Here is a 72,089-nt window from a genome sequence, read left to right as displayed (position 1 = left end):
CAGATATTGTGCAACATTTCCTGCCTCTGAAGCCTGAGTGCGTGCCAGTGAAGCAGAAGCTCAGAAGAACTCATCCAGATATGGCAGTGAATATCAAAGAGGAAGTTCAGAAGCAAATTGATGCGGGGTTTCTGGTAACTTCTACGTATCCTCAATGGGTGGCCAATATTGTGCCTGTGCCTAAGAAAGACGGAAAAGTCCGTATGTGTGTTGATTATAGAGATTTGAATAAGGCTAGTCCAAAAGATGATTTCCCTCTACCACACATTGATATGTTGGTAGATAATACAGCCAAATTCAAAGTCTTTTCGTTTATGGACGGATTTTCCGGATATAATCAAATCAAGATGGCACCCGAGGATATGGAGAAGACAACATTCATCACACCTTGGGGAACATTCTGTTATCGAGTGATGCCCTTCGGTTTGATGAACGCCGGAGCCACGTATCAACGAGCTATGACTACCTTGTTTCATGACATGATGCACAAGGAGATAGAGGTCTATGTCGATGATATGATTGCTAAGTCACGAACGGAAGTTGAACATGTTGAGCATTTGTTGAAGCTTTTTCAGCGTCTGAGGAAGTACAAGCTTCGTCTGAATCTGAACAAGTGTACATTTGGAGTCCGTTCTGGCAAGTTATTGGGCTTTGTAGTCAGCGAGAGAGGTATTGAGGTTGATCTTGCAAAGGTCAAAGCAATACAAGAGATGCCTGCACCCAAAACTGAGAAGCAAGTCCGAGGTTTTCTTGGCCGCTTGAATTATATTTCCAGATTTATATCCCACATGACTGCCACATGTGCGCCGATATTCAAGCTCCTCCGGAAAGATCAGTCTCATGATTGGACCGAGGATTGCCAGAAAGCTTTCAACAGTATCAAAGATTATCTGTCTGAACCTCCGATCTTGTCTCCACCTGTAGAAGGAAGACCTCTGATCATGTATCTGACTGTTCTTGAAGACTCCATGGGTTGTGTCCTTGGTCAGCAAGACGAATCAGGGAAGAAAGAATCTGCTATCTACTACCTGAGTAAAAAGTTCACTGATTGTGAGTCTCGGTACTCAATGCTTGAGAAGACGTGCTGTGCTTTGGCTTGGGCTGCTAAGCGTTTACGCCAGTACATGATAAATCATACAACTTGGTTGATATCCAGAATGGATCCAATCAAGTATATCTTCGAGAACCCTACTTTAATCGGGAGGATTGCCCGTTGGCAGATGTTGTTATCTGAGTATGATATCGAGTATCGAGCTCAGAAATCTATCAAAGGTAATATCTTGGCTGACCATTTGGCGCATCAGCCGATTGAAGATCATCAGTCTGTTCAGTACGACTTCCCAGACGAGGAAATTCTGTATTTGAAAATGAAAGATTGTGATGAGCCTACACTTGACGAAGGTCCAGAACCTGGTTCCAGGTGGACGATGGTGTTTGATGGCGCTGTAAATCAGTACGGAAATGGAATTGGGGCAGTAATCATTACTCCTCAAGGCACACATATTCCATTTACAACAAGGCTAACTTTCAAATGCACGAATAATATGGCTGAGTACGAAGCCTGCATTATGGGATTAGAAGAGTGCATTGATCTAAGGATCAAGCATCTTGATGTGTATGGTGATTCGGCCCTCGTTGTCAATCAGATCAAGGGTGAGTGGGAAACGAATCAACCTGGTCTCATTCCATACAGAGATTTTGCGAGGAGGATTTCAACGTTCTTTACAGAAGTTGACTTTCATCATATCCCTCGAGATGATAATCGGATGGAAGATGCTCTTTCTACGCTCGCCTCCATGATTGTGGTCAAGTATTGGAATGAAGTTCCCAATATCACCGTGATGCGCTTGGATAGACCAGCTCACGTGTTTGCAGTTGAAGAAGTACAAGATGACAATCCTTGGTATTTTGATATCAAATGTTTCCTCCAGAACCAGGTCTACCCGCCTGGGGCATCTGTAAAAGATAGGAAAACTCTGAGAAGGTTGTCAGGCAGTTTCTACCTCAGTGGTGAAGTGCTTTACAAGAGAAATTTTAACATGGTTCTGCTCAGATGCGTGGATAGACACGAAGCAGACCTGTTAATGACTGAGGTCCATGAGGGTTCATTTGGTACTCATTCCAATGGACATGCCATGGCTAGAAAGATGCTGAGAGCAGGCTACTATTGGCTGACAATGGAGTCTGACTGCTGCAAATACGTGAAGAAATGCCACAAGTGTCAGATTTACGCGGATAAGATTCATATTCCTCCGACACTTCTGAATGTGATTTCATCACCATGGCCTTTCTCTATGTGGGGAATCAACATGATTGGCATGATTGAACCGAAAGCGTCCAACGGACACAGGTTTATTCTCGTAGCAATTGACTACTTCACCAAATGGGTTGAAGCGGCATCGTATGCGAATGTGACCAGGCAGGTGGTCGTGAAGTTTGTCAAGAATCAACTGATATGCCGTTATGGTGTGCCTGATAAGATCATTACTGATAATGGATCTAACTTGAACAACAAAATGATGGAAGAGTTGTGCGCTGAGTTCAAGATTGCACACCATAATTCCTCTCCTTACAGACCCAAGATGAATGGGGTTGTTGAAGCTGCTAATAAGAATATCAAGAATATTATCCAGAAGATGACAATCACGTACAAAGATTGGCATGAGATGCTGCCATTTGCTTTGCATGGATATCGTACATCTGTCCGCACTTCAACAGGGGCAACCCCTTTTTCTCTTGTTTACGGCATGGAGGTTGTTCTCCTAGTAGAGGTGGAGATCCCATCAATGAGAGTCTTGATGGAAGCCAAGTTGACTGATGCTGAATGGATTCAGATTCGTCATGACCAACTGAATTTGATTGAAGAGAAACGATTGACTGCCATGTGCCATGGTCAGTTATATCAGCAGAGAATGAAGAAAGCATTCGATAAGAAGGTCAAGCCTCATGTGTTCCAAGAAGGTGATCTTGTGCTCAAGAAAGTCTTGTCTTTCGCGCCCGATTCCAGGGGCAAGTGGACTCCAAACTATGAAGGTCCATATGTTGTCAAGAGAGCCTTTTCGGGCGGTGCTTTGATGCTTACAACAATGGATGGAGAGGATTTCACTCGTCCTATGAATTCAGATGCAGTCAAGAAATACTTTGCCTAAAAAAAACAAAAAAAAAACAGAATAGCTCGCTAAGTTGAAAACCCGAAAGGGCGGCTTAGGCAAAAATGAGCGTCTCGGTGGATAACCCGAAAGGGCGATCCAGGCAAAAATTAGAGACATGAAAAAAATGAATTTGCATCCCGCTAGATTGAGTACCTCACCCTGGGGCAATCTAGGCAAAAATTAGGGATTTTGGCAAGTAACTGCATCCTGACAAGACTTTCTGTTTCACAACTGTCTTTTCGTCAGAGATTCTCGCTCAGTCATCGTCAACTGAAGCTTCAAATACATCAGATTCAATTGGTAGATAAATGGTCATTATGTTCAATGTAGCCCTCTTCCAATATATATCACCGATTTCAAATTTGTACAGATCTATGGAGTCTTGCCATTTGCAGACTACCATTCCATCAAATGAATTTGAGCTTTTAGCCAATTATTTGCACTCTTATTTGTTTCAATTCAACAAATGTTTTGCATGTTTTAATTGATAAAATGTCATTGTTTTAAACAAACAAAAATTTTCATAAAATTGTTTTTAAACAAAGTGAACATTCACAATGATGAAAGGATACTTAAGAAACTCTCAGTGCTCTCCCAAGGGTGACATGATTTCCAACAGGGTAAGACATTTATTCATATTCCTGGCATGGCTGTATCCTCTTTCTCCGGATTGTTGTTGGGGTCTCTCCCCAAGCAGAGCTTCTGTTGAGATTTTTTTTCCCCCAAGCAGGGTGTTTGTTGGGATTTCTCCCGAACATGATTTTGTTGAGCAGAGCCTTTCTTATGACTCCTCCTCATTCAGAGTGCTTGTTGAAGACTTCAACTTTCCACTCCAGCATTATTCTCTCCCCAACATGGGTGATTTTCTTTGGAAGATTCGGTAGTTGGTGGGTTGACACCCCAGTACTTCGTCATTTCCTCAGATAGATCCCTAGCGGAGTTGTTGGTATGATGAACTTCATCTATGCTATCTATCCCCATCAGAGATCTGGTTGTTTCCTGGCATCTCTGATCCTTAGCGTGAGTTGCTGTTGTGGCGTTTCTGCCTGTGCATTGAACTCTTTTCTCCGGTTGTGACTGACGATCCCTCCGGAAACCTTTTGAGGCCTTCCTCCCTGCAGAGATTTGGTTATTTCCTCATATCTCCGATCCCCAGTAGAGTTGCTTGTGTGGCAGAATCTATTTGTGTGATCTTTTCTCCCTCAGTGGGTCTTCCCTAGTGAAGTTTGTTTGGAGTTGCTTTTGTGGCAGTTTTCGCCTGTGCAATGAGCTCCTCTTTCCCAATTGAGACTGATGATTCATCCCTTGCAGATGATCTTTGTTGTCTTTGATCCCGTCAGAATTGGTTTATTCTCCGGTGATCCTGGCTTTCTCTCCTGTGGTGTAGTGTCGGGCGTTTGATTCCTGGACTTGTTTGTGTTAGATATGTCTGTTTTGTCAGCATTCATCAAACATAAATCACGCATATTCATGCATATTTTCAACATTCAGATATTCATGTTGCATTTTTTTGCCATATATCTTTTGTTTGTTGTCTCCTGCTATTGGTGATGTGGATCTCCCCAGTAGATCTCTCCAAGCAGATGTCGGGTGTCTAATCTCTCAATATAGAGTCAGCCCCTTAAGCAGAAAGTGTCTGTCATTCCTTCTGCAGTTCCCCACTGAGATACATCCTCGTGGATGATGGTTGTTTCCGTTTCCTCCCAACACATATATTGGGATGGTTTTCCCTATTGAGTTATATCCTCATTAGGACGAGTCTTGATTCAGTTTGCCTTTTTGGTTTGATCCTGAGTTGGCCTTTTGTGACTGTCTCTTATGCTTCCCTGTGGAATAAATGAATAGTTGCTCAGTAACCGGCAATCATTCACTTTATCCTCAACGGACTTTGTACCTTCTACCCGGTATCCGGTAGTTGTAAGTCCTATCCTTTGTGGTTTTCTACCCAGTAACCGGTAGTTATAAATCCTATATACCTTTTTCCCTCTTTGCGGAATCTGTGGTTGTTTACCCAGAGATTGGTATTTGTGAACCTTTTGTTCCTCAGCAAGAGTCGGTGGTTTTCTACCCAGTAACTGGTAGTTGTAAATCCTATTTTCTTGCTCTTCAGCAGAGTTTGTGGTTTTCTACCCAGTATCTGGTAGTTATAAACCCTATTTGTTCCCCCGTGCGGAGTGGTGATCCTTTCGCTCCCCACGCAGAGGCTTTGGTCTTCTACCCAGTATTCGGTAGTTGTAAACCTTACATTTTTATCCTCATCAGAGTTGTGGCCCTCTACCCAGTAACCGGTAGTTGTAAGTCCTATCTTTATGGTTTTCTACCCCGTATTCGGTAGTTATAAATCCTACTTTCATCCCCTAGCAAAGGTAACCTTTGTGGTTCAGTCTGGTTGATGGCGGATTTTGTGGTTTTCTACCCAGTATTCGGTAGTTGTAAATCCTATGTTGTTGTTTTCCCCCTATTGGAGTCTGTGCTTTCCTGTGGGATAGACAGATAATTGCTCAGTAACCGGCAATCATTCGCCTTATCCTCAGCTGAGTCTTTGGTCTTCTACCCAATATTCGGTAGTTATAAATCCTATGTTCTCCCCTGTGCAGAGTTAACCTTATTGTTCATCCTAGTTGATGACGGTTACTCTTGGTGGTTATCAATATCCATTATTCGATGTTGATCTTTCCCCATCCCCTTTCTGGGTAATTGCTCTGAGTAAGCAATTGTATCCCCAACAGGTCTTTTCCCTCTTTCTTGTGGATAATTGTCGTACGCTAGCAATTTTATCCTCAGCGGGTCCTTTCACCGTTTGCCAGTGATTTTGTTCCCAGGATCATTGATTTTTATCAATGCATCCCCAGTGAGTCCTCTTTCATCTACCCATTTGTTGGTAATGATTGTTGCTCCCTTTGATTGGTCATCATTATATACCTAGTTTTGGTATCCCGGTGTCTTTCTTTTCGGATGATTTATCCTTTATTAACCCAGTAACCGGTTGTGGATAATCTTCCATGCGAGTATATTATCTACGTTCTGACGGTAATAGATAATATATCTCATGCACTCTTCAGTTGAATCCTGTTGTGTTTCCCTAGTTGAGTAAGATTTGTGTTCCCTTGCGGAATCGAATATTCATTGATATCCCTTTTTTGAGCGTATCTCCCAGTAACCGGTGATATGTCTCCTGGATAATTTCCCTATGCTTGTAATTTATCCCCAGCGAGTTATCTTTTGTCTACCCTGTTATTGTTGGTAACGATTGTTTCTCTTTTCGGTCGGTCACCTATTATATACCCAGTAACCGGTATCCCTGGTGTTCCTTCCATGCGAGTATATTATCTACGTTCTGACAGTAATAGATAATATATCTCATGCACTCCTTGGTCAAAATCTTTTGTTTTTTCTCCAGCGAAGTAAGATTCGTATTCTTTGTAGAATCGAATATCCATCCTTTAACAAGTTTGCGTTTTTCTCTCTTCAGGATGATGAGTGTTTTGGCAGTAAAAACCAATTCACGTTTTGGTCGGCCACCTATTATATACCCAGTAACCGGTATCCCTGGTGTTCCTTCCATGCGAGTATACTATCCACGTTCTGACGGTAATGGATAATATATCTCATGCGCTCTTTGGTTGAAGCCTTTTGTCCTTCCCCATTTGAGTAAGATTCGTTTTCCCGTTGCGGAGTCGAATGTCCATCCTGTAAGTCGATTTGCTTTTCCAAGCCCTCCTTTCGGATGATGAGTGTTTTGGAAGTAAACCCCAATTCACGCTTTGGTTGGTCACCTATTATATACCCAGTAACCGGTATCCCTGGTGTTCCTCCCTTTCTGCTCCCTATTATGACCTTGGTCCCCTGCGGAGTCAGATTTTCCTGAGTTGATATACCTTTTTCAGGTCCTCCTCGGATGTTTTTGGTTGATTGATATCTCTCACCCTTATACCGGTCTTAGATATTCATTCTTCCTGAGCTTGTTGTTCTTTCACCCAGTAACCGGTGTTCAGATCACATGTCTCTTTGAGCTTGTTACCCAGTAACCGGTAACACCTCACCCTTTTGCTTCCTCTGGAGAGTCTTTGTTAGACATTCCTCAATGGAGTTTCTGTTATGATTCACCCTTTTGCTGTATTGGCGTTTTCCCCAATATATGCAATTTTTCCCGGCAGGGAGGTTCTGTGTGAATCTTTCCCCAGCCTGAGTCCGGATTTTTATCCGAAGTATCCTTTGTGGATAGTCTTGTTGTGTTGGCGTTTTCCCCAATACACACATTTTTGAGTCAGCTTGAGTCTTTCCGTCGGTTGTGTTTCCCTTTGGAAATCTTTTCCTCAGTATCAGTCTTTATTCCCCAGTAAAGTTTCTAGTTTCAAGTCGTGTCCTGCTCACGCATTCTTTTCTTATCCCCATGAGAGTCCCGTCAGAGTCTTTGTTCCATTAGGAAGTGCATCATTCCTGTGGATTTGTCTTTTCTCGTGATTTCTCCTTTCTTCTTTGTGGACCCATATTCCCCACAGAGTTTGTTTGTTTTGCATTCATACATTTGTATCATGAGGTCTCTTAGGGACCAAAATTTGTCTCATTGTTGTTATTTAATCTCATTCTACCGCGTCGAGACGAAGATTTTAACCTTCATTTCTCCGGCTAGAATGACCTTAAATAGGGGCATCTGTAAGACCCCAATTTTGTCCCTGAGATCCCTCATGGCATCATATCATAGTATTACATTGCCTCAAGGATCATTGGACACCTTGCTTCCTTCCCTGTGGGTGGGATATCTCCTGAGAGTGGTTCTTGATTACCAGGCATTGCTTGCATTTGTGTATCATTGCTTTTCTTTTAATTACTAACCAAAAATGTACAAAAATATGTCATCTAACATTTGTCTTGCAGCTTAAGCAGTCAACAGGTCAAGGCACAGTCAAGTGAATCCTTTGTGCAAGAGATGAGGGTTTCCATTGAGATATGGATCATGTGATATTATTTTGAGCTTATATGAGCTAGAGGTCCATTCTGGAGCAAATTCCTCAAGTGGTTGAAGCTCAAGTTCATCAGGCAATTTTCAGGTCATCTAAGGACCAATGCCAGTCAACTGAAGGCTTTGAGTGTGGGAAATGATCTGAGTCATCCCATTCATATTCAAACAAGGCCTATTCATCATGTCATACATCCACATTGAAGATTTTGAGGTCAAATCAAAAGTTTCCCAAAATAGAAAGTGACCTGTAATTTCAAGTTTCCAAAAATGGAAAGTTTTTGGACCAACTTCAACTCAACTTTCCAACATCAAAGAAGCTTCAAATGAATCTTTGTCCAACATGAAAGTTGAATATCTCTCTCTCCCATTTTCAAAAAGTCCAAGATCATGAGCATTTGATGAAAGGTTGAGGAGATATGATCAAATCATTGCCAAGTGTGCATGGAACTTCAAAAGGCCATAACTTTTGACTCATAACTCCAATTTGAGTGCCTCTTTTTGCATTTTGCTTGTCATGACATATAGTTTTCAAATCATTCATCACATTGCATGAAATCTCATCATATGATCATTTGTTCTTTCATGCCCATTTTGGAGGGAAAATTGCAAATTCAAAATTGGTTAATCACATGAGCTAATTACCATTGCCATTGTGTTCATTGGAAGATTTTAAGTGAACTTGAGTATCCATATGCTACTGTTCACGTGTGCCTTGCCATGCATAAGGTGTTTTTGCTAATTTTGCCATGCACCTCATTCTCACTAATTTTGCATTAACCAAAGCCTAATTACATTTTCAGTAGGATTAGGACATGGTATAAATGCTTAATTCTAACAGAATTGTTGAGAACTTCACATTCTAGATCCAAAACATTTTTTCCCTCCATTTTTTCTCCAAATCAAAACTTGAAAATTCTCCACATAGCATTGCAATTTTCTTCCATATTCTGGTTTGTTGAGTGTTGTTGATGAAGATCTAAGCATTCATTTGAAGAATTCGAGTGGAAATTAAGCACATGAAGCTCAAGAACATGACAATGGAAATTGAAATCTGAGCTAGATCCAAGCATCTCCAAGCCTTAATTATTGCACAAAGCTTCAAGTTATCATCTCAGGAGTAGATCTGGATCAATTGGAGCCTTGAATCGCTCGTTTTCTCATACTGCTCTTCAAGAGGTAGGTTTTTCGAACCTCTTAATTCTCAATTCTTTTGCCATGTTTAGGTAGATCTTTGAACGCTGAGCATGCTGATATAAGTAGTTTTTGAAATGGTTGAGTATTGACTGTGTTATGATGAATTGAAGTTTTGAATCCAATAATGTTTTTGCTCGATTTGCTTTGGTTATGATGAATTAATGTGAAATAATGCTGGATTTGGAAAGTACGTGAGCTAAGCTTTCGTTTGATGTAACTTTTGCTGGATTCTGGAATTTTTTTCGCACGCGAGCACTGTAGCTCCGCCGTCTTCGCGAAGAAGACGGTGGAAACCACCCTAGGCGCCGCCGTCTGCAACTAGTATGAGCTGGCTAGGGTTTTGTACCTTTGTGCACGCCTGTTGGCCAAATGATAGGCTACCATTATTCTGACTCGCTCACGTGTACGCGTTGACCGCTGACTGGGCGTCAACTCAGTTTAATGAAACTGCATCGTTTTGAGACGCACATGCTTCGATCCCTGGCGATGTAACTTTTGGATTTTATTTGTTTTAGCGCTTCATTTTTGTGCGTACATGCTTCGATTCCAGCCTCATCCACATTTTCAAATTAAATCCACCATTTACCTTTCCCTCCAATTTATCATATGCTTTGATTCATTTTATTTCAATTTTTTATCCAACTTCAAAAAATCACTAAAAATAGAATATGCATCCAATTAATTCCCAATTTTTTTCTACATGATCATGTGTTTGTCTATTATTTTGTGGTGTTGATTTTTGGATTTTATCATTTCTGGAATTTTAAATGTGACTGATTATGTGAACATGTATGCAAAATGTACCATACCTCATTCCTTCTATTGTGAAATGCTCAATAATGATCCAATTGCCATGAAATTTTGTATGCTGATTCCCAACATGTTGCTTGATTTTTGAGGCTTGATTATGCATTTTTCTCATTTTTCATTTCTGTTTTAGACACATGATTGTATGGTGTGACAATGTGTGTCACACAATTTGATGTCATACTTGTGCATTTTCATTTCTAGGTCAAATGAGATCTTCTGATTATAATCTTTGGCATGATGATCGTATTTGACATGTTGTGTGCACATAAAAATTTCCATGGTTGTTTGATTCATTTCTGTTTTAATATGGAATTTTGATTCTTAATGTTCAATTGAGTGCTTTGAAATTGCCTTTGTCTTCTCTTGCTCACTACATGACTTTGCTTAATGCTTTTGACTTGGTCCTTTTTAGGATATGTTCTCACTTGATTAAATGAGCTTGATGTTGAATATTGGTTGTTGTTTTTGTAAGAACAAAAATTGTTCTACAACAGATTCCAGGATTTTGATGATAACAAAGGATGAAACCAAAAATGGCACTCTAACGAAAAGTTTCTAAGTGTGCAGGATTCTAAGAAGAAAGGAATCTGATTACGTCATCAGATACAAATTATCAGAAGATCAGAAGCATCTGAAGTAGAAACGCGCTCTAGAAGTTCTGAGTCCAAGCAACAGCGGATCAGAATATCAGAAGCATCTGAAGAAGAAGTGCGCTCTAGAAGATCTGACTCTGAACAACGGTATATCAAAAATTCCAGAAGCTCTCAACAGTATCTGAAGTCACCATCAGAAATCTAAGAGATCAAAATCATCAGAAGCTCTGAAGCCATATAGCAAGATCTCAGATTAACAGAGTTACGTAGACTCTGATAATGGATTTCCTAATTCAGAATAAGTAACGGCAACTTCAAATTCAAATGGAAAGAAAATATTATTGGAAAGAAGTTATTCAGGGAGACAAAGTTGTTTTGGCAAGAAACAACAGAAGTTATGGCATTGATTCCTAATCAAGACAAAATTATCTGCCATCAATTTCAACGGTCCTTTCACCTCTATATAAAGGACAACAAACAGGATTGAGAGACACACCTGAATACATTGAAACATTCTCTCTCTCTCTCTCAATTTTTCACGAGCTTTTGCTCAGAACGTGAAACATTCTATTTGCTCTTACTATTGTAATACTTGCTTTATCCTAGAAGCACTCTAGATTACAAACCTTGTTTTTATCTAAGCTGTTTTATATTTCCTCAAGTGACTCTGCGCAGTCTGTATACTTGAGAGGACTAAGAGATATCTCTCTTAGACGTTGGTTGTAATAATCTTTCAAGATTAGTTGATTAAGTCCTTATTGAAGGCGAAATCACCTTGGCCGGGTGGACTGGAGTAGCTTTGTGTTATAAGCGAACCAGTATAAATTCCTTGTGTGGTCTTTGTCTAAAAAAGCGCTTATTTTCCAAAACAATTCAAACCCCCCTTTCTTGTTTTTCTCACCTTCAGTTTTGACTTTTTGCTTTGCCTTTGACCCTAGGCTTTGCCCTAGGGGTTTGTACTCACAATTTGAGCTTTGCTTTTCAGGTTCAAGCAATTAGTCCTAATGGATGATGTGATCTCCTTTCTTGAGATACAATTTGCTTTGTTTAAATAATGTTGATTGTGTTGTAGGTCCTTGGGTGGCTAACTCACTTGAGTTGTTGACTTGCATTGTGTATATTGGTTGTCTGACTGTTGACTGTCTGTTTAGTTTGTCTGAATGTGAATATTGACTTGTTTGATTTTCTTACAGGTACTTTAGTAGCTTTAACTCATTATTTGAGTTGCTTTGCTTTGCTTGTGGTTGGCATACCACTTAGGTAATTTCTTTAACTCCATGTAGTCTGGAAGACCTGCTATCTTTGGCAGGCACCTGTCTGAAGCCCTCCTTAAGAGGCCATGTTCTTGATTGTTTAATTTTGTGCTAAAGACCTTAATGAGGCATGGTTACATTGTAAGACCTCCTAAGTGAAGAGGCATTGACAGATAAAAGGGATGTGCAATCCATCCCCTGCTATTCAGTTGAGTCTTTCATATTGCTCGCACTACGTGCTGATGCATTTGAATAAACACCCCAAAATCTTGTATATAGAGTCAGTCATTGTGGAATAGAGTTCCTCATTCTGGACTCCCACACCTTCTTTAGTTCAAGCTCACCCCGGCCAGGGTTAAGAGCTATGAGGTCTAATCCTCATCTCCCATTTCATCTGCTCACCCTGACGGTCAATGTCAGAGGTTAAGAGCCTGATCACCCATAACAGTATTGGCTTGTTTGTCAAGGTCGATATGACCTCTTGACTAAAGCCCAGCCTTGTATGAGCCTCTTGATTGTGTATAGAGTGTGCTAATTGATTGATTGTTTGCTTATTTGTGCATCCTTCATGTTGCTTTTGCATATTGTTTGCATATTGCTATTGCATTTGTTATTTGTTTTGTTTGAGGAGTCAGATGTAAGACCATTGATTGGCTATCTGTTTCCTGTTCCTTTTGGGGAGCTGGATATAAGACCATTGATTGGCACTCCATTTCCTGTTTTATTTCTTTTGTGGAGTCAGGTGTAAGACCATTGATTGGCTATCTGTTTCCTATCTTGTTTTCTTTTTGTGGAGTTAGATGTAAGACCATTGATTGGCTATCTATTTCCTATCTTGTTTTCTTTTTGTGGAGTTAGATGTAAGACCATTGATTGGCTATCTGTTTCCCATGTTGCTTTGTGGAGTTGGACGTAAGACCATTTATTGGCACTCCGTTTCCCATTTGTTTTCGGAGTTGGATGTAAGACCATTTATTGGCATTCCATTTCCAGCTTTGTTCTCTTTGAACCTGCTCATTTGCTTATCGCTTTGTTGCTTATTCCAAAGGATGGTACTTACTTGGATCATCTACATATGATCTCAAGAGAGGAACTCCTATGAAGTTTTACTCCTCATCCCCACCTTTTGTCTCCTTACAACCTCCACTTGCATTTTTTAACCCAAACCAGAAAACTTTTGTGCAAACATTTTCATCTGTTTTCAAAACTAGAAACCTAGGCCTTATGCCTCTGATTTTCAAACTTCATTTTCACAATACTTCTTCTGAATTGAATCTAATGTCAACTTTGACCATCTTTGTGAATACTCCCAATTGGTTAATTTCACTCACTCAATTGCTTTTATGGCCCTTGTCCACTTGTTAATCATGTTTTCATGCATTAGTCATAGATCTGAATTATCATAGTGGTTGATGTAAATCTCACCGCATCCTTAGTGATTGAATTGTAAGACTTCCATGCTTATTATAGGGTTAACCCCTCACTAGCGTGTTGAAGCTGTTCTCACATGGTGGATTGTTGGTTCAGGTTGAGTTTTCTCCCGTTGATAATGAAAGACCTTAAGGATTTTGTTTAAAATCAATCCACTCACTTTTTGGAAATCTTTTAGCTGAACTACGGCGTTTTGATCCTTATCTTTCATGAAAAGGTACGTAGGCAATGGGTTCATCCATTCAAACACAAAAATAATAAAAATTGTATATTCTTTTCTCATCCCTTCAATCAATGTTTGCACAAAATAATTTCATAAACAAATAATTTTACAACAAGTTGTGAAAAGAGGTTCCCTAGGAGTACCTAGGATGTTGTGGGTGCCTAACACCTTCCCACAACATAATTACCCCCTCACCCAGATCTCTGACCTTTTATTAGTTTTCTCTGTGTAAAACTTCTTAGGCTTTTGTTCGCTTTCTAGCCATTCCTTTGGATAAATAGAAGTGCGGTGGCGACTCTATCTTTGTATGCTTTGCTTTTGATTTAGTCAATAAATCATAAAGTAACGAATACACCGCTACAGTACCTGGGTTGCTGTTGCGGATGATACTGCGGTTGAGGAACAGGTGTTAGAATAGTGACTGCGGCCACTTGATCTTGATAATAATTAGGGCATCCTCTGCCCCTGCCTCTGCCGGCATATACAACGCTCGTCTCACCTTCTCTTCTTCGCTGACCGTTACCAGCAAACAGTTTCTTGGGAACTGATTAGTTGGAAGCACTGTTGTCTTGAATTCGGCCCATCTTTAACAGACTCTCGATCCTTTCTCCAGCAATCACTATCTCTGCAAAGCTGATTGACGGGCAAGCAGCCAATCTCTCGATATAATTGCCTTGAAGAGTGTTCATGAACATGTCCGCCATCTCCCTTTCAAACATAGGGGGTTGGACGAATGCAACAATCTGTCTCCAACGCTGAGCATATTCTCTAAAGGTTTCCTTGGCAATCTGAGACATTCCTTGCAATAAGGTCCGATTTGGAGCCATGTCCAAGTCGTATTGATATTGCTTGACAAAAGCCTCTGCCAAGTCTTTCCAGCTCTTGATGGTAGTACGAGACAAATGAGAATACCATTCACGAGAAGCTCCAGTTAAACTGTCCTCAAAATAGTACATCCACAGCTTTTCATCTTCCGTGTGAGCTCCCAACCTTCCCAGATAAGATTGGAGATGAGTGCGTGGGCAAGAAGCCCCGTTGTATTTCTCAAAAGTAGGGGGTTTGAACTTGTGAGGGATCCTTACTCCCTGAACCAGACCAAGACTGGTGACATCAAAACCTAAGGAATTTTGAGACTCTAAAGATTTGAGCTTCTCAGCAAGCTCATCCATACGGCGAGTGGTCTCGAGGGCCTCGTCGTGCAAAGAAAATTAATCATACTAACAATCTTCAGTAACGGGGCGCCCGTTAATCCCAATCCCTTGATTCACATTGTACCTTCCGCCAATACCATCCCCAACATTTCCCGTGTTGCCAACATTACTCGGGTTTCCATCAACATTTGTGTTACCCGCGTTTCCAGTGTTCACAGGGTTATCAACGTTCCCAGGGTTACCAGGGTTCCCAGGGTTACCAGGGTTCCCCTCAACACTTGGTATTTCCACCTTTGGATCGGGCCTCGGTTGCTCAACCAATTCCCTCAGCTTTTCTTGGCCTTCTGCCATACCGGTCGTCAATGTCATGAACTGATCCATCCTTTCACGCATATCAGCCAGTTCTTTCTGTATCTGGTCCATTGCTAGTCGTGGACGGTTTTCCTTTGTCGGGTACCTGTGAACTCGCTTGGGACCAATAACTGCCTGAAATAGGGAACAAACATTAGACACTGCGGTGACACCTGAAAAACAAACAAGGGTTAGTATGCATGGTATGCGATGCACTGCTTATTCAATTTTAAGGCCCCCCCTTAAAAAGGGAATACCCTGCAAATGAATAAGCATGAGATGTTGGATGCAAATATGCAGATGATGTTATGCAATGCAATGGCATGTCAATCAGGATGGTTGGATCCGCTTGAACATCTGTCAGGTTGCACTGCCTGGAGAGAAATTAAGAGGATCAAGCAAAGCACACCAAACAAAGGTCATGGGATGGATCATGTTATCCTTAATATCAACCATCCATTTTTGGTGGATTATGGTTTACACCTTATCAACACCCAAGTTTCATTGATATGAAGGATACCTGAACGGATCAACCATGAATCAAGGGTTTGTTGTAAGTCACGAGCATGGAGTTTAGGTTAAGAACCACCCAAAAGGAGTGTACTAAAGTTTAAACTTGCCAAACATGTTCTACAAAAGGTTCCCATAGTCATAATCCCATCTTTCGGATATTATCGGAGGAACGACTACTCGTGTTCCAAAAATATTCTCAAGAGAGACTCTTATGAGTGTAGTATCGCGTAACAATCGTATCAAATCTTACACTTGAACGACTTTCGCACTACATCCTCCAAATAGGCCAAGATGGGTTTGGTAAACTAAGGTCCTTGGCTTCTAAGGTCTATATTGGAAAAAGTAATGTCTAACCACAACTTACTTGTGTGACATTATTGATCTCAACATGACCTCCACCAAGTGAATGGGCTTGCAAGTCAACTTGCTAAGGAATAACTCCACACAAGTCAACAAGACTATGCCATTCTCCTATCCTAAATGCACTCGAGTTCGGGTATAGAACTCATCTCACAAACAGAACCAGCAGATACGGCAGTCATATGTACACAATGCAATAAAGCAGGTAAGTGCTGAAAGATAAATAATTGTACAAAAGAATAAACACCCAATAAACAAACAACCTACAAAAGCTAGGAGGGTCTCGCTTAGGGAAACTGGGTCCCCAGCAAAGTCGCCAGCTGTCGCAACCTGAAAAATGGAATGCGAAAAAAAAACAACCGGCGAAGAAAGACAGGAGAGTCGCCACCGTGCGTTATTTATCCCAAAGGAGGGAAAGGAAACGCTCGAAGTAAACCTGGAAAAAGGAAAGGACAAGACAGGGTCTCGCAACCAAATCTTGGGTTCGGGAGTCGATTATGCGAAGGGAAGGTATTAGCACCCCTACGCATCCGTAGTACTCTACGGGATCCACTTTTGTAGTTCTTGTCTAAAGGGTGTGTGTTTATCTAATGTGTTATTTACTAAAAAAAAGGGGGTCAAAAGAAAATGACTCGCACGGATGTCGCATCCACTGTATACGTATCTCATCTGAATATGAGAATCAGAGTCTTCGTAGCTCGGCTACCTAGGGGTTAAGGGTAATTGTGCTCAGTAAGACATCGCGTCTTATGCCTACGTATCTCATCTGGAATGAGAATCAGAGCAAGTCGTAGTTCGGCTAACTACGGGGTTATGGATTGGGTTTTGGATGAACGACGTTACTACGCAATCTACCAGATGCTCGACCTTTGGAGACTTACTCGCCTGTAGTAGAAGGAGTAAACATGTTTTATGGAGAAGAAATATCAATAGGTTTGCTTGCGTTATAGGAATGCTCATGCAAAAGGAGTCCTGGACAAAGGAACCTGCATAAAGTAAACACAAAAACATTACCTCCTATCGAGGTCTTCCAGCTAGGAAAGCAGTAAAATGTGGGAAAAATGTAAAAGTACCACACGGATGAAGATCCGAGGTAACAGCAATTAGAGGAATGGGAAATCCTGAGATCCTTCCAAGCTAAAACCATTAAGGAAAGTGAGTCAGTACAGGTAATCAAAATGAAACCTCCAGGTGGTATCCCACAAATAAAGTGGGACACCAGGCAAACCATCTCTGCAAGAGTCATATGAGCCCTCACAAAACAAAACTCAACAAACAGGTTAGAGAAACAAAATAGGGTAACCAAGAGTTGCCCCCAAATCAAAATGTAACCACATGAATCATGTCATTAAAATTCACAAAAAGCTCACAAAAAGCAACCAAGGGTAGGCGGCCTAAACCTCTTGTCAAACACATGCATCAAAAGGGTATCAAATTCACCCATAATACCTCATACATTTAGAGCATTCAAATTAAAGGCATAAAGATGATGGATATAGGGCAAACCTGATTGGAGAGATCGGTTGAGATCAAATGGCACGGCTGGATTTGCAAACCAATGTTAGGGTTTGCTTGAGCTGAAAGTGTGTGAGTCAGAATGAACCTTTCAGAGTTGCCTGGAGGTTACTGCAGATTAATTCTCACTCTCTCTGTCTAGGTTTCTCTTCAGGTTTTGTCCAGGGTTTTGTTCCAAGGAAACCTCAGAGTGTTTTGCTTCTCCTCCTTTTTCTGTCTGTTCTCCCTCTTTTATAACCTGATTTTCATGGCTTTGTGGGCTCAAATGAGAGAGGTCCAAATCTGAGATTTTTTCTTTTATTTATTTAAATGATTTTTTTTTTCTTTTTTTCTTTTTTTTTTCGTTTTTTTTTTGTTGCATAACACGTGGGCTTCGCCTAGCGAGCATGACAACTCATAAACAAACCTTTGCTCCTTCAAAATTAACGTTTTGACTGACGAATAGACCCCTGTTGGAAGTAACTCAAGTCTTTCCCTTGTGTTGACTGATCATCTAAATAGAACCCACAAAGTGTCCTGGATGATGTTCAAGCTTCTTGGAGCTAATCCCGATTGACATGATGAAATGCAATGTATCTAATGTTAAATGACCTAAAAATGAATGCGTGAATAAGGAGGGCAAATTTTGGGGTGTTACAGGGAGCGATGGTGTTGTTAGTGAATAAGAAATATCGTAGCATAAGGTTATGCGTTGATTATCGACAATTGAATAAAGTGACAATCAAGAACAAGTATCATATCCTGAGGATTGATGATCTTATGGACCAATTGGTTGGTGCTTGTGTGTTCAGTAAGATCAATTTGTGGTCAGGTTATCATCAAATTCGTGTGAAGATAGAAGATATTATGAAGACTGCATTTAGAACAAGGTATGGTCATTATGAGTATTCAGGGATTCCTTTTGGTGTGCCTAATGCCCCTGAAGTGTTCATGGAGTACATGAATAGAATATTCCATCCGTACTTAGATCAGTTTGTTATTGTATTCATCGAGGACATTTTGATATATTCTAATTCTGATTAAGAGCATGTGGAGCATCTGAGAGTTGTGTTGCAGGTATTGAAAGAGAAGAAGTTGTATGTGAATTTGTCCATGTGTGAGTTATGGTTGTGAGAAGTGGGCTTCCTTGGTGACATGATTTCTAGTGGTGGTATTGTTATTGATCCGTCGAAGATAAATTTGTATTGCAATGGGAGGCTTTGAGGTCTTTTATAAATATTGGAAGTTTTCTTGGTTTGACTGGTTATTACAGAAGGTTTACAGAAGGCATTTCAAAGTTGGATTTTCCTTTAACTTAGTTGACTCGAAAAGGTCAAGCTTATGTTTGGGATGTGCATTATGAAGAGAGTTTTCAAGAAGTCAAGAAGAAGAAGTTGACGTATGCTCCAGTTTTGATTTTTCCAAATCCGAGTGAGTCCTTTATTGTGTATTGTGATGCTTCGAAGATGGGTCTAGGTGGCAGTTGATGCAGAACAGTCAGGTTATAGCTTATGCTTATATACAATTGAAAGTTCATGCGAGGAATTATCCTACACATGATCTAGAGTTGGAAGTTGTGGTGTTTGTGTTAAAAATTTGGAGGCATTATTTGTTTAGTTTCAAATTTGAAGTGTTGAGTGGCCATAAGAGTTTGAAGTACTTGTTCAATTAGAAAGAGTTATGAGGCATATGATATGGCTTGAGAATTGTGATTTTGGCTTAAGTTACCATCCGGGTAAAGCCAGTGTTGTAGTGGATGCTTTGAGTAGGGAGTTGTTGCATATGTCGATGTTGATAGTTCAAGAGATGGATTTAGTTGAGCAATTCATAAATATGAGTTTGGTGTGTAAAGAGACTCATAACAGTGTGAAGTTGGGCATGTTGAAGTTGACTAGTGGTATCCATGAAGAGATCAGAGATGGTCAGAAAGTTGATTTGGGATTGGTTGACCGATTTGTGTTAATTAATAAAAGTAAAGAAGGTGACTTCAGAATTGATAAGAATGGTGTGATGAGGTTCAGAGATAGAGTTTGTGTACCAGATGTTCCAGAGCTTAAGGAGAGTATTCTTGAAGAAGGTCATAGAAATGGATTTATTATTCATTCTAGTGCCACTAAGATGTATCAGGATTTGAAGAAAATGTTTTGGTGGCCAATAATGAAGAAGGATGTAGCTAAGTTTATTTTTGTTTGTTTGACTTTTCAGAAGTCGAAGATTGAACATCAGAAGTTGTTGGGTCTGATGCAACCGTTGAGTATCCTTAAGTTGAAATGGGATAACACTTATATGGATTTTATGATGAGTTTTACAAAGACGATGACGGGGTGAGATTCCACTTGTGTTGTCGTTGATAGACTGACTAAATTGGATCATTTCATTATGATTAAGATTAGTTATCCTTTGGAGAAGTTGGATAAGTTTTATATTGAGAATATTGTTAGTATGGATGATATTTCGTCGAGCATATTTTTGGATAGAGATCTGAGGTTCACTTCGAGGTTTTGGCAGAGTTTGCAGGAAGCGTTGGGTACTAAGCTGAATTTGAGTTCTACTTAACATCCACAGACGAATGATCAAACAAAGAGAACAATCCAATCCTTGGAGGATATGTTGAGGGTTTGTTTGCTAGAACAAGGCGGTGCTTGGGATAACTACTTGTCATTAACTGAGTTCACCTACAACAACAGTTTCCATTCTAGTATCGAAATAGCACCATTCGAGGCTTTGTATGGTAGAAGATGCAGGACACCTTTGTGTTGGTATGAATCACGGGAGAGTGTTGTGCTTGAACCTTAGATTGTTTAGCAAATCTTTGAGAATATCAAGATAATCTATGAGAAGGTGAAAGCTTCGCAGAGTCGCCAGAAGAATTACCATGATAACAAGAGGAAAACACTTGAGTTCCAAGAGGGGGATCATGTGTTTTTGTGAGTTACGCCAGTAACTCATGTTGGTCAAGATTTGAAATCTAGAAATCTCATGCCAAATTTTGTTGGTCCATATCAGATTTTAAAGAGTATATGAGAGGTAGCCTATCAGATTGCCTTGCCACTGCCGCTTGCTAATCTTCATGATGTGTTTCATGTGTCTCAATTAAGGAGATACATTTTGGATCTGTCTAATGTGATCCAAGTGAATGATGTACAAGTGATAGAGAACCTGATTATTGAGGCATCGCCCATTCGAATAGAGGATCGATAAGTGAAGTAGTTGCGTGGTAAGGAGATTTTCTTGGTGAATGTAGTATTGGGAGAACCAGCTGGTGGAAATGTGACTTGGGAGCTGGAGGGTCTGATGCGAGATTCATATCTGACTCTGTTTCTTTCAGGTAATTTTCAAGGGAAAATTTATTTAAGTAGGGGAGAGTTGTAACATCCTGTTATTCTAATTTACTTATTTGAAATTCTGTGTATTTAATTATTTAAATTGATTTATGTGTGCATTGGGTTGTGTTTGGATGGGTAGTATTCGTATGAGGTTTTGGGTGATAAACATAATTATATTTATTTAATTAAAATAATTGAATTAGAATATTAGAAGAAATAACGAGGAATATATTATTAGTAATATTAAAATAAAATTGGAATTAAGAAGGGTATTTTGGCGAATAGAGGAGTAAATGAGGGCATAGTAGAAAACATAATTTTAAGGAGAATTAGGTTACTAATAAAAAGGTTAGTAGAGAGGTTTTGGGGTTATTCTACGTAAAAACATAATTATGGAGAAGGAAGAGGCTAGGGCTAAGAGATCATCCATTGATAGAGCTTTAAGGTCTTTTTTTGGAAAAATATAAGATAAATGTGTGTGTGTGTGTGTGTGTGGGGGGGGGGGGGGGGGGGGGGATTACTCCTAATATGGTGTAGACTACATGATTGCATAGAGGGACATCCTTAACCCCATTAGTTTTTTCATAACTTTTTCCATTTTTATGAATAGATGATGAACATGAAATAAATTCTATAATAGAATGATTATGTGTTGTGTTATGTGATTTTCGTGCTCTATTTTATCATGAGAATTATGTGTTACGTGTGTTGTCATTTTGATGAATAAAGTAAGTTAAATCCATGATTAATCTAATGAAATTGCATGTTACCTGATGGATAATTGGTTTTTTATGATAATAATTATTTTCCATGTTATTTTTATTCGATTTAGGGTCTGTAAAGGTAAGACCAAAGTTCTTATTTGAACTCCAATGGCAAAAATACAGTTTCTGCCTTCTGGTTTTGGGTGACGGGCGTCACCCTAATGATTCCCTGGTCGCCATGACCATTGAGGCACTGACAGACATCAGCTGCCTGATGGGTAGACCTTCATGGTCCCCAAGCATAGTTGTATGGGACAGTTGTCATTGTGATGGCGTGTAAGGTGACGTGGGTGGTGACGGGTGTCACCTGGATGACGAATGACCCGTTATACTGCCATAATGAGCGTTGTTCGCTCATTTGCTTTGGATTGAGTGTCTGTTCTGATTTTTGATGTTGTGTTATGATTATGCTACTGATTGGCCACTCTTTGGAGATACTTTGGGTGTTGTTTATTAATGATTTTTGAATTAATTAATTATTATGATGTTGTGTATAATTGTGGTGAGTGTAGGGTGATTATTTGCTGATAATGCATGTTGTGGTGAATCATGCATTATGGTGTATGGACTTTAGTCCAGTTTTGGTGTGTTTTGGTCCGATGGTGTGGCTTCAGGAGTGAGTAGCTGGTTCCATATTGGAATCGGTGAAGCATTACTTATGGTGATAATAGCGAGTTGGTGTGGTGTGGTCTGGTCCTATTATGGGGATTCATCATCGAGATGGACTTGTGTTGTCCATAATGGTACCATGTGCATTGTAGAGTCATGGTGTAAAGTACATTGCATCCATTGTTTGCATATGTATTTAATGATAATGTTGATGTTAGTGATTGGGAATACTTTGGTGGTGTATGTGAATGAATTTTGTTGCATGATTGCTGATGTTTGTTTAGGCTACCCTTGCATATTTTTGCCCCATTATATATTATGAGCATATTCTCACCCTTTTTTTGTTTGTATGGTTATGTGCTCCTTCTTGGGGGTACAGGCGTGCAAATAATTGAGTAGTTGCTTAGAAGCTGAAGGATAGCGTTGAGGTTATTCTTCCTTTTCCTATTTTATGTTATTATTTAGATTTCAGTGCTCTGATCTATAACATTGAATGGGTGAATTATTAGTTTTATTATTTGTTATTAATTTCGAAGTTGTTAATGTTGAAGGCTTTTAGACATAACCATATTTTATGTTAGTAGACTTATTTGGTTGTTGAGTTGCTTTAATTGAAATATTTTATGATGCACTAAGCCTATGTAAAGGCAAGTATGTGATGATCGATGTTTAAATATTGCATGTTCACTACTACAAATAATGATTTTAACATTACACGCGAAAGAGATGTAACCTCGGCTACCGAGGTGACGTAACGAAGGATGGCATAAAAAGATGCCACTTAACACCTCAGTTAATGAAAAACTGAGGGGTAAAGTTATCTGATCATTGGTTCAAACCCCAACATCTACATTTTTATTATTTACAAAAATAATGCCTCATGCCTCTCGGTTTATCCACAAAACCGAGGGGTAAGATAAATTGTTTTTTTTAATTAAAACTCGTTACATTGTTTACACATAATATTAATAAAATGATTTGTTTACAAACTATAATGTTTACCCAGAATATTAGATTGTTTACATAGAATATTAAAATAAAAATTAATTAGTCCATGAAGATCATATGTTGCATCTTTGAATCCTTGATATTGGGCAATATCAAATGTTGGATGTGACTATATTCCCAATGACTTTACCTCACATGGATTTGTTTCTAATATAAAAGAAATATAGGGTTGATAAAAAAAGGTTAGATAAATAAATGATTTTTGCTCAAATAAATAGTTAAGAACACAAACCTTAAACCCAAATAAATTTTGGCTCTTTGCATCCATCTTAGCGATCTTTTCATGACAAATAATCTTGCAAAATTTAAAAAGGTGGATGTAGATGGTTTCAAGCGCTTCATGATGTTTCACTTCCTTCTTCATATTCAGAAATATACTTTTATAATTGAAGTTTTTATGTTTCATGTGGATCACTAATGGTAGTGTCTTGAGCGTTGATATGTCATGAAATAAATGATATATAGTTGATCAACAGATTCACTAATGGTTTTTTATGTTTAATTTAGGTAAAATACTTTAACTCTCATTTTAATAGAAAACCGAGGTAAATAACCTTTGTTAATTTTTACATTTCATTGATTACAAAAAATATTTACAAATAAAAAAATATAGTAAAAAAGGAAAGGTTCCTAGATTGTTGATTTTTGGTTTTTCCCCTAGGTTATATAAAAAACCGAGGTAATCTGTTATTTTTATATTTAAAAAAATAGTAATGATCATCGCACCTTGGAATCATATCACTAGAATAGTAATGATCATCCATATTCAAAGCTTAACGTATCTTTTAGATTTTCAAGGAGGCGTTTGACCTTCTTTGATTGTTTCACTTCCTTTTTTCCAATTTATTTATACACTATTCAGGTCTCATTTCATTTTCATCTCTTTGTGTCTTCAAATCTTGTTTAAAAGTGTTTTCTTTTTATTCAAAAATTGTCTACAAAAACCTTCGACGAAGCAGACATAAAAAGGGATCTCAGAATGATATGTAGATATCTAAAGTGACGCATACGTCACTCTGACAGATACCTGCACATCAGATTCGTCCCACATGCCAGCCATTCAGAGTACAATGAAATGGGGTCGAAGGGAACATTGTCTCGGTGAGTGTTGTATGGTGTCCAATCGATGTCATTGTGCTGAGTCTAGTTAATATACACACAGAACGGCCGTACAACATTATTCCCTTTGCAAAAGCAACATAGGCAAGCACGTGGCCAATCCCCAATATACTCTAGCACACAATCAAATCCGTGTATGTGGTGAAAGTGGGATAGGATTCATCCCTGAAAATGAATAAGAGAAAAGTACTAGTAAAAAGTGTAAAAAAAAGTGGTTTTAATATTAATAGTGCCTGTGGAAATTACTGCCAGCAGGGTGCATGAGCTTATCATTTGCTTTGTCGTCCAAAGAGAACCTTCGCTCAGCTTTGAGTACACGTATACCAAATAGGCGGGCCCTTATCTCCACTCGTGAATGGACGACAAGTTGATGAAATACTTAAGGTATGCCACATCGACGTAGGTTGCACTTTTGTCCATAAAATGGATGTGCCAACCAAGAATAGGAGGAAACACCTCAAAGCACACTCCTTGTGGTAGGTAACCTGTAAATCATCGTTGTCGGCATTCTCGGCCAACTCCAAGTTTTTTTTGTATATCTTATCCAAGTAAGAAAATTTGGCATATGCACCTCTAATGATCTCACGCTGCATCATGGCATCCATCAGGTCAGCTCCCAGATAAATGACCATTATCTCATGGACTTCATCACGTTTGATCTTGGAATGATCAAATAACCTCCCCCTGATGGGAAAATATTAAAGGCAAGGAACATCATCTAGGGTGATCGTCATCTCGCCAATGAGGAAGTGGAAGGATAATGTTTCCTTATGTCATCTCTCATCAAAAGCCCTCGGCATGTCATGGCTAATGGTCTTGTACCCGGAGCAACACATACCTGTAAGACCGGCGTACTGGAGGACACTCTAGAACCAATGATCTTTATGCTAATAAAGCTTCAGAATCTTTCCGTTGTGGTTAACAGACTTCAAACAATTGCGCTCCTGTTAAAATAAAATAAAATATCAGTTGTAGGGAAAGTGTTTAAAACATATAAATAACAATCGTTAACAAAACTACCTATTCAACCTAGACATGCCCAACAACATGATCTATATTATATATCACTAAGGAGGTGTTAGAGGGTCCTCCTGGAAAACGGTGTGCAAGTGGAGGAACACCATCATGTGCAGCAATATGAGCTTCCTCCCGATCTATGTGATTAGAGAAGACGTGTCCCTGGGATGAGGACCCATGTGACAGGAGGCTCCTAGAAGTCGATGCTTCCCCTCATGAGGCCTAGGGACGGTTCCCCTCCTAACTCTAGCCTGCTCATTCTAAAGCCTAGCCATCCACGTCGAACAGGCGCGTGCTGGGTTTCATGGACGAGTCTCAGTCTGTCGTCGTTGTTTGCAACCATTTTTCCTGAAACAATACAAGAAAAAGACATCAGTTTGCATCCAGAACAGTTTCGGATATGCATCTCTAAAAACCAGTAAACCATCAATTCGGAAATGCATCACCAAAAAATCTCATGTTTGCATCAATGGCATAAACTAATACCAATCTTTTCCTAACAACCCAAAATACAATAAAATCATACTGCATGTCTCTAACAGCTATATATTACAAATTTGACTACTACCTAATGCATTTTTAACAAGCTATTTTACTTAATACATTAATCAAAAAACAAAATAAGTTAGTTGGGATTGAAATGCTTGAAATAGATGTAGTGCTTGAAAAATGGAACAAAAGTATGTTGCTACAATGTTGCTTTAAGTTGAGGATGAAAAAGTTTCATAAAATGAAAAGGAGAAGAGGGAGGGTCTGACGCGATATATATACATTAAACACGTTCGGAGATGAATCTCTGAATATCCCTTTGAATTTGAAATTAAGAGTTATTTCGGAGATACATCTACAAACAAATCTTAAAACAAATACAAAGATGCATCTGCGAACAAATCCTAAAACAAATACGAAGATGCATCTCCGAATAAATTTTTTGAAAATTAAAAAAAATGATACGTTTAAAGATACATCTTCAAAAACTAAGAATATTTTTAACTTTTCACGAGAGATTCGAGAGAATCTATAAAGATGAAAAGGAAATTGCCCTAACATATAATTTTTTTAGACACTAACCTATATTGAGAAAAAGACTTAGGACCAACATAGCCAAAGTCTGTCTAATACAAATGTCAATGATATATATTATTGGAAAGATTTTCTAACTACACCCCTTTACCGGAAGAACTAGACAATTTGGCAAGTACATAGACTAGACAATTTGGCAAGTCTTGCCATCTCTCTTTCTACGACTAAAAGACAAATTATTTAAAAGAATTCAATTTATTTACAAACCTACATAACAATTAAATCTATTATATAATATACTCCTTTCAATTTAGAACTTCTTATTTATTTTATTATTATTGTTGATCTAATAATGGAGAGGGAGGTCCTGTGTCATGGATTTGAACTCATGCACCACACTATGTGCCACTTGTTTTAACCACTGCAATACGACATGATGGATAAAATATAAGGCAAAAAGTGTTAAATTAATGGTCCAAAATATAATCCTCTAGTTTCTGTAAATCTTTACGTATTTGGTCTGTCCCGTCCATACTTTTTCCGGGATGGACTAAGAATTTTGGTCCGCACCTTCAACTGACCCACTTCGTCCCATCCCGTTTTTTACGGGCTTTTGCGGTGCAGACCTAAACAGGACGGATATGCTCGTTTGCCATCCCTAATCACGCCACTGCATATGGCGCATGCATGCATCCTCTAGGAGCATGCGCCACAGACAATGATTACAGTGTATAAAAATTGGTATAACAAGACAACACAGTAGCCACAAGTAATGACTATTGTGTACAAAAGTTGTATGCATACGTCACAAACAATGACTATTATGTACAAAAATTATATCCATCTCTACAGACAATGACTATCATGTACAAAAATTGTATGCATATGCCAAAGACAATGGCTAATGTGTACAAAAGTTGTAAGCTGCGCCAATAAATTTGGTTACACCTCTTGTCAACGCATTTTTTTATTTGAAATATGGTTAGTTTGTAATTTTTTAAAAATCTAGTTACTTTAGGATTTATTTTTAAAAGTATGGTTATTTTAAAAAAATTAACTAAAAAAATAGAATACTTTTTTTCTTGTATTTTATAAAAGTATTTTTTTAAAATATTCAATTTTTTTTTAAAATCCGTCTTTTATAAATTAAAAAACTAATTTTAATATTATGTGACATACATATACATTATTAAAAATTAAAATATAGTTGGAATCTCCAATTTTTTTTTAAAAAATCTAGCAAATAATTTTATAAATATTTTTAAAAAAAATCTAACAAATAATTTATAAATATTTTTTTTAAAAAGTTTGAAATTTAAGTAATTTTTTAATTTTAATATTAAAAAAAGTTATAATAAAAGGTCGAAATATTTAATATGATATTTAAAAATAAATTTTTATATAAATTTTTATTTTAAACTTAAAAAAAAATTCTTTGTAAAACTTTTTAAACAAAAATAAATAATACTGTAAAATTTATTTTTAAAATAACTGAAACAAACGAATTTGTAATAAATAATTTGAATGGAAAAAGCAAATTTGTAGATGGTAATAGAATCCAATTAGCTGCTAAATCAAAGGATTTTAGCCACCCAAAAAAATATTGTTTTCTATATATTAAAAATCCTTACAAAAATAAATATATTGAAAGACAATAAGGGAAAGGATTCATACACTAAAAATTGTTATATTAAACAAAAAATTGTATTTCTAAAAGCAAGAGATAAAAAAATTATTTATTAATAGCGAAAGGTTTTTTTTTCTTCTTTTGTTCGTGACCTTTTTTTAGAGTCCTAAAATTGATTGCAATACGTGGACTATTGCATGTATTCTGTAAAGTGTTTTTTTCCAAGTAGTATTAAGTAATGTTATTAAGATAATATTTATCTTGACTTTATTATGATATAAAATCCAGGGAAGAAGATCTTCGGTGCAAGTTTAAAACAAGTTGAGATTGACTTTTTCCATCCATATTTTATGCATTAAATTTATTGTGTGCCGTCGTTTTGTGGAATTAATTGGGAAAAGAAATTATTAGGAAGGGTGAAATTTTTAAGGTGGAAAAAAAAATAAGAATAAAAAATAATTTAATTTATAATAATACTATCTCATTAATGTAGTATTAGAGTTGAGTGTAAATTTTGACTTTTGATAGCTTCTCCAATAGTCGTTCAAGATTGTTCTTCATCAAAATTGATTTTTTTTTACAAGACTCATACTCTAGTTTGTTTTCTCCTTCCCAAGTCGACTTCTTCTTTGTTTGAGTGTGTGTCGTGGGTTTTCATCCTGTCTACCGTTGTGTCAAGATTGTTGTAGTTTGTAATTTTGTTTTTTTCTCACTATTACGGAAAAGTCATTTATCACAGTTGAAAAAGAGATATTATCATGGTTGATCAATTGTTATGAGAGAGGGTGTGATTGTAAGTGTGTAGTTTACAACCACAGTCTATTTTTTATTGTAGTAAAATGGAAAACATGTTTCTTATAATCACTATTGTTTTAAACAATTATTGTGAAATTATTTATAGATCCTGAGTTCGATACTTTGCAACACCATTTTTGGCGTTTATTATTCTGGATAGACTCTACCTATAACAACAGTTGTATTAAAAAATCATTGTGAAATTATTTATTTTCTTAATATATATTTTGTAATTTTACAGAATTCCCAATTTTTAAACCCGAATTTTACTGAACCGTATTGTCATACTCTAAAATTTACCCTAGATTTTTCATTAACATCAGCATGGCATGATCATTTCATTTGACCATGCATCCCATCAATTATAGGCTCTCATTAGGTTTAGATAATTGATAGTCAAGAGTACTATTGATCATCTGAATCTTTGTGACACTACTACGGAAAACACATATAATAACAGTTGGAAAAGGGATACCACCACATTGGACCAACCATTATGAGGTAACGTGTGATTGTATATATGATGTTTTCCACCTTGGTCGTGCGACCGTGATTATAAGTCAAGTAGCGTGCTACCTACCACAATGATTACTTTAAACAACTGTTGTTGTATGTCTTAACCTATCACAATCGTTACTTTAAACAACCGTTGTTTTATGTTTTTTAATAATAAAAATACAGCAATAGAACAACAACAACAAGAACAAAAACAAGAACAACAAGAAGTATAACAAGAACAACAAGAACAATAACAAAAACAACAACAACAATAATAATAATAAAAATAATAATAATAGTAGTAGTAGTAATAATAATAATAATAATAATAATAATAATAATAATAATAATAATAATAATAATAATAATAATAACAACAACAACAATAAGAACAACAACAAAAACAACAACAATAACAACAAGAACAAAAACAAGAACAACAAGAAATATAACAACAACAACAACAACAACAACAACAACAACAATAATAATAATAATAATAATAATAATAATAATAACAATAATAATAATAATAATAATAATAATAATAATAATAATAAGAAGAAGAAGAAGAAGAACAATAACAACAACAATAAGAACAACAATAAGAACAACAACAAGAACAACAAGAACAACAACAAAAATAACAACAAAAACAACAACAAGAATAACAACAACTAACATTGCTAATTTGAATCAATGTTTTCTTTGTCTCGTTCAAGTTGGAGAAGATGTGATGGAGTTCTGAGATTTGTTAATGAAAGAAATGATGTTTTGGAGTTTTTTTTATGGAAGAAATGATGTTCTTGAGCTTGGTTTAGTGGATAAATAGAGTGTCATAAATGGAAGAAGATGTTTGGAGGTAGAAGATGAAGTTTGTCTTGAAAGTTCATATAAGATTTAGGTTTCATGCGAATGACTAATGATAGTGCCTTGAGCGTTGAGACTCACTAAATGGACGACAAAGATTTGTTTAAGAACGGTAAAGAAACTCAATAAACATGCTTATATAAAGTGGCTTAAAAAAATAAAAATAAAATTGTAGGTTCCAACCTATCACAACAAGTACTTTAAACAACCGTTGTTGTATGTCCCAACCTATCACAACGGTTACTTTAAACGAAGTTGTTGTCTGTATTTTAATAAATAAATAAAAATAAAATTGTAGGTGCTAGGATTCGAACTCATGACCAGACGACACTTTCCATCACAATTAGAAGTTCCAACAGTGGTGAAAAGTGACTTAAAAATAAATAAAAAAACAAAACTACAGGTGCTAGGATTTGAACGCATGACCAGGTGCCACTTTTCATCACGGTTGGTACCTATGACCGTTGTGAAATTTCTTTTAGTAAGTACAAAAAAAAAGCGCCCAAAAAATTATTATCACAGTTAACAGGAATACCATTGTAAAATGGGTGTAACGAAATGTCTATTTTGTAGTAGTGTGAGTTTTTGTTTATTGATAGTAATCAAACATTTAAATGTAATTTCCCCAAGAGTTATCAATTTCACATTTATTTTCTCTGGACATTATTCACCTGCATCATTGTAATCCATCAACATTTCATTAGATTGGAAGCCAAAGGTCAAGGCTTGAACTTTTGTTCGACTTTCATTACCAAGTTCATTCGCATTGCATTTTATTTTTATGCATCCCTTAGTATCTAGTTGGGAATGAGACAAAACCCAAGAAGGTTGACTTTTATTGCTAATATCATCTCATCTTGTTTTATTTGTTTTTATTTAGCATCAAGTTTATTTTCAATATTTGGTTGAATTTTCATTTAGTTGGTCTTGTGTTCTTATGATATAATGTAAGACTTTTGTTTTATGCTAAGAGTAAGAATAATGCTACTTGAAATTAAATAAATTGAACTTTAATTTGAATTTGTGTTTTGAATTCATATGAGTGTACTCAATGCACGTTTCTATTTCATTACATACATATTACATTACATACACATATGCACATAAACTCAACAAAAGGTACACAAAAAAGTGTAAGAACAAAGTTGATTCTACAATATATCTCTAAGATTTTGATGATAACAAAGGATGAAACAAAAATGATACTCTAACGTGATTTTTTCTTAGTGTGCAGGACTCTGAACACTTCGCAGGATTCTAACAATACATCAGGTATAAAATTATGTCAGATATTCGATGATCAGATGCCACTCAGAAAGGATACATCCAGAAGGTTCTAACTCTGACCAACGCAGATATCGGCGTAACATTTAGAAGTCAGAAGCTCCGTTAAAAGACTACTAAATCCAAACTTTGATACTTAAGAAGTCTAGAGCACTGAGAAGCTCTGATAAAGTCATACATAATCATCCTCTAAAGACAAACTCTGACATATCAAGACTCTGACGTAGACTCACCAGTCCAGAACGCGTAACCGAAAAGAATCTTAATATGGAAAGAAAGTATTTAAAGAAGGGAATAATGAGGCGGACAAAACAGTTTTAGAAAGAAAGAAAGAGAGTAATGACATTAATTATTCTTCAATGACCAAGATTTTGTCATCACTCCAATGGTCCTTCTCAATGACTATATAAAGGACGGAATACCTCACAAGAGAATACACCCGAGACACACAGAAATCCCATTCATCCTCTCTCACTTTCACGAGCTGCTGTTCTTACGTGAAAAGCTTTTGCTCTTATATTTTTGTAATATTTGCTTTTTGTTTGAAGTGTAAAGGCAAATTGTCATACAATATACAATCATAGGTTGCGATGATGACAAATGACCACCATGGATGAATCGGCATTGTCGATTCCACTTCTACAAAACAAATGCAACATATCACCTATCATATCCTTTTCTATGCTCATCTAAAACTGCTATATTTCATACAACATATGTGGATAAAATGTGGTCATGACAAAATGCATGAAAACCACAAAACTATGATTTTTTGCAGATTTGCAGGGTTTGAGTCGACCGCAAGGGTCAGCGCATGAGCCACGGGTCAGCGCATAACATAGACCAGTTGGTGACTAGTCAGCGCATGGTGGCTTGAGTCGACCACAGGTCGGCGCATGGCATAGTGCAGTTGGCCACGGGTCAGCGCATGGAAGACTTGAGTCGACCACAGGGTCGGCGCATGAAACTTTCATTTTCCCACGGGTCAGCGCACGCCGACCTATGGTCGACGCATACTGAAGCATTCTTCAGCCTGTCCAAAATTGCAGGCCATGCATCGACGCATAGACCTGCTATGGTCGACCGCTCGTGCGCAAATTCAGTTTTTGATTATTTTCCACTCTGTTTGAAAAGCTGTTATTTTTGGTTGGTAAGTTGGTTACTATATATAGAAGTTTAGTTACTTGTATCAACTAACATTTGTCAAATTGATTCAAGTGTTCAAAGAAACAAGAAAAAGTGAAATAGGTGTCCAAGATTCTTCATCTTCATCTTCAACATCTCACAACACATCAGCTACACACAACCATTTTTGAAGTGCTTTGTGATTGGTTAAAGGTGATAAGGTTCGAAGCCAAGATTGGGGAATCCGGTTCGGGTTGAAGCTTGTGACAGGTTTTTTCTTGAATAAAACCGTTGGGGTTTTGTCCTCCAAGATTGGTTTGTGTTTGGGGGTTTTTGGACGAATTTCTTCATCAATTTTCAGCTGAGCGAAGGTGATTGAGAAGAGGAGGTCTTCGTCAATCTAGTAGCGGATTCAGTGATATTTAAGGGAAGAATTCAGGTTCGATTTGTTGTAGTTGAGATCAGCCGGGCCGAGGGTTTGAAGAACTGAGGGTTATTCAACAAAGGGGCTGGAATCGGAGGTCTATCAACAACAATCGAAGGGCTTGATTCATCTTGAATCAAGGAACAAGGAGTGGAAGCAACATTCAACATCTTGAGAGTTCTGTTGTATATTTGCTTTGCAATCCTTGTATAAACGGTTAAATTCAACAGGTGATATCTATTAAATCATCTCAATTCTAGTTTTAGAATTGAGGGCAGACGTACCCCGAAGCGAGGACGGCGGGGGAACTGCCTCATCAAATCTTTGTCTTCTCTAATTTTCTGCATAATTGTTTTAGCTTAAAAATTAAGTGATTCTGGTATAAGCACTTTTGTCAAACCTTGGTATTAATTGAGTAAGAGGTTAAAACTCTGTTTTTGAATCCAAAGTACAATAGAATATTGTACTATATTAATTGAAACCACTTACTCAACATAAATATCACTTGGAGTGTTTTTGCACACCAAGTGTTTGATAATTTGCCTAAACCAAAATTATCTTAGTTGTGTATCTAGTTTGGTTTGCTCTTTGAATCATTGGAACTAGGAATCCTAGCTAGTAAAATAAATCATTGATAGTGTGACGAGTGTAGTGATTCGTATTCTACATTATCACTAATCCATAGGCTTGACGCATATCCGGTTTTCCAATAACGGTTCGTTTTAGACTATATTTTCCTCGGCCGCTTCCGCACTTAAAACAAATTTTCAAAACCAATTTTAATTGGTAGCGCCGACTCAATTTTTAATTGGGATCTATTCAACCCCCCCCCCCCCCCTTCTAGATCCGTACCATAGTCTAACATGAAGCACTTTACATTACAATTTACTCTTGCTTAAACTACTTCCTCAAGTGACTCTGCGCAGTCTGAATACTTGAGAGGGCTAAGAGATTATTCTCTTAGATGTTTGATTGTGTAATATTTCAAGATTAGTGGATTAAGTCCTTTTTGAAGGTGAAATCACCTTGGTCGGGTGGACTGGAGTAGCTTTGAATTTCAAGTGAACTAGTATAAAATTCTGTGTGTTTTGATTTCTGAAAAAGTTTTTATTTCCAAAACAATTCAAACCCCTTTTCTTGTTTTTCTCAACCTTCAATTGGTATCAGAGCTACGACTCTTTTATTGATTTTCTAATCAAACACTTAACAGTGTAGAGAGATCCAGCGTGAGAAAAACTATGACCAACACTAATGAAAGAGATATTTACAACGCTAAACCTCCAATCTTTGATGGAGAAAAATTTGATTATTGGAAAGACAGAATTGAAAGTTTCTTTCTGGGCTACGACGCTGATCTCTGGGATATTGTCATAATTGGCTACACGCCACCTGTGACAGACGCTGGAGTTGCTATTCCCAGAAGCAGAATGTCAGATGATCAGAAGTGTGAATTCAAAAACCATCACAAAGCCAGAACGATACCACTCAATGCTATTTCCTACAATGAATATGAAAAGATCACCAACGGGGGAACAACTAAAGAAATACTTGACTCCCTGAGGATGACTCACGAAGGAAATTCTCAAGTCAAAGAAACAAAGGCTCTAGCTCTAATCCAAAAATATGAAGCCTTCAAAATGGAGGACGATGAAGCTGTAGAGGTAATGTTTTCTAGATTTCAAACTTTAATTGCAGGACTCAAAGTGTTGGATAAAGGATATACAACTGCAGATCATGTCAAAAAGATTGTTAGAAGCTTGCCAAAGAAATGGAGACCCATGGTCATAACCTTAAAACTATCAAAAGATCTAAATAATATCAGCCTTGAGGAACTCGTCAGTTCACTCAGAAGCCACGAGATAGAACTGGAGGAAGATGAACCCCAAAAGAAGATCAAGTCCGTGGCACTAAAATCCAGATTCGAAAGACGCAAACCAGATAGAAACAAATCCTTCTAGGCTGAAGAAAAAGACAATGACGACTCTGAGAAGGAAGACCCTGACGATGAAGAAGAATGATCTCTTTTAACCAGAAGAGTAAAACAACTATGGAGAAAAAGGAATAATAACTTCAGAAGACCAAGACCCAAGGGGGATCGATCAGAATCAACTTCCAGAGGTAAGTCTAACAAAGATATAACATGCTATGAATGTAAGGAAACAGGTCATTACAGAAACGAATGTCCCAAGTTGAAGAAAGAAAGCTCTAGAAGAGAAAATTTGAAGAAAAGTTCATTCAGAACCAAAAAGGGACTGATGGCCACCTGGGACGACAGTGGATCTGATTCCTCAGAATCAGACTCTGAAGAACAGGCAAATGTTGCACTCATGGCTACCACCTCCAGAAATATATCAGATGGAGAATCTGAATCTGAAGAGGTATTTTCTGATCTTTCTCGCTCTGACCTTGAATCATGCCTTTCTAAAACTCTAAACTCATACCAGAAACGTAAACAAAAATTTAAAGTTGTAAAAGAGGTTCTTGAAGAAACCATCGAAGAATGTGGTAAACTTGAGATGACAGTTTCAGAACTACAAGATGAAAATCGAACTTTGATATTAGAAATAGACTCCACAAATAAACAATGTTTAAAACTTGAAGAAGCGTTATCTCAAGCTCCACAAACTTCGAACACGGTAATTTATGAATATGAAAAAGCTTTTCAAAAGTTTCTGAAAAATGGGATAGAGAGAAGCAGAATGACATCCATGATTTATGGAGTTAGTCAGAATAATAAAAGAGGAATTGGGTATGACCCCAGTGAAGATAAATCTTCCACAAATGACAAACCTAAATCTCCGTTTTCTTATCACTACACACATACACAAGCACAACATTTGATAATGCTAGAAAACCCAAAGTTCTAAGAAACTATGGGAAAACTAATCATAAAGGACCCAAAAGATTCTGGGTACCAAAGGATAAGATTGTTTATGTTGCAGATATCTTATGCAGCAGAGTTAAGGCACCAGTCATGGTACCTGGACTCTGGATGCTCGCGACACATGACGGGAAGAAAGTATATGTTCCAAAGCCTAGAACTTAAAGATGTTGGCTTCGTAGGTTTCGGAGGAAATCAGAAAGGAAGGATCAGAGGCTCCGGAACTATTGGTAATGGAACTCTTCCCTCTATATCTGATGTTCTCTATGTAGAAGGATTAATGCATAACCTTTTATCAATAAGTCAATTAAGTGATAACGGCTATGACGTAATCTTCAATCAAAAAACATGTAAAGCAATTTATCAGAACAATGGAACAATCCTATTCACTGGCAAGAGGAAAAACAATATTTACAAAATAAATCTTTCAGACTTAAAAGAAAAAAATGTAAAATGTCTGATGTCTGTTCATGAAGAGCAATGGGCATGACATAGACGCTTGGGCCACATTAGCATGAGAAAACTATCTCAGCTAAATAAACTCGAGTTAGTCAAAGGTCTACCCAAGCTGAAGTTTTCTTCAGATGCTCTATGTGAGGCATGTCAGAAAGGGAAATTTTCCAAAACATCTTTTAAAAAGAAAAATATTATTTCCACCTCTAAGCCTCTGGAACTTCTTCACATTGACCTGTTTGGAATTGTTAAAACAACATCAGTCAATGGAAAGAAATACAGACTAGTTATTGTTGATGATTTTAGTCGTTGGACATGGGTAAAATTCCTAAAGCACAAGAGTGAGTCTCACTCTGTATTCACTAGCTTCTGTTCCAAAGTGTAAAACGAATTTGACTCCAAAATCATCAGAGTCAGAAGTGATCATGGTGGAGAATTTGAAAATAATTTTTTTGAAGAACTATTCGATTCTAATGGAATATCTCATGATTTCTCCTGTCCTAGAACTCCACAACAAAATGGAGTTGTAGAAAGGAAGAATATGACACTCCAAGAGATGGCTAGAACCATGATCAATGAAACAAATATGGCTAAGCACTTTTGGGCTGAAGCAGTAAATACAACATGTTATATTCAGAATAGAATCTCTATAAGACCTATTCTGAAGAGGACTCCCTATGAACTGTGTAAGGGAAGAAAACCCAACATTTCTTATTTTCACCCTTTTGGATGCTCTTGCTTTATTCTGAATACTAAAGAACATCTGAACAAGTTTGATTCAAAAGCACAAAAAGGTATTATGTTAGGATACTCAAAACGCTCTAAAGGTTACATAGTATACAACACAGAAACCAAAATTGTATAAGAATCAATTCATGTTAGATTTGATGATAAACTTGACCCTGAAAAGTCAAAGCTAGTTGAGAAACTTGTAGATCTGGAGATTACTCTTGCAGGTTCTGACGAAAAGACCAAAGCACCAGAAGTATCTGTTAAACAAAGTCCAAATGCAACTAAAGCCTCAGCTATCCAGAAGAAATCAAGAATCCGCCCCAACATCTCTGAAGATTTAATTCTGGGAAACAAGGATAAACCTGTCCGAACTAGGTTAACATTCAAGGTACCTGAAGAAATCCCTCTAGGACTAGTATCTCTGATTGAGCCTACTTCCTGTGATGAGGCACTTCAAGACAACGACTAGGTTCTAGCTATGAAAGAAGAGCTAGATCAATTGTCAAAGAATGACGTCTGGGATCTTGTTCCAAATCCTAAAGGTACTCACATTATTGGAACCAGATGGGTGTTCAAAAACAAACTGAACGAAAAAGGCGAAGTTGTCAGAAATAAAGCTCGATTGGTGGCACAAGGGTACATTCAACAAGAAGGCATTGACTACAACGAAACCTTTGCCCCAGTCGCCAGGTTAGAATCTATTCGCTTACTTATTTCATTTTTTGTAAATCACTCAATCAAACTATATCAAATGGATGTCAAGAGTTCATTTCTTAATGGTTATATATCAGAAGAAGTGTATGTCAATCATGAAGGGGAAGGGCGATCCAAAATGCAACGGAATTTAAAATTTCTCCTTTAATGATCCTTACGAATGGGCATGATCAGTGATAGAATCGTTACCTCTTGTGGCGATTGTAACCTTTGATGCAGATCTACGGAGCGATCACGAATGTTGAACGATGACAACACCTCTGCTCAATCCACACGAACGGATTCCTTCAATCTCAGTGCTAGCTTCTACGAATGAAGACTTTGAGTGAGAGAGAGAGAGAGAAATGAAATTGCAACTGCACTAATGCTTCTGCACAAGGGTTCTATTTATAGAACCACTTATGTGGGCTATAAGCTAAAAAGCTCACTTAAGCGCGTGGTACCTTACCATATTTCGTATTCTACTTAAGTACACCGTACCTTACGATGTTCTACAATTCACTTAAGTGCACTGTACCTTACGATGTTCCTTAGTTACTCTATCTCTCATCAATCCTTCCTTTGTGTGTGACCCTGTAGGTTTTTGCGGCATTGGCAATTGTATTAAATCACGCATTTAACATAATAAATAGTGAGCGGTATCTAGCAACACATCACTGCTACCCAAGACACGAAAATGTCATGTGATCTGACAAATCCTTCTGTGATAATACTTATGTGTATAACTACCCTTTTTCCCTTATATCTATATTGAACATAAGGCATAGACCGTGTCATCCTTGTCCAGTTCAATATTAGGCCCATAGACATTTATCCTGTTACGCAGGATGGGTAAATTCCATCTAGGTCACTCATGTCCCTTAGCATGCTTCGTGGAGTACCCATCAACTGTCTTTATGGTCATCCAGTTATGGATAATGTTTGATCAGCAATAAGGCACTCGACTCTACATCTAGGGTCCATAGTGGTTTCAGGTCGAAGGGTGGTAGACACCATTATCACCATGAGAATAACTTATGACACTTTGCATAACATTCTATATAGTATTATCATAGCGGGTCAATCCAGTATAAATATTACTCTTAATATTCATACCTATGTTTAAGACTTGATAACTCCTTATCCATGATCCATGAGATGTGATCATCAGTCTATAAACATAATAGTCTTCATGCTTTAATGTTATCCCACTTCACAATAAAGCTCGATTACGGATACTTTAAAAATAATGTCCTTATGTTTAATGTGATCTCATGATTAAGTCATACTCGATACATTAAACAGACTAGCTATTCTAGGGACTTTATTAAACAAACATAATAAAGAAAAAGCCTTTTATTATTAATTAATAGTTCGACACAAGTACCAAAAGTATTGGCCTCTAGGGCTTACACCAACAAATCAACCCCCAGGTTATGAAAACTCCAGTTGTCCAGAATATGTTTTTAAACTTAAGAAATCATTATATGGTTTAAAACAAGCTCCTAGAGCTTGGTATAAAAGACTAAGCAATTTTATTCTGGAACATGACTTTACTAGAGGAAAGGTTGACTCTACACTCTTCTGTAAAAACATTAGTAATGACCTCATGATATGCCAGATATATGTTGATGACATTATTTTTGGTTCAGTTAATCCTTCTGTATGTCAAGAATTCTCTGAGCTAATGCAGGCAGAGTTTGAAATGAGCTTAATGCAAGAACTAAAGTTCTTTTTTGGAATTCAAATCAATTAAGCTTCAGAAGCTACCTACGTTCATCAAAGTAAATACATTAAAGATATTCTGAAGAAATTCGAAATGGCGGAATGCAAACCTGCTAAGACACCTATGCATCCAACTTGCATTCTGGAAAAAGAAGAAGTTATCCAAAAGGTTTGTCAGAAGCTCTATCGTGGTATGATAGACTCTTTTCTCTATTTGACTGCTACACGTCCTGATATTCTGTTTAGTGTATGTCTCTGTGCCAGATTCCAATCAGATCCTAGAGAATCTCATTTAACAGCTGTTAAAAGAATACTCAGGTATCTGAAAGGAACCTCTAACATGGGCCCGATGTATGAGAAAACATCAGAGTATAGACTTTCTAGTTACTGTGATGCAGATTATGCAGGGAACAAAATGGAGCGTAAAAGTACATCTGGGAACTGTCAGTTCTTGGGAAAGAATCTGATATCCTGGGCCAGCAAAAGGCAATCAACCATAGCTCTGTCCACTACAGAAGCAGAATATATTTCAGCATCACTATGCACTACTCAGATGCTCTGGATGAAGAATCAACTAGAAGATCTTCATATCTTTGAGAGTAACATTCCTATCTTCTGTGACAATACTGCCGCCATCTGTTTAAGTAAGAATCCTATTTTGCATTCCAGAGCTAAGCACATAGAAATAAAACATCATTTCATTAGAGACTATGTTCAGAAAGGGGTAATAACATTAAAATTTATTGATACAAACCATCAATGGGCTGATATTTTTACCAAACCCCTTGCTGAAGATAGATTCTCTTTTATCTTAAAAAATCTAAACATTCAAAATTGTCCAGAATGAAATGTGCCTCTGAGATAGCAAAATAAGACTCTGAAGTAAACACTTGGACTATGTATCTGACTCTGATGCTACTACTAGTTAGAAGTCATCTGAGTTAGAAATCTCCAGGATCCAACCCTTTGGTATTCCTGAAGATCAGATAAAGTAACACGTGGTACATCTTGCGTCTGACCTTGGAACTTCTAGACAACTGTCTAGCAATAATCAAGAAACAGAATCTTAATATCTCCTCGAGCAGTGTGCTAATTTGGGGATTAGACGTCATCATGGGCTGTAATCATTCTCCTCTAAACGTGCTTACTTGGTTAACATGTTGCATTCAATTTCCTATATGTTAAACTCAACATTCCATTGTCGTTTTGCATGCACCCTAAATATGTATATATTCATTTCACAATCTACACTTGCACACTTTCACACTCACGAACTCAAAAAACCATCTCTCTCGGTTCTTCACCTCCTTCAAAGGATTTCTGCAGATTTCTTCGTCAAGTTCTTCAAACATTCATCATCATCTTCAACCGTTCTTCATGGACTCTCAGCAAAAATCAGCCTACAATTTCTCCCAACAGATGAACTCAACAGAGCAAGCATTCTGTTCCAGTCAACAAACCACTACAACCATCGGTGTCGTCTCAACTCCAATCTATAGGGAACCCCACATTCTTGATCGTGAGCCCCACATTAATCTAGCAACTCCATTTGATAAGCTTGAAGTTCTTTGTGAAACGTTGGTTGATTTCGAGAACATGAAGCGCAATGGCGTCGACCTCACTAAAAAACTGCAAAAGCAAGGGTGGGAAAATTACTTTCAACGCCTCTATGGCCATGTGTACACGAATCTGGTGAAGGAGTTCTGGCCTTTCACAGACTCATATGATCACTACATTGTCTCCTACGTTCCGGGAGTCAAGATAGTCATCACTGAGAAATCAATTGCTTCTCTTATGAACATGGAGAAGACATGAGGAAGATGCATCTATAACATAAACCCTAGGGCAAAGTACTTGTCCCAGGAAATAAACCCTACCATCTTCCAACAGAGTGCTGAAGGCAAGCATTCCAAGAACAAGGAACTACATCAGAACCTCCGGGTCTGGCTGAATATCATCTTAGGCACCATCCATCATCGTCCTGCTTCAAACTCTTATGACTACATCAACACAGATCAAAAGTGCATCCTGTACTGCATTCACAAGGGTCTGAAACTCTATTTATCTGCACTCCTCTTCAAGTACCTCAGAGATTCAGTTAAAGACACCAGAAACAACATGAAGACAAGGAACTACATCTCTCTGGGGAGACTGATATCTGATGTATTGATCGAGAGTGGCCTCGTGGACTATCTGATTCAGCTCAGACTCATGGAAGATGTCACCATTGACATTGGAAGACCTCTGAATTCTTGGAATCTGAAGAGCATGGGAATCATTGATCAAGTCAGATCCAAACCAACACTTGATACCTCTTGGGAAGCACTCAAAGATCAGAGGGAGATTCCCAACGGACTCTACTTGTTCTCTGAGATCGACCCTCTAGAGGTAATAGCCTACTATCTAGAGGATCTGTACAAGCAAGGGGTGGATATCACTGAATTCTCAGTGGACTGGCTACCTGAGCATCCATCAAACTTCATGAAGAGGATGCGAGATCCCTTTGAGAAGTCCAAGAAGGCAAAGCAAGCTAAGCTGAGAAAATCATTTGGATCAAGACCCCTAGTTCCTCTGGTTGGCTCTCCAGGTAAGTCTGTATCTCTCCCTCCCTCTATCAAAATTAAACCTATTGCTTCTTATCTTCCCCAAACAACACCCATATACACCTCTGCTGAAACTCCTCCCTCAACCACTAGATCTTCTAAGCCACCATCTCTGAAATTCAACCTCGCCACCACAACTTTACCTGTCTCAGAAGTAGAAATGCTGAATGAAACCGCCTCACCATCATCATCACCATCTCCTTAATCCCCACCTTACTACGAACTCTCATCTGATACTGAACCATCTGACCCTCAATCCCCCACTCTGGCTCAGCTCCAAGCCTGTGCTCTGGCCTCTCAAAATCCATCACATCCTGACCCTGAACCTGAAGTCACTTCCCCACCTCCGGAACATCCAAATCCAACCACATCTGAACCACAACCATCTGAACCAACCCACTCTGAACCACAACCATCTGAACCAACCCACTCTGAACCAACCCACTCTGACATACCACCACCCATCACTTCCGCTGACCCAACAACTCCCACACTTAATCTAAGTGCCCCCATCTCACCCTCCTCACCCTTCGAAGCCTCTATGAACCAGAAACTACCCTTCCTACCCTTGAAGAAGCAATCAAGGTTTCTGCAGAGTCTTTAGTTGAAAAGGGATGGTCTTTGACCATCAACTCTGGTATCAGTGATGATCCCTCTGATGCAAGGATTCACTGGAACAGAGTCATAAGTTGGATGACCTCTGAAGCCTTCAAGCTGAAAGGCCTCTCTGAACAAGTCCGCAACGACTTCATCAGAGACGCTGAGATCAGACTCCAAGAGCGCCTAGCCAGAGAAGTTGAGGAACGGGCAAGGAAGGAAGCTGAAGAGAAAGCGTGTCTAGAAGAACTTCAGAGAATAAGAGAAGCTGAAGCAAAGGCTATTGCTGTTGCTGTTGCTGAGGCTGAGGCAAAAGCTAAAGCCGACGCTGAAGAAGCAACTCGCGTTGCTGAAGAAGCTGCTGCCAAAGCCAAAGCTGATGAACTGACTCAGGGGGAGAACTCCAACTCTGGGTTCGTCCCTCTGGTCCTGAAGACTCTCGAAGAAATGCAGGAAGAACAAGAGATAGTTCGAGCTAGACTGGATCAACAGGACTCTGTCAATGTTAACATTCAAAACATGTTGTCCCAGCTACTCCATAGGATACCTCCGCCTCTAAACCCTTAGGAACCTAGGCTATTTTGCTTGTTGCTTTCTATGTTTTGATGTTTGTTTCTTGCTTTCTGCTTTCTGACATATGTGCATATCTGTAAATGCTTCTATATCAATATCATTTTTTGCTGCTATGTTTTTTTGATTCTGACAAAAAAGGGGAGAACTAAAATAGCTCTGATGAAAACATAACTAATTCCTCTCAAGCACTGCAAACATGTTTAATAAACTATTACAAAATCAATGACTTAAGATATGCAGGAAGTAGCTAAAAGCACCAAACCATGGATGTTTCGGTAAGAACTTCTGAGCTATCCAAAGATCTAACTCAGGGGGAGCCCACTGTAATATCTTATTTAAGAGTTTCTTTAAATGTTTCATCTTTAATCTAAACTTTTTTGTCATCATCAAAAAGGGGGAGATTGTAAGAACAAAGTTGGTTCTACAATATATCTCTAAGATTTTGATGATAACAAAGGATGAAACAAAAATGGTACTCTAACATGATTTTTTCTTAGTGTGCAGGACTCTGAACACTTCGCAAGATTCTGATAATACATCAGATATAAAATTATGTCATATATTCGATGATCAGATGCCACTTAGAAAGGATACGTCTAAAAGGTTCTGACTCTGACCAACGCAGATACCAACGTAACATTTAGAAGTCAGAAGCTCCGTTAAAAGACTACTAAATCTAGACTTTGATACTTAAGAAGTCTAGAGCACTGAGAAGCTTTGATGAAGTCATACATAACCATCCTCTGAAGATAAACTTTGATATATCAAGACTCTGACATAGACTCACCAGTCCAGAACGCGTAACCGAAAAGAATCTTAATATGGAAAGAAAGTATTTAAAGAAGGGAATAATGAGGCGGACAAAACGGTTTTAGAAAGAAACAAAGAGAGTAATGACATTAATTATTCTTCAATGACCAAGATTCTGTCATCACTCCAACGGTCCTTCTCAATGACTATATAAAGGACGAAATACCTCACAAGAGAATGCACTTGAGACACACAGAAACCCCATTCATCCTCTCTCACTTTCACGACTGCTGCTCTTACGTGAAAAGCTTTTGCTCTTATATTTTTGTAATATTTGCTTTTTGTTATAAGCACTTTACATTACAATTTACTCTTGCTTAAACTACATCCTCAAGTGACTCTGCGCAGTCTGAATACTTGAGAGGGCTAAGAGATTATTCTCTTAGACGTTTGGTTAGGTAATCTTTCAAGATTAGTGGATTAAGTCCTTTTTGAAGGCGAAATCACCTTGGTCGGGTGGACTGGAGTAACTTTGAATTTCAAGCGAACCAGTATAAAATTTTGTGTGTTTTGATTTTTGAAAAAGTTTTTATTTCCAAAACAATTCAAACCCTCTTTCTTGTTTTTTCTCAACCTTCAAAAAGAAGAAAAGCAAGCCATATGTGCAAGCCAAGTTACATTAAGCTCTTGTCCTCACAACCTCACTCTCAACTTTTCATGTTGTTCTCAAGGTGCTTCCAAGCCTCCTCCATTTGAGCCATCTCTAAGCCAAGTCATTATAAGCCATCAACTCCAAGCCAATTTCACATGTGTACATAAAACAAAAACAAAGAATACTTATTTTAGTAAGAAATTAGTAGGGGGACCACAAGGAAAGTGATTCACACGCACAAAATTCACACCTAATTGAATCCCAATTTCAGTAATAAATTCACAGAGAGGATAAATTATAATAGAATTTTAATCACACACTTCAAAATATTTCATACATGTCAGCTACCTTATATAAATCAAGCAATTGTTTCATTCAAGGACACATTTTTTCTCCATTAGAGTCACTCTGCAGAAATCTCATTAGGCTCGGTTCGTTTATAGATTATTTCCTATACGAATTAATCTACGTGAGCTTAGAGCTATATATTTTCTGATGAGTTGCTTCACCCTAATTCTCCATCATCAAATCCCTATACTAAGAGCTATAATCCTAAAAATCAGTTAGAATTTCTCACTAAAATTCTAAAGTAATCGAGCTAAACCCCAATACTTCTCTGATTAACAACAATACAACACAACATCACATACAATAGCACATAGAACAAAATTCAAGAGGGAAGAGAATAAGGCGAGTGAAGTGAAAACATAAGCATAAAGAAGAATAGGAAATAGTACATGTGTGGAATCATACCTTCAGTAACTTCCAAAGTGGTAAAGCCTCATCCATTTGCCTTCTACTTGATTGATACTTATTTGTGTAGCTTGTTGAGTTGCAATTTGATTTGAACCTTTGGTTGTAAAACTTAGGGTTGTCTTTGATTTGTTGGATTTTCGTTTGATTCCATGATGTATTGTTGATGTTTGTTTAATTTTGATGTTGAATCATTGTTTGGGTGAAGGATTCAAGTCGGTTTAGGTGTGATTTTGGAGTTTTGGAAGGTTAGGGTTTCCAAGATTCTTAGGTCTCAATCTGGTTAGATGTTTCATGGTTTGTTGTTTTTGGGTTTAGATTAGTGATCATAAGAGGATTTGAGACAGAGTTCATGTTTAAGGCTTAAGGTTTTGAGGTTTGTAGGTGGGTTCTAGGTTTGTTTGAACTTTCTGGTTGAAATTCAGCCGGATTTCATGTGGATTAATGGTGGCTCAGGCAGGTTTCTTGGCTGGGATGAACTTTCCGATTGATGTTGAACCAAATTTCAGGGTGTTCATCAGGCTATGGTGGTTTATCGGTTCAGCTTGAGTTCTCTGGTTGAAGCTCAACCAGAGACTGGGTTTGGTGGTGGTTTTGAGGTCATAGATGTTGTTGTTTGGGGAGGTCGATGGTGGCAATTAGAACGAGTGGAGAGAGGGTGAGAGGATGAAAGATTGAAGAGAAAAAAGAAGAGAAAGCAAATAATCTCTCTCTCTCTCTCTGAGATTGAGTTTTTAGACTCTCTCTATAGACCGTCCATCTATGCACACTTGGCATCCATGCAGGTTTCCACTTGACCCTTTCCCCTGTGTATTCTCTACTCCAACGTACCTTGCACCCTAGTTATTTGGACCTTTGATTTGGTTGACTGCGCCAAGCATGCTCATCCAGTGGCCCCACACTGAGTCAAACTATTGACTCTCTGTGGGCTTATTACTCACGGGCTAAGTGCTCTTACTACTTTCCCCCGTTGTTTTGTTTTCCACTTATGATTGGGCCTTGGTGTTATTTTTGGCAGCAACCCATTTTTTTTGTATCTTTATTGTTTTTTGCTATTTATTTCTCATTTGTAGGTTTATTTTGTTGAATATATTTTAATAGATTAATTTAGTTAACTGTCATTATTTAATTGAATTAATTAATTTTATTCCTTAATTCTTATTAACTTAATTAATTAATTTACCTATATTTTATTGATTAGACTTTGTTTTATTTTACACTCGTGCTATGTTTTGATTATTCATCTTAGTACCTCTCATTTCAAATTTAATTCACTATCATCTTGATTATATTTGTTGGCATTTATTTAAATGACTAATTAGTTAATTGATGAATATGAATTAACATTAGTTTTGTAAGATAACTTTCCAAAAAAGATTGAAACCCTTGGTCCAACACCAAGTATGTTATCCAAAGTCTTGGTCCAATGCCAAGTGAAAAACTCATTTCCACATCCTGTTTCAATTCAATGCAAATAAAAAAACCTCGATCAACATCGTGCGCCTTTTCCCAATTCAAAGTCAAAACACTTAATCATACTAAAACATCATTTCAAAGGATGAAAAAGGAGATAGTCTAGAGCATTCGATTCCTCTCATTGATTGTTTGGATACAAGTTCCCTTACTCGACCATTTGAGCAATCATCATCCAATAAAGAACTTCTCAATCTGATTTGTCTCAAACCACTTTCATAATCAAATTTAATCAAACTCATTTTCGTAATAACTTGGACGAAAAAGGAGGTGGTCTAGAGCCTTCTATTCCCTTCCACGAATACTTGGATATGAGTTGTCTTACTCGACCATTCGAGTATTCGTCGTCCATCCAAAAAACATTAACATTATCTAAATCCTTTCAAAATTAAGGGTGAACATGGAGATGGTATATAGGCTTCTATTCCTCTTCTCAATTATTCAGATACGAGTTTCCTTACTCGACCATTCGAGTAATCACTATCCAATAACATAATCAAACAAATCAAACTTGTTTTCCACCCTTGCACGACTTCAAAAACCATTTTCAGAAATGAGTATGCTTTATCCATATCGACGTGAAACAAACAAAGGCTTCAGCCTCCAAGAGCAAGCAACAAGCAAAGTTTTAACCAATGGGTATGTCTAAAGGATCACTCCTTAAAAGTAACCAACAAACAGTTCTTTGCTATAAAGAACTACGTAGCCTTGAGTTCTCCATCGCACCTGGAGATACATAAGAACTAGATTTTGAAATCTTGTCACATTAATAAAAAAAAACCTAAAAATATTTTATTTCTTTTTCTCGCATAATAAGTAGAAGATAACAATTAATGTAAGCTAACATTCAATTGCAAGTTTTACTAAAATGTTCCCGTTGAGTACAACGAACGTGAGGGATGCTAATACCTTCCTCTTGTGTAATCGACTCCCGAACCTAAATTTGGTTGCGATTACCATTTTGTTTTCTTTTGAAGGGTTTTATCGATATTTTACCTTTTCTTCTTTTAGGAATAAATAAAGTCCGGTGACGACTCTGTTTGAATCAATTTTTTGCGAGCGTGCGAACGCTTCGTGAAAGATCTTATTTTTCGAGATGCGATACATATCAGGCCAAAAACAATAACATACCCATTTGTGAATCATATCATACCAAAAATTGTATTTTAACAAAGACAATATTGCATTAAGAACCAAAAATTGTATATTACATCAAAATCAAAATGACACAAAACAACCAGTAATTTACATGATATTACATCAAATAATAGTATCTTAGCATCTTGGTGTCTCGTCTGTTGTTGTATTGACTCTGAACACCTATAATTTAAAATAATAATACTTGTTAGTAAATAATCTTATAAATTATAACTTACAATAAATTATGAATGAAAAATACTTAGTTGTTAATTTTCCCATATGCCTTCTTGATGATCGTTACGAATATCATGCACATCATCTCTATCAACTTCTTCAAATGAAGTAGGAAATTATATTGTGTAAGAAGAAGTAGAAGGAATATCAAAATTTTCATCAGTATGAGAAATGTATTTTCCTTGGAGAATAATTGACCATCTCTTAGACAAGTCAGAAGGGACTCTCACATAAAAAACTTGTTTTTCTTGAGTAATTATGATGAATGGTTCGGCCATATAAGTTATATTACCAATGTTAACATGTGTGAATCCTAACTCATCAGTTTGTACATCATTACTATTGGTAACCCACTTGCATTTAAATAAAGGCACTTTGAGAATAACATAATCAATCTCCAAATTCTCCTCAATGACACCATAAAACGCTCTAGATGCCAATATAGGATTCTTATCTTTCAAACTAGAAAAATACATGGATTCAACCTCAAATATAACCTCATTAGTTTGTATTGTACTACGATCATATTTTGCTTTTGTATAAAAGAAAAAAATTGAAATGTCGCATGCAAACCAAGTTATCACATTAAATTTTGGCATGTACGATAACCATTTAATTATCTAGGATGCAATATCATCATTAGAAATCCTTTTATTAAACCATCTTATGAATTTCTTGGTATGCTCTATCAACAACCATTTGTCACTCATTCAAGGATATTTTGTCTTCATAAATATTTTGTGAGTATCTATGTAAGGTTGAACTTCGTCAAGATTATTCAATATATAGAAATGTGCTTCAAGAACTACATACCAAGCCATTGACTTAACATTTAAACCTTTAGTACTTCTACCTCCATATCTTCCAGCAGGACGAGACTTTAGAATTTCTATAAACTTTGTTTTCGGCAAATAATTTAAACAAAATCCAACAGTTTCTTAAGAAATGTACCTTTGAACGATTGAAGCTTACAGTCGGTGATGATTCTTCGTATATCATTTAAAGATTTCATGTATTGCTCTATTGGATACATCCAGCTTAAATAAACTGGATCACAAAATCTGATTTCTCTAACTAGATGAACAAGTAAGTGAACCATAATGTAAAAAAATGATGAAGGAAAGTACATCTCTAATCGACACAAGATTATTGCTTCCTCATCTTCTAATTCATCTAATTTTTTAAAATCAAAAATTTGTTACATATAACATTGAAGAATAAGCTCAACCTGGTTATAATTACTCTTATATTTTTTGGAAGGAAACCACAGATAGCCACTAGTAGAAGTTGTAGAATTAAGACATGATAATCATGATATTTTAAGCCAATTAACTTGAGATCTTTCATTGATACAAGTTTATTTATGTTTTATGATAACCTTGGGGAACTTTGGCACCATGCAAAGACTCACAACAACTTTTCTTTTTCATTTTAGATAGAGTGTAACATGTCAGAGGCAAATAAGTTCTTTTTCCTCTATCTTCTAGAGCCAACTGATGTCGTATACCCATCTCAACCATATCTAAACGGGAATTTTTACTATCTTTAGTCTTTCCTGGAATGTTTAGAAGTGTTTCCATCAAACTATCACACACATTTTCTCCACATGCATCACATCAAGACAATATCTTACATCGAGGCTAGACCAATATGGAATATCAAAGAACACCGATCTCTTTTTACAAATATTTCTATCAAAGGGACCTTTCTTATTTTTTCTAAAGACAACACTAAGGTGTTATTATCATTGACAAAATTCATCACCAGTTAAAGGTTTATGTGCGATTTCAAACTCTTACTCTCCGTTAAAAGCCTTCCATAATCTATGATAATGATGATCAATTTTTAGAAATTTTTTATGCCCAAGGTAAACGGTCTTTTTCCAAACTCTAGTTGGTGAAAAAAAGTATTAGATTCACATAAAGGACACAATTTATGTCATTTGACATTGTATCCAACAAAATTATCATATGCAGGAAAGTCGTTGATTGTGCGAAATAACATTGCACGCATCTTAAATTTTCACCAGAATATGCATCATCAACGTCAACGCCTTCCTACAAAAAAAAGTCTTAAATCTCCAATTAATGCACTTAGATAAACATATAAGTCATTGTTTTGGTCAAGAGATCATCATAGTTAATAACATATAATTGCACTTCATGCATAACCAAAAAGATATGTTGTATATAGTGAGAAAAATATGCCATAAAGAATGCTTAGTACTCAAATTACCAAAGGTGTCCATTCCATCAGTGGCAATCCAAATCCTAAGGTTTCTTGGCTCAAGCACAAAATCCATAAATAATGAATAAATTTTCTTCCATTGCAAAGAATTAGCTAGATGGTGAATGTTTCCATCACATTTTCTTTCATCTGCATGCCATCTAATATTATTTGCATCATTCGCATTAACAAAAAGTCTCTTGAACCTTAAAATTATTGACAAGTACCATAACACTTTAGGAGGAGATCGCTTCTTGCTAACATTATCATTTTCATCACCATTGTTGTCCTTCAACTTGCAGCGCGACTCACCATATTCCGGATATTGATCCAAAATTTCATACTCTTTCATGTATAATATGCAATCATTAGGGCTTGCATGTATTTTGATATACTCCAAACCCATTGTGCATAATATCTTCTTGGACCCATAACAATGATCCGACAAATTGTTATCTTTTGGTAGCATTTGTTTCAACAAATCAAACAATTTTGTGAAACTTCCATTTTTTGCCTTCAGATTAAACAATTTTAATAATGTAGACAATCGTGTAAAACTTGTGCACCTCTTATATAAATATGCATCCTATCACTATATAAAGTATCATAAATATGAGCTTTCATAAAAAGACGACTCTCCAATATCACTGATCATATCTTATAGTCGATCATCCATATCTTCATCAACTCCATACATTTGTGACATCACATTTCAATTTTTATCCACTTCTTCATGCCACGTCCATGTTGTATAATTTTGACATATTACATTACAACATAGGTGATGTAATATTTCGTCCTTTGACAATTTTTTGATATTTCCACAATTAACACAAGGACAATAAAAGGGAACATTATTTCCAATAAGATTGTGTTTCGTGAATTCAAGGAATTCAAGAACTCTTTTCTTGTACACCAGACCTAATCTATCAGCTTTCATCCAACTACGATCCGTAACAAATTCTGAAAATTATATCAAAAGACTAATGTGAATGACACACTAATGTTATACACACAACATACTAATATGATCATATGAATATGCATATACATCACAACAATATAATATTTAACAACACAAAAACCTAAAGCATATTCATAACATCAATCAATAACCCAACAATTTTATTTGCAACTACACAAAGTCATAGTCACAAAATCGAAATAAAACATGAACAAAAGGAAAGATGAACAGTACACATAATAATGTCAATGCACAAACGGTTGATTCATGAAATGCAACAAAATCCAACATCATTGATGTTTTAAAGAAAGAAACTAGTAACCCTAGTGAAAGACATAAACGTTTAGAAAGATGTACTACTACTACTACTAGCCACATCACGAGAGAAAGACCAAGAAATATATCAAACTTCGAAGAGAACAAAACAACCAAGAAATGATTTGCGTTCCAAGAAATGAATGAAAAGGGTGAATATTGGACGTTCCAAATCAATGAAGATGTTGAAGATGTAAATTTCTCTATCACTATCATCTCTGGTTTGCTAGGGCATGTGTTACGAAGAAAATAAAAAAAAATATGTTATGTTTTAATTTTACAGTAAAGAATTTCACCATGGTTGCCAATACCAACTGTAGTGAAATATGGAATGTATAATAACGGTTGATTAAAGCAATTGTAGTTAATTGTTTTTCAATTTTTATTTAACAATATAAGTTAAGGAACACATGCTTTTTTTATAGAAAAAATGAAAAAATGTTGATGTTGAGATTCGAAACTTGTAACCCTGGATCTATCGCCATGGTTATTATTATGAACCGCGATGAAAAGTATTTTAATAATAATAAAAAAAACAAGCGCATAAAATTAAGATATTACTACATGTTTCACAATGGTTGCAGTAATATGATGTTACCAAAGGTATATTTCATAGTAGTGTCTGCTATTTTTTATTCTGGTTCTTTCCAGGTGCTTATCCCTCCCTGTTATCTTCTTACTAGTTTGTTGGTTCTTTCCAGGTGTTTCCCTCTCCATGCTATTCTTTATTTGGTTACCCTAGTCCCTTTTCGTCTATGGTATCTTTTCCTTTTGTGATGGAGGATAAAAAAGCCATGGGAAAAGGCAAAAGAACTCGATCAAGAATGGAACTGGCTTGACGGTACCAACCTTCGACTTTGTAGATTGCGAAGAGTCTCCTCATTTAGGAATGCAATACCAATAAAAAAATCCTACAAGAGAGTTTCATTAAAATACATAAAAATAAGAATAAATAATTAAGTGCAAATCGAAATAATGAAGATGACAAAGAAGATGAAGACCTGGATTTATGTGTTCGGGAAGATATGATATAAAAGAAGATTTCAAATAAAATCAGAATGCTATAATTAGAAGATTTATATCAAAAAAGCTTATTCATAAAGGTTCCATATCTACTACTTTAGCTAACATTTGGTCTGACCTTAAAGCGTGGAAGATTTCAGAACTGGAACCAAGATTATTTTGCATCTCTATGGATAATTTGATTGATGTGAAGAGAATTCTCAAAGGAAATCCCTAAATTTTTAAGAATGTTTGGCTATCAGTAAAACCTTGAAATCCTGAAATATATTTTCAAAATAACTCGTTCGATATAGTGCCTATTTGGGTTCAACTTGGGGAATCCTTCCAAAATCTTCAACTAGGAAAATGGGAGAGAAGATTCATGCTAAAATTGGACAGGTGTTAGAAGCTAACCTATATCTTTTTCCTAAAAAAGTTACCCTAACCAAAGCAAAACTTTGCTTTAACTTCAAAAAATCTCTTAAGCCAGGCGTACACATAGGAATCAAGAAAGAGGGAAATACTTGGGTCGACTTCAGATACGAAAATATACATATGTTTTGCTTCAGTTGTGGAATCATTGGCCACAATGAGGAATTTAGCCCAAAATACAACATGAAAAATCTAGACCCAAACATAACAAATCCCTTTGGACCATGGCTTAGGTAAATTGAATTTGGAAAAAGGATAAAAGATGAAACATAAAATCTATTTATTATAAAACCTATGAAATATCCCAGCTATGGAGAATTCACTCCTATATACTAGAAGCTATATTGATAAAGTTGGGCAGGATATCCATAACAAAGAAACAATCACAAGAACAAGCAAAACAAATCATGGTTATAAGCAATACTCAAACTAAAGATGAAGCCAATCATGAAAATAAAAAGAAGCATACAAAAAATCAAAGGAGTCTGATCAAATATAAATTATGAACAAATGGCATGCCCGCATCAAAAGGTCAAATAAGATCCATGAGAATCATTAGTTGGAACTGTCGAGGGTTAGGAAACCCTCAAATAGTTAGAGCATTGAAGTAGATTATTAACATGCATCATTCTGACAGCATTTTCCTCTCGGAAGCTAAGCTCCACTTTCTTACTATTTAAAAAAAATCTTTAGTTTTGCCAATAGTAGGAATAATTACCATGTTTTTGACTTCTTCACCAGAGGTGAACGGAAGTTTGATTCTAATATGGAACAAAATGTTAAGATGAATGTTGTGAATTATAATGCAAATTCAATTGATGGGTATTTTTCTCTTGTTGATCACAGTAATATATGTAGGTTTATTGGTATATATGGTAATTCTAACCATTCTAAAAAAACAAGATACTTGATCTATGATTACCAATCTCTTTAATTCTAATGACATTGAAAACTGGATTATGTGTGGTGATTTTAACATGGTTAGTGCCTCTGAGGAAAAGCAGGGAGACAATCCTATTGATATTAGCATCACTAGTCGCATGAATGATAATATTAATAGTTGTTATCTAAAAGGTATGGGTATAAAGGAAACATCTTTACTTAGGCTAACAACGAACTGGATGATAACTTTATTCAAGCTAGATTGGTCAGATTCCTAGTGTCTAACAAATGATTGTAAAACTATTAAGATTTCTCTAATACTCATCTCCTAAGGTATACTTCTGACCATCGTGTAATATTATTACAGTATAACATTGGCAACCAATGCAGGTACATCTCTTACAAAAGAAAATCTATTACCAAATTTGAAAAAATTTAGGCTATAGACGAAGAAATCATGAATATAGTTAAAGAAACATTGAGGAAAGCAGAGGGAGATCCAATTTCTAAGCATAACCTCACTCTTAGAAAGGTCTAAACCCAATCCCTCTCTTTTCATCCAATTTTATTATGAAAATGAGTTTACTAGTGGTTTTGAAAGGATTGGTTACAGAAAGGAAAGAAAGTACTCGATATTGGATCAATTACTTGCGTTGGTGATCAGTATTTGATTTATGAAAATAATTCGACGTTGGATCAAACATTATTTTTATTATTTTTGAAATGATTCATTTTATGTTATCTTGATTAAGTCTTGATTAATTAGCAAGCAATGCTATAAAATTTACTACAAACAATGGGTGAATGATATATTTTTATCAAATGGGGATAATATAGTGAAGGATATAAACATCAAGATCACACAATCATGAAAGGTAAAAATGGAGAAGAAAAAGACCTAAAGTCTAATAAGAAAAGTAATTCAACAAATTAAATCAAATAACTAATTAATTTAATAAAAATTAATTGAAAAATGATTAATTAAAATTAATTAATCAATCAAATAATTAATTAAAATTTATTACATAAATTATTTATATGTGAAGATTTGATCATTGGTAGAAACTAAAAATAAAATAAAATAAATAGAACAAACAAAAAAAGAAAAGAAAAGAAATAAAAAAAAAAGAAGCAAATGGGTAAAAAAGACACAAATATAAGCCATGCCCAACAAAAGGCGCTGGAAGTAGTCACAGGGAGGGTGCATAAACGAAATTGAGCCAAGTACGAAGCCCAAAGTGCTTAGTCAACGGTCCACAGGAGGGAAGGGGAGTCAACATAAGTTGACTCAACCCTGAACCTTAGGATCAAGCGATGACAAGATCAAATGGCCACGATATAATGGTGCAAAGTAGGCTCCTAGAAATGCGCACGTAGGATACAGAGTCAACGCCCCCAGTAAGCAAATCTAACACTCTGCAAAACTTAGATCCACTGATCTGAGAGCTCAAATTGGAGCCACGTGCCAACATGGAAAAGGGAGGACATAGACAAAGAAAAGAGTAATCCCACGCGAGGGAGCTCATTTCCAAATCTGATTCTCTCTCATACTGACCTTTTTCATTTGTACTCTCTTTCTTAAAACATAAAAAAACACTTAAAACCTAGGAAAAAGAAATCAAAGTCGGCGCCGCCTCAAGAACAACATGGTGGTGTCAACGAGAACCACAACGGTGCCACCACATCTTGCCTAGGATCCGTCGAAGCCCATATAAATCAAAACTATATAAACCCTAGAACATGAATCCAAACCTAAAACAACTAGAAAACACTTGAATCCCACATATCGAGCATGAGAAATTACTAACCCTAACCCAAAATTAAACCCCAAGCCCACATGTAATCAAAGGGGAAAACGTTTAATAATAGAAATACAACTACAATCATGCACGAAAAAATGAAAAAAGGGATTAAGAGTACCAAATCAAAGATTAAAAGAATCCGACGCGATGGTGAAAACTCTGGTATGTCGGTAAGATCTCCAGTACGATGAATGTCCTTAAGTACAAAACTTCTTGTCTTTATCTATCTCCTTTCCTCGTTTATGCTTCAAACTGAATCCTCTTCTCATCCTTCTTCTTGTGTGTGGTTGTTGTGCTGTTAAATGTTACTTCTGATGAGAGGTCTCAACTCAGCCTTAACTCAGAGCTCCGATGTGGTGGTTTGAGAGGCTTATGATAAGAGCTTTAGTGTAGGTCTGGGCATGGAATTGAGTAGAGTAACTTTTCTATGGATTCCTCTCTTTTCTAATGAAATAGTAGTTCCTTAAATAATGAGGTGAAATGAGGGGGTTTTGAGAAATGAGACCCGCGTGAGGGAAAATATCTTATGAAATCTATTTTCTTTAAGCGTGTGAATGAGGGAATGAATTGAAATTATGAAATGTCAAATGATACCGAGGAAGAAAAATTTATTAGAGTGGAATTTCCTCCCCTGGTTTCGTGGGATTGGAAGAATACGTTGTAATGAATTTGTGGTCCCCAAGTGAAATTGAGAGTGAATAGAATTTGGGAGAGGTGTGAATGGTTAGGCCATGTAACTTGATTTTGTCTGCTTTTTCTTACCGATAGTAACAAATGATTTTTACCATGGATGAAACACATTTTCTTACAATTTACTACTGTCATTTAAAGGATACAATAACTTAAAAAATCGACATGCTTATCCATTTCCCTTTTACTGTAGTAATTGTTATATAACTGCATATTTTTTATCATGCTTATGTATGTGAAGGCCATGCTCATGAAATTCTTAATTTTTGTTTCATGTACACATATGATGGGGAAATGGATGGCTTGAAGGATAAGTTTGACTTGGTGATAGCTTTTGGCTTGAGCAACTTGGACATGGTGCAATTCAGAAACTAGTACAAAGCAGGGTCTGAACTAAAATGAGGTAACCACTAGGAAAAACTCTCTTGATAAGGGTGTTCAAAATTGAACCAGCCCAATAGAAAACTGCAAACCAAACTAAATCAAATCAAAAATCGCAAAAAAATGCATTTGGTTTGGATGTGTTTGGGCAATATTTTAACATAACCATGCAGTTCGGTTTGGTTTGCAGTTTGTATTTTGAAAACCGACCAAATCAAATTAAATCGCATTATGTTACAACCCAAAATTTACTTAACTCATGTTCAAACCAAACTTAAAACTATTATGCCTTAGTCTTACAATTACGACTGATTTTCTCTTCCTCACACTTAAGATTTCAGTTTCAGCCTTCTCAACTCTCTCATAGCTGTATCATGCCTTCTTCACCAGATACATCTTGCCTCTTCTTCTCTAATCTCTACTTATATTATTTCTTTTTCACCTTCTCATTTTTGTGCAAATATTCTCTCTTCCAATTTTTTATCGCACCTTTTTTTCTCTAATCTCTCCTCTCTTCTGTTCTTTCTTTTTCATCTTCGTTAATCTCTTATCTCCTCTACTTTTTTTTTGTTTCATTATAATGCTTTTGATATTTTTTTATGCTATTATTTTATATTATTCCACTTTTGTCTAATGTGTTTTTTATATATTAAATGAGAAGTTGTTGTCCAAAAATAATGAGTTTTGTTGTTTTTTGATAATGTATGAATAACTAAATAGAAAGTTATGTTGTCATTTATATATGTATGTATGACTCATTAAAAGTTTTATAACAAACCGAACCAACCGAATCAAACCAAATCACATTAGTTTAGTTTGGTTTGGTTCAATTTTATTTCTAAAAGTCAACCAAACCAAACCAAACCGCATGTTTTTTTCTCTTGCGAATCAGGTGACTTTTAGTGTCAAAATCATCCAAACTACACCGTGAACACCCCTATCTCTTGCTGCAGAGTTCCTTTTGCTGTCATTGGGTTTTAGCTATATGATCTATGTAGGTAGCTTGTACCTTAAGGTTTATGTAAAAATTTGAATGAAAACTAGATTTTTTCACTTGGCAAAATTTGAACTTGGCTAAATCTGAAATTCTAAAAATGTTAGTCTTGAACTGTTTTGACCTTGTGACTTTGAAACTTGAGCAACTTGAAATCCTAATGTTTGATGCTCCCACTGATTATGCTTTATAGGTTTGGAATCAGTGGGTTGTACCCAATATAATACATTAATTGATGGGGTCAAACACGAATGCAATTAGCAAAGATAATGGCACACTTGAATGAGCTGCTCCTCCATGGAGAAAGGATCAAATTAAAAGAACCCAATTGGTTTTGAAAATAGGAATCAAATTAATATCAATAATGTAGACCGTGCTCTTTTGTTATTTTCCTTTGTATTATTGTGGCCTTGTAGCTAAAAACCCTTGTAATTTAGGATGAAGATGTTTAAAAAATATTGTATCAAATCTTCTAAAAATGTTTCGATGTACTCTTAAAATGGAATGAATTTGGATGAAGGGTGACTTGTATTTCCTTTTCAATATTCTCTTTTGATTTAAACCTTTTTTAGCTTTCTCTCTTATGAACTGGAATGAAGAAGTAAGGGAGATAACAAAATGAACATGAATGGGAACAAACTCTTGCACTGTATTGAAAATGAAACCAAATAATATTCAAATGCAATGATATTGGTATAACACCCAAATGATTTAAGGTTCAAACCTTTACCAAATGACCAAATGCTAAACCAAACAGGGGGACGCCATCCACGTATCCTAATAAGCTTGAGTTCAAAATTAGTTAATCTTATCCTACAGTATAAGAATGCCAAGATATCCTAAATGCAAGCTTAACTAAATATAAATCACACTTAATAATGAAATAAAAAAAGTTAACAAAGACAAGATGAGATGCAATTAGTAATAAAGAGGTCAAAGACAAAAGTCAACCTTCTTGAATTTTATCTTAGTCCCCAAATATGTGCTTAATGGATGCATAAAAATGAAAACAAATGCAATGTAAATGAACTATTAATGAAAGTCAAACAAGAATTCAAAACACGTCCTTTGACTTTAAATCCAATAAAATGCTGATGGATAACCATGATACAAATGATTAGTGATTAGAGAACTAAACGTACAAGAGTCATCTCTTGGACCCAATACTTCTCCTACTTGATCACATAGACAATCAAAACTTACAGAGATTCGGGTGATAAACAATGCTCTTGACTGTCATCAATCTAAATTTGAGCCTTGCTGCAGATGAAAATGGATAATGTCATAAGGCTAGGGAATACTCTTGATTCCTTAGTCCCCAGATGAATGAAATGTATGCCACTAAGATCAAATGAAATTCTAGGATTATGATGAATGTCTATGATTAATGAGATGCTTGATCAAATGGAAGGAATCATGATATGTTGTTGTTGATGAAAAACCTAAGGAAAAATTTAGGGTATGACAATCAGTTTTTTAAAACATTTTTTTAACTTTTGTTTTATGTACCGGAAGACTTTGCAAAAGAGTTACCATCAATTTTTAACATTAACTTTTGTGTGTACAAGAAGACTATGGAAAAGAGTTTCGATAATCAGTTTTTTTAAAACATTTTTAAATTTTGTTGTGTACTGAAAGACTTTGTAAAAGAGTTCCAGTAGTCAATTTTTTAGCCTTTTTTAACTTTTAATAAATTATTTATATGAGGGAATTTTGGTAAAAAAAATAATGTAGAGGTAGGGGAATAAATGATGGGGTATGGGGTAAAACTTTCCTATTGTAATTGCTCAGATCCATGGGCCTTCAATGTATGTAGAGAATCCTGTAGTGTAATATCTGATTCAAACTATATCTAAACATATTTTTGGAAATGTTTGATCTTATTTTTTCAATCTCTTTTTTTTATCCATCTTCAGAACATACTTAGTGTGGATTAGGGTTTATGGATGAATTCAGACCTTTACCTTAACCAAATGTATTGACCATTTGAGCTGAATTCTTGGACTTGGATTCGACTGACCCGAACCAGTAAAGCAATAAAAATAATAAAAGGGTGATAAAAAATAACAATAAAATAAGAATGAAAATGAAATGGACTTCGAAGGAAAAAAATAGATCTCATGAACTGGATTAGCCCAATAATTTTGACAATAGTATCATTAATAATAATAGTAGTACTAATAAAATTAATTATGGCCCTACCAATAATAAGAATATTAAAACTAATGGTAATAAAACCAATAACTATATTAAATTTTAATAATATTATAAGATTAGTAACAATACCAACAATAATACTATTAAACATTAATAATAATCATTATATTATTAGTAATATTCTAAACAAAAAATGACTTGACAAAATCATAGTAAAAATGAATAAAGAAAACTGTGGTCAAAATTTGGGGTATGATAACTACCCCTATTTAACCACCTTTTAAACGGATATGATGATGACAGTGAGTCTTTATCTTCTCGTGGTGGAACATGATTAAATACAGAGATGAACCCTAATTTTGTCCACGGGGTAAGGAATTATACTAAACAATAGATTCTCCGGAGATACGTAAGGACCCCATGGCTCTAATCCCTAATGGAGGGCATGTGATACTCTAATAGTACTCCAACAATCCTTTGATGGAACTCTGATGACACTCACAAAACTAATATGATGGGACTCCAACTCTAATAAAACTCACATAATACTCTCGATGGAACTTAGTTATTTGAATAACTCCCTTGGGGGAACCCGTGCAATATTCTGTTGGGACCCGTGTAATTCCGCGATGGAATTTAATGGCTCTTGGTAAACCCGTGTAGAACCCTGGTGATACTCTAATAACTCTTGATGTAACTCCGGTACGTCTCTAATAATACCCCAATCACTCTTCACGAGACTCTAGTAGGACTCTAGTGATCCCCGATCACTCTTCATGGGATTCCAACAAGACTCTAGTGATCCCCGATCACTCTTCATGGGACTCATGTAGAACTATAGTGATTCTTGATCACTCTTCATGGGACTCATGTAGGACTATAGTGATTCTTGATCACTCTTCATCTGACTCAAGTAAGAATCTAGTGATCCCCGATTTCTCTTCATAGGACTCTAGTGATCCCCGACCATTCTTTATGGGACTCCGGTAGGGCTCTAGTGATCCCCAATCACTCTTCATGGGACTCCAGTAGGACTCTAGGGATCCCCGATCACTCTTCATAGAACTCCAGTAGGACTCTAACCATCCTTGATGGTGTTCACGTAGGATTTAGGTGAAACTCTAATGAAACTCATAAAGTTGATATGTTGGAACTCAATCTATCTGATAAGACTCAAACCTTTTTCTCGATGGGTCACATCCTAGGCGAGGGATAAAACTTCTACAGGTCATGTCCCGAGTGAGGGATATGATGATAAGTTGGGGATACGAGAGTCAAAAACCTACTTACTTGTTAGTAGTGATCATTCAGGATGGCCTTATATTGGGGAGGTTTTCTTGAAGACTAACTGGGAGTGAGCTTACTGAGGAAAACCATTTTTTGAAAAGACTCTATGGAGATGTTACTTACTAAGGAAGGCTAAAAGGAATTCCTGCTTGGGGAATTGTACTGGTATAGCTATGGACTGCCTGTGCGACAAACTGACTAAGGATGCACAGGGATAAGCCTTAAGCGGAAAGTTTGTCACCAACTTAGCCGCATATTGGACTTCTAAGAGCGGTCATATATCCTTTGTTTATGCATGCATGTTTTGAATTGATGCATGATGTGTTCTTTGGGATTACGCCTCTTTTTATGATATTTACAATGAATGCATGAAATTGAGGGAACCTGTGTTTTTTGTAACATTCTGACCCTCCAACCTTTGAGACTCTGACGTGACCATGGAACTATTCGTGATGCTCTTGATGTTTGGGAATGCAACTTGTGACTTGAAGGGAAGAGATTTCTGTGTTGATTCAGTCGTGGTTGTTGATTAAAGACCTTATGTCTTGCTTGGGATGCATTATTGGAAGCCTATGGTCCCTTCGATGTTTAGAAATCAAAGTAAAATATGTTTTCAAAAGCTTTTCATTATGCCCAATGTTTCAACGCATTATTAAAAAATAACTAACACTTTGTAATCAAGCGGAAAAAATTGAAAAACAAGAACTAAGGATAAAAAAAAAAGAAACTTTATTTATTGAGAATTTGACCCGTAAATGGGTGATATTACATGAAGAAGTAATTCCTATAAGAGGAGATTACCAAAAAAGTGAAAAATTTCAATGAACAGATCATTCATGTTCCTAATGAACTCATTACATGCTACTACCCCTAGGGTTTTGAGGTCACAATACTTCACTTCTGAAGATGATGATTGGATCAATTGCTTTTGTCTGAGTTCCTGTTGCAGTATATACTCAAATGTTGCAGTCATATGCCTTTTGAATATCCCTAATTTTTTCCTGAACCGCCCTTTTCGAGTCTCAGGCCACTAGGATGATATACCCTTTTGTGCCTAAGTTGCCCTTTTTGAGTTTTCGACTTATCGGGTTTTATTATTTTTTTAAAGCCCCTAATTTTTTCCTGAATTTCTCTTTCAAGATTTAAATCCACCGAGACACTTTAATTTTTTCCCCTAATTCTACCTTTTGGGTTTTCGACTTAGCGCGCTCTTTACCCTCTTTTCTAGACATAGTATTTTTTTACTGCGTCAGAGTTCACTGGTAATGGTAACTCCTCTCCATACATGGCTGTGATGATTAAGGCTCTTCCAGAGAAGGCCTTTTTCATGACGTATGACCCTTTATAGTTTGGGATCCATTTTCCGCGGGAATCCTTGTGGATGGGTAATATCTTTTTCAACACTAAGTCACCTTCTTCGAACCAATGAGGAAGAGATTTCTTATCGAAGACTTTCTTGAGCCTCTACTGATATAATTGCCAATGACACAAAGCAGTCATATGCTTCTCTTCTATGAGGTTTAGTTGGTCAAATCTTATTTTTACCCATTCCGCCTCTTCCAGTTTGGTCTCCATCAAGATTCTCAATGAGGGGATCTCAACTTTAATAAAAAATACTGCCTCTGTATCATATATTAGAGATAATGGGGTTGCCCCTATCGAAGTACAAACTGAAGTTCTATTGCCATGTAGTGTGAAAGGGAGCATCTCATGCCAGTCTTTGTAGGTCTTCACCATCTTCTGGATAATCTTCTTGATATTCTTGTTAGATGCTTCTATGGCACCATTCATCTATGGTCTGTAAGGTGATGAATTATGATGTTCAATTTTAAAGCTCTCACTTAACTCCTTCATCTTCTTGTTATTCAGATTCAACCCGTTATCATTGATAATATTGTTAGGAATGTCGTAGCAACACATTATCTCTTTCTTGATGAATCAGGTGATGACTTGTTTTGTCACATTGGCGTATGTGGCAACTTCTACCCACTTGGTGAAATAATCGATGGAAACTAGTATGAACCAGTGTGCATTTTCATCTTTTGGTTCAATCATCCCAATCATGTCTATGCCCCAGATAGAGAAAAGCCATGTGCATACAAGACATTTAGGGGAGTAGGCGGCACACAAAATTTGTCTGCATAGATTTGACATTTATGGCACTTCTTGATGTATTTGAAACAATCATTTTCCATAGTCAACCAGTAGTAACCTGCTCTAAGAATTTTGTTGGTGTAAGCCCTAGAGGCCAATACTTTTGGTACTTGTATTGAATTATTTATTAATAATAAAAGGCTTTTTCTTTATTATGTTTATCTAATAAAGTCCCTAGAATAGATAGTCCGTTTAATGTATCAAGTATGACTTAATCATGAGATCACATTAAACATAAGGACATTATTCTTAAAGTATCCATAGTCGAGCTTTATTGTGAATTGGGATAACATTAAAGCATTAAGACTATTATGTATATAGACTGATGATCGCATCTCATGGATCATGGATAAGGAGTTATCAAGTCTTAAACATAGGTATGAATATTAAGAGTAATATTTATACTGGATTGACCCGCTATGAGAATACTATATAGAATGTTATGCAAAGTGTCATAAGTTATTCTTATGGTGATAATGGTGTATACCACCCTTCAACCTGAAACCACTATGTAGCCTAGATGTAGAATCGAGTGTATTATTGTTGATCAAACATTGTCCGTAACTGGATGACCATAAAGACAGTTGATGGGTACTCCATGAAGCATGCTAAGGGACATGAGTGACCTAGATGGAATTTGCCCATCCTGCGTAACAGGATAAATGTCTATGGGCCCAATATTGAACTAGACAAGGATGACACGGTCTATGCCTTGTGTTCAATAGAGACATAAGGGCAAAAGGGTAATTGTACATATAAGTATTATCACAAAAGGATTTGTCAGATCACATGACATTTTAGTGTCTTGGATAGCAGTGATGTGTTCCTAGATACCGCTCACTGTTTATTATGTTAAATACGTGATTTAATATAATTACCAATGCCGCGAAAAACCTACAGGGTCACACACAAAAGGACGGATTGATGAAAGATAGAGTAACTAAGGAGTACTGTAATGTATGGTTCCCTTAAGTGAATTGTAGAAAATCGTAAGGTATGATGTACTTAAGTAGAATATGAAATATGCTAAGGTACCACGCGCTTAAGTCATTTTGGCATATTATAGGATATGGGCCACATACACTTAAGTGGGCTTTTTAGCTTGCAACCCACACAAATGGTTCTATAAATAGAACCCTTGTGTAGAAGCATTTGTGCAATTGCAATTTCATTTCTCTCTCTCTCTCTCTCTCACACACACACACACACACGCACACACTCAAAGCCTTCATTCGTAGCAGCTAGCACTGAGATTGAAGGAATTCGTTTGTGTGGACTGAGTAGAGGCGTTGTCATCGTTCAACGTTCGTGATCGCTCCGTAGATCTGCATCAAAGGTTTCAATCGTCACTAGAGGTAACGATTCTATCACTGATCATGCCCATTCGTAAGGATCACTAAAGGAGGAAATTTTAAATTCCGCTGCGTTTTGGATCACCATTCTCCAATAATGTGCATACAAGACATTTAGGGGAGTAGGCGGCACACAAAATTTGTCTGCATAGATTTGACATTTATGGAACTTCTTGATGTATTTGAAACAATCATTTTCCATAGTCAACCAGTAGTAACCTGCTCTAAGAATTTTCTTGGCCATTGTGTGTCCATTGGAATAGGTTCCAAAGGACCCATCATGTATTTCCTTGATGAACATGCATGCTTCATGTATATCCACGGATCTGAGCAGGACCATGTCGTGATTTATCTTGTAGAGTATATCCCCATTAAGGAAGAAGTTGAAGGCCAATCTTCCGAGGGCTTTCTTATCCCCACTTGAGGCATCTGTAGGGTACTCTTGTTTATGAAGGTAACACTTGATGTCATGGAACCAAGGCTTATTGTTAGGTCCCTCTTCAATTATTGCATAATATACTAGTTCATTCCTTCGACCTATTTTTATGATCAGGGCTTCATCGCGGGAGTTCACCTCGTACATTAATGATAATGTAGCCAAAGCATCTACCATATGATTTTCTTCACTTGGAATGTGGTGAAAGGTAATTTCCTAGAAATTCTTCATCAATTCCACGACTCGATCCCGATATGGGATCAACTCATGATGATGAGTTTCCCATTCTCCTTTCACCTGACAGATGACTATTGTTGAGTCTCCATACACCTCTAAGATCTTGATCCTGAGATCTACGGCAAGTTCAATACCCATGATACATGCCTCATATTCTGCGATATTGTTTGTGCAGTTAAAGCACTATCTTGTTGTGAAAGGGGTATAACCATTCTCTGGAGAGATCAAGACATCCCAAATTCCATGACCCATGGAATTTGAGGCACCATCAAACACAACCTTCCATCGAGCTTTCAATTCGATTTCTTCGTCGTAACTTTTGACCTCCTCGTTATGTAGAACCATAATTATATATTCATCAGGAAAGTCAAACTGTATCGGCTGATAATCCTTTACTGATTGGTGGGCAAGATATTTTGACAATACACTTCCTTTTATCTCCTTTTGGGTAACATGTTGGATGTCGTGTTCAAATAACAACATTTTCCAATGAGCGATCCTTCCACAAAGTCGGTTTCTCAAAGACATATTTGATGGGATCCATTTTTCAACCACATGGTATGAGTCAACGTGCATTATCTTAGGCGTCGGGTGTCCCATGCTAGTGTGCAACAAGTTTTCTAAAGTAAGAAATATCTGGATTCACAATCAGTGAATTTCTTACTCAAGTAGTAGATATCATGTTCCTTTCTGCCGGTTTCATCCTGTTTCCCCAATATACAGCCTATCGAACCATCAAGCACTGTTAGGTACATAATGAGTAGTTTCCCTCGAACTGGATGCACTAAGATAGATGGCTCTTACAAGTATTCCTTGATTCTATCAAAGGCCTTTTGACACCCTTCATTCCATTCAATAGCTTAATCCTTCCTTAGTAATTTGAATATTGGTTCACAAGTGGTTGTAAGGTGCGAGATGAACCTAACAATGTAGTTCAATCTCCCTAGGAACCCATAAACCTCTTTTTCCATCCTTGAAACTGGCATATCTTGGATGACTTTTACTTTGTCGGGATCAACTTCAATTCCTCTCCGATTGACTATGAACCACAACAGTTTTCCTAATCTAACTCCAAAAGTAAAATTTACAAGATTCAGACATAATGTCCTCATACGATCAAACAACTTCCGTAAGTTGACTATTTGGTATTCTTCAGTTTGTGACTTGGAAATCATATCGTCAATATAGACCTCTATCTCTTTGTGATTCATATCGTGAAAGAAAGTCACCATTTCCCTTTGGTATGTTGCCCCAATGTTTTTCAATCCGAAAGGAATTACCTTGTAATAGAAGGTTCCCAAAGGAGTGATAAACATGGTTTTCTCCATGTCTGCGGGAGCCATTGTTATCTGGTTATAACCGGAGAATCCATCCATAAATGAGAATAGAAAAAATTGAGCAATGTTATCCACCAACACATCAATGTGAGGTAGAGGGAAGTTGTCTTTAGGACTGTCTCTATTCAAATCTCAATAGTCCACACACATTTTGACTTTACCATCTTTCTTCGGGACTGACATGATGTTAGCTACCCACTGTGGATACTTTGTAACAACTAAGAATTGTGAGTGCAACTTCCGTTAGATGTACTTTGCTTGATGTCAAAACTAGGATACTTTAGTGTTAATGTATGTTGGACGGTATCCTCTGATTCTCTATGTGCATCTTAGCATTAGGATGCATAAAAGTATTTGGAAATAATTTAGAAAAGGTTTATGCATTAAAAGTGAGTTAGAAAGGGTTTCATACATCAAAACCAAGTTTTTATGGGCAAAACAACCTATGTGCTAACTGCATAGGCTGGAACATGGCCTTTATAGTTCGTCCTATACGATTTTTAGGTCGGCACACGTGTTGCAATATTAAAGCTCATAGCTTCGGTTTCATGTGCTGACTCTTCAAGTTGACACATGACCTGAACAAGTCTATACATGACTTTAATAAGACAACCTATATGATAATTTTTTTCAAAAATTCATATTTTTCCAAAGTTTTGTGGATTTCTTTTTGCCTCCATTCACCTATGCATATAAATACTTCATACATGTATCATTCTCTAGTAAGATTTCTATAATGAGTAAAACCTACATGAATCCATGATTTCAAAGCATCTCATCATCTTCAATTTAATCTATGCATACACACAATCAAACTACACGTAATCATTTTTTATTGGGTTCCATCTAGATTAGGATTGATAGCATCTAATTAGGTTTGTTGTACCGAGAATATTGGATTGAGATCTTTGAGGGATTCAAATTAGAAAACCAAGGTGGGGTTTTCCTTCAAGATCTTTAGGGTTTGAAGGTTTTGGACAAGATTATGCAATTCAGATCCGATCAAGTGAAAACCTTGGGACTATGTGTGTCGTGCAAGGGAGTAGCGTGAAATAGTGGATCATTTTGACAAATCTTGGGTTCAACCAGTGTGCGCTTGGGATTAATTCAGCCAGGAGAAAACCTTGAGACAAGGAGGTCGTACAAGGAAGTAGAAACAACAGGTGAATTGAAGCAGCATCATTGGTGTCTTGATCAAGGTTTTTAGAGGTGCTAGAGTCAAGAACAAACTTAGGATTTGTGAGATTTGATCTCACATGTCTTTTATACATACATTTGCAAAGTAAGATTTATTATAATAATATCTCAATTTGAATTCAAATTGAGGGCAAACGTATCCATAGCGAGGTCGATTGAGGAACTGGCTAAACAAATCCTTGTGTACTCCCTCGTTCTCTCTATCTATTTTATTTTTCAATTTGCAAATTGTCGATTGCTTTGATCACCAGATCAACATAGTTTGGATCATAATTTTGATTACATTTTGAATCTTGTGTTTGTTGTATTGATCACTAACCATTTGGGTGTGATTGGATTTCTTAGAACAACAAACACCATATAAAATTCCAAACTTTTTTTATGCACACCAAGTGTTTGACAAATTGTTTGACATAGTTTTTTTTTTGGTGTGGATATCATTGGAGATAGACTTTTACTATTGTAGAGTATTCAATTAGTTGTGCTCAATTTTTGTTGATTGACTTGTGGATTATTATCATATCATTGACATCTTTACGTATATTTGGGCTATTCAATAGTAGGTTCGGTTAGACGATTTTTGATTCGGGAAATATTTGAGACTTGCTTTCGCGCCATAAATTTTTCTCTGTCAAATTTTTGGATAAATTTTTAACTTGGGATCTATTCACCCCCCTCTAGTTTTGGGCCTATCATCTAACAAGAACCCTGTGTCGAATTGCTTTCTGACTTCTTCTATGATTTTAAGGGACATGTCGGGTATAATCCTTCTCAGTTTTTGCTTTACTGGCGGGCACTCTGGTTTGAGAGGTAGCTTGTGTACGACGATGCTCGTGTCCAGTCCCGACATATCTTGGTATGACCAAACAAACACATCCGCTTACTCACGTAGGAGTTCAACCAATCTTTTCTTGATTTCCTCATTCAAGGAAGCCCCGACCCTAACCTCTTTCTTGTTTTCTTTAGTTCCCAGATTGATCACACCCACTGGTTCCTGATTAGGCTGAATTATTTTGTCCTCCTGTTTCAACAGTTTGGCTAACTCTTCAGAAATCTCACAATTATCCTCATAACCTTCTTTTGCTTGGTTAATCATGAATTCGAAGCTGTAAGGGATCGTAGAAATGTTGTTTTCAAATGGTTCATTTATTAATCTGCATGAGGAGGATTCTTATTTACTATTATTTTTAGAATGAAGTGCTAGGAATAAGAGTGTATGAAAGAATATTGCCATCTTTGAAAAACTTAAAATGAAACAAAAGGGAGCTCAACTGAAAACAAAATTCAATTTATTGATAAATAAGTCATTGAAATAAATAGGAGTCCCTATAAAGCTTATTCATTTGCCTTGGGTAGAGCAAATGATTTATTATTATTTTTTAGAAAGCAACACATTACTTTGAGTTAGAAATCATCTCAGGAATCTCGACGGAATTCCAGTTGTTGAGTGTAGCGCCTGGTAAGCAGTTACACACCAAGTTAGGAATCTCTTTATTTTCTTCTCCAATCGCAGCCACATGATCTTCATGTCTGTATCCAACAACATGGAAAGTTTCTTGTAGAGTGCGGACCTTCTTCTGATTGGTCTTCTGAACCTCTTTATTGGATGGTTTGTAACCCAGTTCGAACTGATCATTCTTCTTAGATAGCTCGAATAGCTTGCCCCAGCCTGTTGTATCCTCGCTCTTAATTAGATCTAAAACTTTCCCTCAGATGTCATACCAACATGCTCTGACATCACGTCCAGCATGTGTCCCTTCTGCATCTTTATACATCTTAAGTAAGCTAGATTAATCTTGAATAATTTGAACACTTCTCCATATTGTTGTTTTGCAAAACGTTAACAATCCAAAAGGAACAACAATAAGCGTTGTATGGATAAAAGTATGTAAGTTCAGGGATTCATTTTAAGGAGCCCCGTACCCAATTTTCCTTTCAAAATTAAATTTATGTGCCTATTCAAATATCCACTAAAATTTTGCCATGTTTGTGCTAATGTGAGTCTTAAATCCTCCCCAAATTGATTATTGAGTGTGATATCCAATTGGTTGACCATGTTTAAAGAATTTGACGTTGATAAACTCAAACCATTTATAGTTGTTAGTAAAAATATTCTAAATAAGTTTCAATATGAGACTTTCGTTTAATTTTTTGGCCAATATGAGATCCAGGACATTTGTATCTAAAGAAGATCAAACCTACTTCCCTAAGATATTACAAAACATCCTAATGTAGATATATCCACTCCAAATGAAATTGTGATCTATCTAACCATTTTTAGGAGCTCAATGGGCCACATATAGATATGGAATGAGTAGACAAGTTGTCCATGAATAATTAACTTGATAAGATGGATCATGCTCATGATTGAGAGGATAACTCATTTCTAGGTTGAAATTTTATCTTTGATCTTATCAGCTAAAGCTTTGACATGCATGTATTTTGACTTGCCTCATAAGATATGACACCATAGATTGTTAAAGGGAATGTTTCCTGTAGAAAAACCAAGTAAGCTGTATAACTTTTGAAACTCGGTCGAAGACATTTATCCAACATAGAAGTTCTTTTTCTCCTTGTTGATGTGTTGACTCAAGGACTTAACATAAAGGTGAAAAATGTTGAAACGCATCTTATGTTTCTAGTAAATCCTTTGTAAAAGATGAAGACAACATCTCCATATATAACATTAGTAAAGAATGCAAGACCTCTATAATAAATCATATGCGTGATAGAACTTGTTAGCTGGTGAGCACCTCTTCAACCAAGAAAAAAATAGGTGAGAATGGGTCACTCTGTCTTAATCCTAAGACAATGAAAGAATCCAGTGATTTCCATTAATGAGAATAAATACTAAATGAAGAACTTCATTGATATAGGCACAAGAAAATAGATAGTTATCCAAAAACCCTTATATATTCTTTAATAAATTGTTTGATCCTCAATCAATGGTTATGATCCCGCATCGAATGCTTATGAACAGTTTAGTACCCTAAGATGAAGATACATCATTCTTGACAGTCCTAGAGCCATGTGTCACGACTACCCAATAAAACTTTGGGAATTACAAAAAAATATTTAATGTGCATGTTTCCAATACTACCGACCTTACAACTATTTTGCATCCTTCCAACCAAAGGCATGAATATGCGCTCCACATTGACAAAATCCTCATTCTAGCAAGCAAGAAAAATGGCTTGGGAGGAAACTATCATGCACCACCTGCAAGACCCACATGACAGGACCCAAATGCAAGCACAACACAAAGGAATAGATACAACCTCAATCAAGCTCGAAGCACACATTCTCGACCTCTTATCAAATTTGCATCATCAAATTCAATCGGGCGGTGATCTGCATAAGACGCTAGATCAATCGAGAGTGATTTTCTACTAACCTCCCTCTCTATATAGAGCTCTTCACACATCAAATTCTAAATAGTTTACTCATTCTCACACTTACACTATTTCTCATTCATTCATTGACTTAAGCGTTGGAGTGCTAACCTTACATGTCCACCCTACTCCCTTGTACTAGAAACTCCCTCCACCACACCCGAATCCTATTTCACTCCATCAACAACTATTTATGGTTCCTAAACAGAAAAATATTTAACTATCTAAAAAATCACAATTAATTTTTGCAAATAAAAAAAAAATTAAACCACTCTCTATGTATAATAAATTTGATCATTTAATATCTTTTTTTTTAACTAATACTAAATGTTTTTGAATTTTTTGGAATGACATTAATAATATCTTCATGTTGAGACATGCAACATGCCCCTTTTATTTCTCTATAAATAGAATTGATTCTCCTCAACTTTAGGTAACTCTTAACATTACTCATAGAGTATTGGATTGGGGTGTTTGCCAATTATTGTTCTAGCAACATAATAATAAAGTACAAGAATTGCTAGAACTCACACAAACATATAGATGACTAATAACGAGGGAGTGACAAAAGAACCAGAATGGAGAATCAAAGTAGAAGATGGTGTTATATGGAAAA

The 72,089-nt window shown here is 36.6% G+C and overlaps 1 protein-coding gene and 2 long non-coding RNA genes across 4 annotated transcripts in view; 2 read left to right on the top strand and 1 right to left on the bottom strand.

Annotated features, from left to right (window-relative positions):
• Positions 1–50,403: 50,403 nt before the first annotated feature.
• Positions 50,404–56,558, bottom strand: LOC127091676 (uncharacterized). Of its 2 annotated transcripts, XR_007791971.1 has the most exons (3): positions 55,978–56,558; positions 52,340–52,652; positions 50,404–51,425 (listed from the first exon to the last, which is right to left on the bottom strand). It is a non-coding gene; the product is annotated as an uncharacterized LOC127091676 (long non-coding RNA). The 2 variants fall into 2 exon arrangements; XR_007791970.1 differs by lacking the exon at positions 50,404–51,425 and having other exon boundaries at positions 52,141–52,652.
• Positions 56,559–56,826: 268 nt separating this feature from the next.
• Positions 56,827–58,455, top strand: LOC127091679 (uncharacterized). The gene is made up of 2 exons (XR_007791976.1): positions 56,827–56,952; positions 58,118–58,455. It is a non-coding gene; the product is annotated as an uncharacterized LOC127091679 (long non-coding RNA).
• A 13,436-nt stretch (positions 58,456–71,891) lies between these two features.
• The window catches only part of LOC127091675 (aluminum-activated malate transporter 10), a 2,911-nt gene continuing 2,713 nt past the window's right edge, over positions 71,892–72,089 (top strand). The window contains exon 1 of the mRNA XM_051030361.1: positions 71,892–72,089. This exon is cut by the window's right edge and continues 246 nt beyond it. Within this exon, the coding sequence (XP_050886318.1) occupies positions 72,017–72,089 (73 nt within the window). The 5' untranslated portion in view covers positions 71,892–72,016.

The sequence above is a fragment of the Lathyrus oleraceus genome, chromosome 6, assembly GCF_024323335.1.
Source record: "Lathyrus oleraceus cultivar Zhongwan6 chromosome 6, CAAS_Psat_ZW6_1.0, whole genome shotgun sequence".
NCBI lineage: Eukaryota > Viridiplantae > Streptophyta > Magnoliopsida > Fabales > Fabaceae > Lathyrus > Lathyrus oleraceus.
The sequence above is the reverse complement of the archived record's forward strand: the minus strand, read 5'-3'. Positions and strand labels throughout refer to the sequence as shown.